Genomic DNA, 72,089 nt, shown 5'->3' on the forward strand with positions numbered 1-72,089 from the left:
CAAATTGATTAATTAATTATAATGAATTGGGAAGAAAACCCATATATTTACTTGTGTCTTTAGTTAAAAATATAAATATATAAGCTTTCAAATATATATATATGAAATTTTTAAAAATTTTTAGAAAAAAGTAATATATCAATATCATAAAGATTCAAATCTTGTACTCCTTATACTCAATTTTGGTCAATTTTAATATTTATATTATTTGAATTTATCAATTTTAGTCTATATATTTTTTGAATATTAAAATTTTAGTTATAAATCAAACAATAGTAATTAAAGTAATTATGTCAAATTCTATTATTAATATTTTTTAAACTTTAGCTTTGTTCTCTAATTTGATTATTTTTAGTCCTTATATTTTTTTAAAAACATTGTAATTTTAATTCTAACTCAAACGATATCCATTAACTCAAATAACGTGACTTTTATGTGAGTATTATGTGGAAATAACAAGTTAACGTGAAATTACATACATGAAAATATTTTAAAAATTGCAAAACTTAACTTGTTATTTAATCAAGTTGACCATTATTTAATCAAGACTGAAATTTCAAATTTAAAAAGTAAAAAACAAAAACAATTAATTTAATATATAGACATTAAATTTACAACTTATGCATAGTATTGATACTAATTACGAAATTCATCTAAAATATATCCTTTGCACTATCACCTAAAATAAATGAAAATTTAGCTTTTTATTAAAAAAAAAGGAAATTTTCAGTAAATTATTCGTTTTGAAATATTCAAGACGTCCTCAAAGGAAGAAAGTGCCCACCAAAATCCAGTGGCTGTAAATAAAATTATGAAGAATGATTTCGTATAATTTTCATGAATTAGGTTTATTTGGTGCTGTTGTTGTGGCGTTCCCCTTGCCTTGTCTTTTTCCTTAATTGGATTTTTACTCCATCCCTTGAAAAAATAAATAATGAAGAATAAGTTGACTATAATTTAAAATATATTAACTTCTTTAAATTGATAATTACTACATCCTTCCAAATAAAGCCTCAATTATTACGCAATATTTTTTTTACATGATGATTAAAACGAATTACCAAATATTTCACATCTAAGAAATAATGTAGCTGAGTCTCAATTTTTTGGTAGGATTTAGGTATCTTTTATATTCGTTTAATAATTTATAGAGATTAATTTTTCTGTAGTTTGTAGTCGTCCTTTCCAACAATATTGTTTTCAATATTTAAATTTAGATTCTCTTTTTAAAAATGTAATGTACCTTATCATTGTACCTTAAACTTGTTAATAAACCTCGATTATTGATTAAATATTGACATGAGTTTTAAACTATGTTAACGAGGGATAAACAAAGTACATGAATTGAAAAAAAAAATACATTCGACTAAAATATGAATCAAATTCGGATTTCAAATTTGAAGGTTGGGACTCCAATTTCGAAAGCTAAACTCTTGTAGGAGCATGTTTATGCAAAATTTAAAGACTATATTTAACATCAAGTTAAACTGAAATAACTATATATGTTATTAATATTATAAATGGGCTTAATCTAAACCTTTTACTTATGAAGACTAGTACTTCCAAATGTATCTAACATTGTGGAGATTGATTATATATATATAGTTGAAACTTTTTTTTATTTTGTAAAAATACTCATCAATGTATTATCCTTAGTTATTCAAACAAATCTTACATTAATTATATAACATCAACGCAAAGGCCAATTCAGCATCGCCCTTCCAATAACTAGAGGAATGATATTAACACACAAGAATCAACCTTTGGGAAAGGTAGATTATATCACATTAAAGGCTGCAAATATCATTGCAAAAATAATACACACTAGGGGACAACTCTAAGGCATGGAACTTGAAAATTGATGGAATTTTTGGGCCTTAGCTGCTGCCGTGGCGGCAGTACATTCCTTTACAGTTTGCTTTACTGCCTGTGGTGGGAAGACAACTATCGTATGGAGGCTCCGGCAATTTTGTTGTGACGGCTCATTAGAGTTTCCCGTCTTACCGGTTATTGTCGCACTACCGCTCTCGAGCATTCTAACAATGGTAAAATTCATCACCATGTCGAGTTCCCACTCCAACTCCGAGTCGAAAGCCTCGGTGGTCCAACATTTGTCGAGGTGGCCTTTACACTCGTAACTGGTGTTGCTCTTCACTATAAAAGCAGCCCTGAGATGATTTATTTTCAAGAGAAATATAATCACCATGAAAGCACCTTTAGAAACCTGCAACTCTTTGTTAACTATAAGGCCTTGTACCATGACCTTGAACTCTTCACAATTTTGGATCATATGACCCACTTCCCCATGGAACTTACAATGGTTCTCTATTCCTTCTCCTCATTTTCTAGAGGTCAGTATACCTCTCTTCACCATCTCTTCCCACATTACATTCATAGGTGTCTTCACCTCAGCAATGCCTTCCTTGATTTTTCTTTTCTTTGTTTCATCAATGGCATTCACTCCTTGATTGCCATGATTCGGTAACGGATTTTCGGCATTAGGGATACTGTCGAATTTTACAACCCCCATCTTGATAAGCCTCTCTACGGCCTTCTTGAATCCTGTGCAGTTTTCGATCGAGTGCTCCGGTATTCCCGCATAATATTCGCACTTAGCATTTGCATCATACCATCTAAGGTACGGTGGCTGTAGTGGTTTCAAGTGAAATGGAGCAATGGCATGTGCATCATACAAGCTTTGATAAAGCTCACGATACGTCACAAGGATAGGCGTAAATTGCATTCTTTCCGAATTCTGTCTTATGCCCGATTCCTGTCTTTGGGTATTTTGTTGTTCGACCATAGCTGCTTTGGGTTGACCAACTGTGATTGCCCTCGAGTTGAGACTATTCACCTCATTTTCCTTTCTCTTTGGGGCCGATCTTTTAGCCACTTCCCCCTCGATTTTACCACCTCTCACGGTATTCTCAATCATCTCACCCGCCATAACTATATCCGCGAAACTTTTTATGATACTTCCAATCATATGTGTGATGAATGGCGCCTTCAAAGTATTAATAAATAACATGGTGGTTTCCTTTTCTAACAATGGTGGTTGTACTTGCATTGCCACCTCCCTCCATTGTTGTGCATATTGCCTAAAACTTTCATTAGGTTTTTTCTCCATGTTTTGAAGTGTGATCCAATCTGGCGTTATATCAGTTACATGGTTATACTGTTGCATGAAAGCCTGTGTAAGATCTCTCCATGAACTGATTCTTGCACGGCTCAACTGATTGTACCACCTAGCCACCTCTCCCACTAGGCTGTCTTGAAAACAATGGATCAATAGTTGATCGTTGTTCACATAACTAGTCATTCTTCTACAAAACATTATTATGTGTGCCTCTAGGCAAGTAGTCCCGTTGTATTTTTCAAACTCTGGCATCTTAAATTTATGAGGAAGCACCAAATCTGGAACCAAACTTAAGTCTTTGGCATCAATCCCATGATGATTGCCAGCGCCTTCTAAAACCCTAAACTTCTCCTCTAACCACCTGCAATGATCTTCCAATTGTTTTGAGGATTCAGTGGCCATTCTTTCCTTCTCCATTAAATCTAGATCAGGAGTAATAGGGTTGATCGAGCTATCACCCAAATTATTTCCCAACCCAGATGGGAAATTTATGGGGATTCTAGCATCCACTGGCCCATATTGAGGCCTTACTGTGACAGATGGCCTTCTAGGAGGTGCCTCGGTTTGCAAGGGCACATGAGGCGGAGTAAAACCCGGAGGAGGACCTTTATTATCCTCTTCAGTGATCACCATGAGAGCTTTTCCTTTATCAGTGGCTCTCAGCAGCTGAGCCATTTCAGCCATCATGTTTCTCTGAGCCTCTAGCATCTGCTCCCTCATTTCATTCTGTATTTTGGCCAACTGCTCTTGCATTTGATCTTGCATATCTTTTTGTAATTGCTCAAACCTTTGATCCATGTTCTTAGTTTTAGTACGAGTGCCGTAAGGATGTGTGATTTCCAGATTTTCTTTTCTACCTCTCTCTTTTCTACCTCTCTGGAAAGTAAACTTTAACTAATCAAGGTCTTTCTATAATTTTGAATGCAAATGATGTGATGAAATGTTATGAGATGCAAATGCATGAATGCAAAAAGAATATCGATTCTGGTTCAACTTCATTTAGAAAATTTTATTTAAAAAAAGAATATCTTTACATATAAGAGGATTACAAATACGATTTCGCCCTAAGGCCCAAAGCTTTAACTCTATCTAATAAAAAGGCTAACTTTCGTCCTACATCCGACGATGATGAATACATTAGACTCAATACGTCAGCTCGAATTGCCAAGTCTTGCACATACTCAGCAACCTCTCGAATCTGAGCTATGGCTTCACCAATGACATGATCCCTTTTTCTGACCTGTTCTTTAGCCTGATGTAGCTCTCCCCTCAGATAATCCTCTTGCGCCTTGAGCTGCTCAACCCGGAGTTCACCGTCATGCAATGCCACCTCCGAATCTTCAACCTTGCTTCTTAGCTCATTTAACTCGACTGTAGAATTATGGTTTTGGTGCCAACGCAGGGATTTTCCAAGTTCCATTACCTTGGTCTTCAATCCTTTATTCTCTTCATCTAATGCCAAATTTTGCCCCTGCATTTCTTGGAATTTCCTCTCCCAGTACTCGGTTCTATCCTTTTCTTCTTGAACCTCCTTCTGCCACTGATTCGAAGATCCTCCTACTCTCGCCCTCCTTAAGGCTATTTGTGCCCTTTTGTAATGCTCCCTTAGATCATCTTGATCTTCCTCAATCTTCATTTTTTCTTTCCTGTCTTTCTCGACTTCTATCTTTTGAACATCAACGTCCAAACTCAAGTACATCTTTTCTTCTTCGAGCTTTGCTATCCTCCTATCGAACTCCAAGCTTTGTCTCTCTAACTCCTGTTTCATAATTTCTAACTCTGAGGGCCTTACTTGCAAATATTCCTCCATTGGTCGAGCTCCTTCCATTCTTGGCTTAGGGATATTATCATTAACTCTTCTACCTCTCTATTCTATGTATTCCGGTGTCGTAGCGGGGCTAATAGCTTTTCCTCTCAATCGACAAGTCTTCTTTCAAGCACTAGAAACTTCACTAACCCTACTCTTGTAATCGGCTCCTCTATATACAAACTCACTTTGAGCCAACCCCTGAGTCGCTGGTATGAACTGTCTCAATCCATGCTGCCTCAGTACGAGCAAAGGGGCATAGCCAATGGCACCCCAAATCCCCAATAAGGGTACCCAATCAAAACTACCGCATCGGTAAAGAACCTCACCAGGCATCATCCACGGAGCCCTCCACTTGACATCTTTCGACTGAAGGTTCTGAAGTAACGCTATCCAATTCTCTTCTGGAACATCAACTCTCCTGGTTGAAGCTACTATATCTTTCAACGATGAATAATCCTCAAAGTAAACCCGACAAACCACCCTATCTATCAACCGGAAATGACTGTAGAACCAAGCCAAAAACAACTGAGCACACCCTATAAACCTGCCAGCACCAGCCCTCCTACATGCACCTAAAGACCTAAATGTTTCCGCCAAAATTGCAGGGACAGAAGTGACCTTTTTACTGAGTCGATGAAAAAGATCCGTGGTTGCCTCATCCACATATCCCAAAGCCCTAGGGAAGACCATCAATCCATATAAACTTAGGGCAAAAACATCTATCTTCTTTGTCTCATCAGGGTGTGTCAGAATCAAATCTTTCAAAGCATTCCACGAAATGCACTTGCACTCACCCTTTTCTTTAATTCGGGCCGTGGCCCACTGCTCGTTCATCCCCGTAATAATCATCAATTTCTTCCAAAAGGTAGGGACACAAGGAGCTCGGGAATAGATCCTATCATTCTGAAACCGGGGACAACGAAGTAAAGCAGTGTACTCTTCCACCGTAGGTACCATGTCTACTTCCCCAAAAGTGAAGCAACTGTATGTCGGGTTTCAAAACTGAGCAAGGGCTCTGAATAAGTGCTCGTCTATCTGAACATCAAGCAAGTAAGGTAAGTCTCCATAGTTACCGTAGAATAATTGCTTAGTCTCTTTGCCCCACTGATCCCAAATTTCCTTAAGCTCTTGGAGATTATTCTGTGTGACACTTATACGAGTATAATCTGGCAGCTCCGACACATATCCTATAGCTATACTGTCTCCCTTTTCTAGTTGAGTTTGCTCGGACCATCTGTGGACGTTAACGTTGCCTTCCACTTTATCAAGAAGTCCGTTCTCCATAATAAAACTTCCTAACTTAGAAACTGACTGTAACACCCCTATCCCGTGACCGTCGCCGAAATAGGTAAGGGGCATTACCGGGCTTGTAACTCATGTCAGAACTGTAAAATTTTGAACTTTTTCTTGAAATAAAGGTCATTCATTTAGATAAGTACTAAGCACGGCCAGGGATAAAATTTAAACTTCTCTAAGTAAACATTCAAAAGATGCCATTTTCGCATGGCTTATATACATTAACCAAAATATTCTTCCGCCACTAGTCTATTTTATACATGCCATAAGATAATCCAAAACATAGCAGTACCAAACAGTGGATAGTGATAGTGTGACTAGTTGCTGACGATCCCCGAGCCTGTAGCTTCGCAATGAGATCTATAAAACAGAGGAAACAGAGTAAACGGAGTAAGCATTACAATGCTTAGTAAGTTTTAAGCAGTGTCAACAGATAACAATCAAATTATAACATAGTTGTTCGTATTTTTATTTCACTCTTCCTTCGGGCATACCATCCCTTTACCGAATATGCACATCTCATCATATACAATAGGCAGATAAACTTTCACATAAAAGTGAGCTCATGTGACATAGATATATCGCATGATTTCACATAACCTCTCACACTGATCCGATGTCACATAATCATAGGAATAGTCTCATAGATTGCTCTCCTATGCATCACATAACTACCTTATGATTTAGTGCAAATCAAGCTCACATATAAACTTGGAGTACATACCTGTTTAACCTTTCGCATTGAATATATTTATAAGCAATTCTTATTACGAAGTCTTACCCGGACATAATCTCCACACGAAGTTATCGGGTCTTACCCGGACAAAATCCCCACACGTAGTCATCGGGTCTTTAGAGCTCGGATATAGTACGAGCACGAATCTTACGGACATTAATCAGTGATAATATTCTCGCATAAAGCCTGCGGGGTTTTAACCCGGATATGGTACTGATACAAATGCCCTTCGGGACTTATCACATTTATACACTTTCACATCCATCACGTTGGCCACTCGGCCCTGTCACATATATACACTTTCACATTCATCACATCGGCCATTAGGCCTTATCACATATATACACTTTCACATTCATCACATCGGCCATTAGGCCTTATCACATATATACACTTTCACATTCATCACATCGGCCATTAGGCCTTATCACATATATATACACTTTCACATTCATCACATCGGCCATTAGGCCCTATCACATATATATACACTTTCACATTCATCACATCGGCCATTAGGCCTTATCACATATATACGCTTTCACATTCATCACATCGGCCATTAGGCCTTATCACATATATACACTTTCATATTCATCACATCGGCCATTAGGCCTTATCACATATATACACTTTCACATTCATCACATCGGTCATTACGCCATACTATCATTTCATATTCGAATACTCATAAACTTACAATATCACGATTTAGAATTCAAGTATGGGTTTAATCAATAGCTTATGAGGAACTAAAACAAGTTTATCAACGTTCACAACATAATCTCAAATTCAGCACAAGCTGTTTTTCCTGAGCAATAGTCACTAAATTATTTATAACTGGAGCTACAAAACTCCAATCACTTTCCGTTAATTTTTCCTGAATATAGACTCGTATATCTTCCATCCATAAAATTTCCAGAATTTTAGGTTTGGCCAATCAATACCAGATTTTTCTTAAAGTTTCCCCTGTTTCACTGTTTGACTAATCTGACCACTCTTCACTACGAATCAAATTTCTCATTTTACAGAATTCAAAATGTGTTGTATTTGATTTCATTTGAAACTAGACTCATTAAGGAGTCTAATCATATAAATTTTATCTTATAACCATTTTTGTACAATTTATAATGATTTTCTAAAAACAGAACAGGGGATTTCGGAGTCATTCTGACACCGTCTCACACAACTTTAAATATCTCATTATCGGAAATTCCTTTGCTTACACGGTTTCTTTTATAAGAAACTAGACTCATTAAGCTTTAATTTCATGTCTCATTCAGCCTCTAATTCAAGTCCATAAATTTATGGTGATTTTCTAAAGTCACGTTACTGCTGCTGTCCGAAGCAGACTATTTCAAATTACCCTTAAATTCCCAACCTCAAACACTTAAGAACTTACCATTTGAGCTTAGAACATATCATGGCCACATCTTATCTTATTAAATCAACTCATCATGTCCTATTATAATTGAATTTACTCAACGTTTAAACACTTAAAACTTACCTCGGATGTGGTCGAACAATTTCGGCGGCTATTCGATCACTTTTTCCCTTCCCTTATCCAACTTTGGTCCTCTAAGCTCTTGAGCTTAATTTAACAAATAAATTTATTTAATCATTTGAGCATCAAAAGAGGAACTCAAGGTACTTAGCCCATATATACATACATTAGACATTAAAGTCACATACATATGAAATCATAAATCAATTCAACATATTAGCCCACACTCTTTTTTAGCCGATTGTCTAAGCCAAGATAAAAGCATCAATATGCTTGCCTCTAGCCGAATACATGCAACACCAATCTTCTTCCTATGGCCGAATATGCATATCTATGTTGAGGCCGATTATATGCTTAATACTTCCTACAAGTATAGTTACTTGTATTGCTTATATATCATTTTGTTTCAAGTTCAAAACTCGGCTAATACGCATATATACACTAGTAATCAAATACTAACATTTTGCACTTCACCTTACTACCATTTTACATCTACTTTCTACCATGGCCGAATGCATCAAGACACCATACCATTCAATTTTGGTCATGGGTTACACAAAGAACTTAATGTCTAACTCAAAAATGCCAAAAAGAAAATCTAAGAGTCATCAATCACCATCACATGTATCATTACAAAGCTTTACACTTAGCATGCAAATGACATCAACACAAATCCACCTTAGCCGAAACTTAACTCATCTTCATGCCTCATCACCACAACATCAAACATCAACCAAGAAGACAACACCCATGGCCGAATATCATCTCCATCTCATAGCAAAGATTTAAACCATGGGCTAGGTAGAACTCAAACTAACAACTAAAAACATGCATGAACCTCAAGGACAACATCAAACATACCTTAGTCTAGCAAACCACCATAGCCGATTTTCTCAAGCTCTTCCCCTTCCTTTCTTTCCTCTATTCGGCCAAAGATGTTCAAGAATGAACACTTTTTTTTTGTTTTCTTTCTTCAATTCACGGCAAAGGGGGGGAAACATGGATGAGACAATTTTTTTCATCATCATTTACCTTTCCATTATTATTTTATTACCCATACTCCTTATTTTATTTTATTGTTTCCTCCCATGATGCACCAACACAACATGTCTATGACATGTTTTGCCCATCACCCTTTGTCCATCCTAATGTCATGGCCGGCCACTACTAGATAGGGGGAAAAATTGACATGCAAGTCCCCCCTTTTCAACATGCACTAATAGGTCCTTATGTTTTGATCTATCACATTTCAAAAATGTCACACATAAGTCCTATTGACTAAATTCACATGAAATTTACTAAATCGAAGCTTAAAATTTTCACACATTTATTTTAGACAATAAATATCATATTCAAATAATTTGGTGACTCAGTTTAGCGGTCCCGAAACCGCTTTCCGACTAGGGTCAAATTAGGGGTGTCACACTGACCATGAACCGATATATTTGTAAATGCAAAATGACATGCAAGCAAAAGAAAAGAGATAGTCAGTATCACATGATATCAATAAATTTCAACGATAACTTATAAGGGTAATGTCTAAGTTGGGCTCATACGGTCCTTCAAGATGGGGTTGGTTCTAAAGTTTGAGGTACCCGAACCAGCAGATTCCTCGATCCTCACCCATTATAGGCTCATTTGAATCGAGTTCAGTTCAGGGGAATACATTTCCCTATGGCTACACGGAGATGAAAATCTCACGAAACCATAGGTACGGATGTATCCCGAAAGTGATCCACTATCCTGCACGGAGGCGAAAACCTCACGAAGGCGTAGCTTTTCACTCCCACTTAAGGGTGTGACCACAACGGTCATGCAAATGCAATGCGATCAAAATATAGCATGTAATAATACAAACACATGTAATGCAAAGAGGATTAAATTTTAAAATTTTTAATTTCCGACATTAAGACAAGAGATAATCAATTACATGGCCTGACTCTCTTATTAGTCCCTAGTGGAGTCGCCAAGCTGTCGAAACCATTTTCATATCGAGTTTTGAAAAAATAGGAACTGATTTTAAAAAACGAAAATGGGAGTCGCCACCAATCTTTTTAGGTGTGATTGGATCACCTTTAAAACATTTTATTCTAAAATAATTAGTTTTGGTCCACGAAATAAAAGAACGGGTTCAGGAGTCGGTTACATATGAGGAAGGATTAGCACCCTCGTAACGCCCAAAAAATTGGTACCTAATTGATTATCCAATGTCTTTAATGACGGAAATTTAAAAAAGAAAAAAAATAAGATGTAGTCCCCTTTAAAATATTTTAACTTTGAAATTGGGATTCACTCGCGTCAAAGTATTGACATTAAGTTAACCTTTTTTGAAATTCCTATCTCGAAACAAAAAAATGCTATATCCAATAAGTTAGGACATATTGCTTTGAAATTCCAAGATACTATTTAGAAAACCTTTAAAAAACTTAGAAGGGTGCTTAATTATTCGAATTCAACGAGAAAAGTGGCAACCCAATAAGTTAGAGCACTACTTTCTCGAAATTTCCAAACACCAAGCATCGCCTTATTTACAAAAAAAATCTTATCTCGAGGTAATAAGATGTCATATCCAGTGAGTTAGGACACAACACCTCAAATATCAGAGAGTAAGTATTTTATTTAACACTCGTATTATGATTTAAAAGAATATGCCGTTATTTAGGTTAAACGTGAGAGAAAAAAAATCGAAATCCAGTAAGTTAGGGCACGATTGTCTCGGATTACCAAATACGAAATATTTACTTCAGTGAAAGAATCACTATCGGGTTGGATAAAACCTAAATTCGTAATGAAACGAGATAATAAAGAATGCATAACAAATAAAAATTGATAACTATAACAGGATAAACATAAACACAAATATGAATACTAACGATAAATACGAAGGTAAGATAAATGGGTCAAATAAATAAGAAGAAAGGGAAATAATGAATAAGCTAAATGTTTGAAATTATTTAAAAAAAACTATAAATAGAATAGATGATGAAATAATAATAAAAGTAATGATATGTAAATAAACTAAATATGCTAAAAATATACAGTTATCAAATTAGTTAATATAAAATAATAACGTATAAGTAAATACAAAAATAAAGGAAAATATAATAACAATAATAGAAAAATACAACAATAATAATAGTAAAAGATATAATAACCTAATAATATAATAGTAATAGTAACAATATGACGATAATAGTAAAAATAATATATTAAATAATAGTAATAAAAGTAGTGCTAATAATAATAATAATAATAATCTATTAAGTTATAATGAAAATAATGATAATGATGATATATTAGATAATAATAGTAAAATAATAAGTAACAATGATAAATTATAATAATAGTGATGATAATAACAGTAACAATAGTAGTAATAATATATTAGTAATACATAATAGAGTAGTAAAAAAAATATAGTAGTTATAGTAATAATAATATAAACAGTAGCATATATACGTATGAAAAATAATGATAGTAAAATATAATAATAGTAATAATAATGGAATGAAGGTAATAATAATATTAAAGTAAAGTAAACAAAAATAATACTATATATCAATATATATACATATAATGCAAATATGCACTACCATATAATAATAATAATAATAATAATATAGAAATACAAAGAGCAAATAAAAATATTAAATTTAAAAAAAACAATACTATATATAAAAGTATATACATACATATATGTACATAAAAATATACACTAATCTATAATTATAATATTAAAATGCAGAAAGTAAATATGATATAATAGTAATATTAAAATGACGTAATAAAAATAATACTTATATATAGAAATGTACATACGTACATATATAATAAACATACATTAATTAATAGTAAAAACAATAGAAGTGCTAATAATACTAGTATTAGAATGAAATAGAGATAATTGCAAACATAATAATATAAATAAGGTAAACAGAAACAATAAAAAAATAATAGGAAGGACATAATCGAATCTGAGAGCAATATTTTGGGGCAAATCCGTAATAAATAAAAGAAGAGGGGATTAATTCGCACACGCAAATAACCGGGAAGGACTAAAACGGACAATAGCCCTTTGACCCAAAACGCGCAGCTTTGATTCTATCCTTTATTTCTTACTACGATTGGAGTGAATATAATGAAACCCTTTGAACCTTTTTGATTGCTATTGATATACTGATTTTTTGTTCTTGAATCTCAAAAAAAGAGAAAAATCCCCTCTTGAATCTCAAAAAAAAAATCTCTTCTTGAATCTCAAAAAAAATCTCTTCTCTCCAAAATACAATAGATTCCTCTCTCCAATCCCCCCTCTCCTTTGTTACAATGAACATAGGGCTCTTTTATAGCCCAAAATCCAAAGAAAAAAAATACAAAGAATTTAATTTTCTATTGTTTTTCTTTGTTGCCCTTTTTTTGTCTTCTTTTGCAAGTATGGAGTGGTGGAGAAGTGTTATTTGCACTTATCAATGCAACTAAAGTAGTGGGATTAGGTGATTAAGGGTTTCTTTTTCTTTTTTTCTTTTTTTTTTGTTTTTTGTTTTTTGTTTTGGGTATTGGGCTAATTGGGCTAAGGTTAGGTATTAGGTTTGGGTTTAGTATTTATTTATTTGGTTTATTGGGCCCCGGGCAAAATTTGGGCCATACATACAATATTAAATTTTCTTTAACTTTTTTAATTTTAAATTATGTCACATAAGACCTAATGTCTTGTTGAATAGTTAAATTAATGATTTTAGTAACTAGAATGCTTTAAAGTTTGAGAACCAATTTAAAATGAGAGTCATAGTTTAAGGATGTTTACTGCAATTAATTCTATTTTAAATTTGAGTAATTTTAATTTGATTGGATTATTTTATATTTGGGTTAGCTTGTATATGGATAATTAGATATATTGTGCATATAAATATTGGGATATGCTTAACGCTTAATTGGTCTATTTGATATTCAAAATCAATAATCAATCAAATAATTTCAATTTATTCTATTTAAACCATATTTTACGGACATTTAGTTATATACGATACGAGAGTTGAAACATGCCTATGTTAATAAAATCTGGTTGTTAATAAAATTGGATTGTTTTCCTTATTTCTAGGAAAATAGTTAATACACATCAAAGTTTTAGTGGTTGAAAATTATGGATTTATTTTTTTAGATTTTTTCTCTAGTTTTTAGTACCTATTTTTAGTTTTTCTGTTATGTAAAAGCTTATATAAATAGGCTCTTGGATTATGAATCAATGTACTCATCATCTTAGTTTTCCCTTTCCTTATTATCTTCATCTTGTTGTTATCTCTTTCAGTAAGTTAATAGTGGTATCAAAGTTAGGTTAAAACAAAAGTGTTTTCGGTGAGAGGAAAAAGTTCCTATAGCTTCTGAAAATTTTGTGTAGCCAGCTATTCCACATTTTGATGGTCACCATGATTATTGGAGCATGTTGATGGAGAACTTCTTACGGTCTAAGGAATATTGGTAGGTCATTGAGCACGATGTAGCAGCACCAACAATTGGAGAAAGGCTTACAAAAGCATAGAAAAAAGACTTGGAAAGGCTGAAGTTGAAAGATTTGAAAGCAAAGAATTACTTATTTCAAGCTATTGATTGTTCGATCCTAGAAACCTATAACACTCTAAACTCAACTTAGACGTTTAGGCCAAGTTCGTGAGTTACATTATCTGTCCTAAAGATCACACTAGCATAACGCAATCAAATTAAACCATTAATCTCATAACATTCAACACAACGGTAATTTAATGACATAGTCTTCCTAAATTCATAACATCATAAAACAAATATTCCTACTAATAATAATAATACTAGGAACAACATTTAACATTGGATATCAAGTCTGATTACCACCTGAAATTCAACAATAGTAGGATGAGTCTTGAACTCAGTACGTAAAACAGAATGAAATGCAACAAGGGTAACTTATAAGAATTTCCAATTTAGAGATTCAGTTCAACACAGAAGCGTGTTCGTTCTGTGTTTAGAGCAGAGATTCTACATATGTATATATGTATTATTCCAGTTCAGAAATAATTCAAATCAGACTCGAATGCAATGTCCCTATTCCATCTACTACACCCCAACTTCAGTTATACCAGCACACCACTATGGACATTTAAAGCTCGTCTATCCCTGCACACTTTTATAGTGTTCAATGACACCTTTACAGAAATGCAGCTTATGTAACAGCCCATTTTCAGTGAAATCAGAATAGTGATTTCGGGACCACAAATACGATCCAAAAATAAAGTTTATTTTTATTTTATTATATGGTCTGTATTATGATAGATATGTCGTGAAAAAATTTGATACGACAATTTTATCGATTAAGTGTTTAATTACAAGAAGGACTAAATCGCATAAAATGTAAAAGTTGAATTCTAGTAGCTATAAAGATTAAATAACTATGGAATTTAAATCTAAAGGTCCTTATATGGTAATTAGACCATTAAAAAAAGCATGTAGATTTTTGGTGACTCATCCATAGAAAAATTAGAAAAGAGTAGGGACTAAATTGGAAATCACAAAAATTAAAAGATGATAATTAATTAAAAAGAAATTATCATCTTATTTTCATGTCTTCTTTCCAAAAATTTCTATGAAAACCCTAAGAGTGAGAGAGAAAACTTTCCAAGCTTAAAAAGGTATGAAATCAAGTCTCGTTTTTAGTAATTTTTATATTTTTAGAATCGGAATAATTTAATCTATCTATTTGGGGGATTAATTTGAAAAGTTATCAAGGTATGAAATTTGGGTCATGGATGAATATGCTGAAAATTAGAAATTTATGGTAGAAAATGAAAGGTTTTTGATAGATAAACAACTTTTATAAAGTGATTTTTGATGAAAACGTGATTTAGGGAATAAAATGTAACGTTGTGAAATTTGATGAAAAATTCTAAATTTTTATGAATACGTGTGCTATAAATTTTGTAATGGGATTTTGGTTAGGCTTGGAATAGGGAGTAAATTGCAGAAGTTTCATTTTCCGAGCCTAGGGACGAAATTGGAATTTATGGAAAAGTTAGGGGCAAAATGGTAATTTTTCCTAGGACGTAAATTGAGTCCAAATGAGTATGAAATATGAGAAATTGATGATTAAAGTTACTTATATAGATCCGGACAACAAAAATTCATGGTTAGATCGAGGAAAAGAAAAGGTTCCCGATTAGTAGATTACTTATGCGAACAAGTGTCGAGGTAAGTTCGTGTAACTTAATCGAGCATGTAATTATGTTAATTGAATGTTGTGTTTGTATCTAATGTGACTTATATTGAAATGTAATTCTTGAATGCTATAATGGAAAATTTAATACATGTTTGAAATGGTGAAAAAGGGTTAAGTCCCGATTGAATATTAAATTCCAATTAATATATGTGCTTTCCTGAAATGGATGAGGTCCTACATTTGTTATGGACGGGATTTAGCTCGGACAAGTAATCCTATTGACCTCAATGTGGAAAGGATTTAGCCCGGATGGGTAATCCTGATATAATACCTTACGAGTATACGTTATGATTAGTGTTTATTCTGGACCGGTAATCCTAATTGAGCTCCTCTGAGCATACATTATATAAGGAATTTAGCATGGACTGGTGATCTTGTTACGATATGTAGCTCGAAAGTGTGTTCCTTGGCTAAGTGCCCTAATGGGTACCCTTTAATAAGAATTGACGGATTATTGAATCGTACACCTTGAATGTACTACTTGGGTATCCATCGGAATTTCAATGATTCAACGGATAAAATTCTTGGTATGATAAGAGAATTATGAAATGAAATGAATGATGTCTTGAAGGAAAATAGTATGAAAACCTCATCTATGATTACTTGATTGATATGAAGATTTTGGTGACTAACATGTTTGATTCAATGCATGTGTTTAGGCAGTTTTACTAATGGATGGAAAACATGATATTGTATGCTTAGATTTAATAAACAAGATTGGTAAGTTTAGTTTCCGTTATACGAACTTACTAAGTGTGTAATGCTTACTCCGTCTTATTTTTCCTATTTTATAGTGCTCGGAAGCTCTTGAAGGTTGGAGATCATTGGAGCATCGTCACGCTATCATCTAGCTTATTTTGGATATACTTAATAAAATCATTTTGGTATAATGGCATGTATAGGACAACTTGACCATTAGCGGCTTGATAATGATGCTTGTAATTTAGCCATTGGAATGACTAGTAATGGTTGTTTTGATATACTTGTAATGTCATGTTATGGTAGCTAAATATATGTTAAGTAATTTATCAAATTATGTCTGATATATGGATTGAACCAATGTAAGATTGTAAGCATGTATGCATATAATGGTATGCCATGATGAATGATGGAATTTGTTTAATTTGAATGCTTGAATTGGTTGAAATGTGTTTGGTATGTTTTAGTGCAGGGAAATGGTAAATTTGGGTGACAAATGAGGCTAGGAAATGACTTTATTTTGTCCGCACGAACAGATACACGAGCGTGTAGTTATGCCGTATGTCCCCTGCACCTTAATTTTGAGAAACAGAATGCTCAGAATTGAGCACACAGGCAGAGACACGGGTGTGTGTCTCAGTCGTGTGTGCTACACGGCCTAGAACACGTGTATGTATCTTGGTCGTGTAAAACCTGCACCTAATTTCGAATTGAATTAATTAAACACACGACCTAGCATACGGACGTATGGCATAGCCGTGTGCACAAGTCAGAGAGTTACACGGGGTCAAACACGGCCTGCAGCATGGGTGTGTCCCAAGGTCACACGGGCGTATCCCTTGGACCACACAGGCGTGTGAGCCCTGCACTTTGGAAATTTTTTTGAAATTTCATGAAAAATTCTTAAAGCTCCCGATTAATTCCCGACTCGATTCTAATGCTCGTATTGGGCCTCAAGGGTTCAATCAAGAGACGTTTTGAATGATCTCGGTTAATGAATAGTAATTTACATAAATTATTTGAAAAATATTCTGAAAGTTTCAGTAATACTTTGAATTCTGTTCTGATGACGGATACGGGTTAGGGGTGTTACAGCTTAACTGCTAGCTCAATAGCGACAAGCGCTAGAATCAGAATGTTACTTAATGTGGCATAGCCATGATTTCAGTCCCGCCACATGTTAATGCAGAATGCAGTAGTACATATCACATGTTCAGTCATACCAATACAATACATAATTAATTATGTAGTTCATTAACAGAGTAGTATTACAGTTCACATTCAAGTATGTGACTCACAGATTAGTGTCATATAAGCAAATTCAGTCATTCGTATATCGAGGAAAATAATATCAAAGTTAGGCAACCTTCTCAGCCTCAAAAATAGTTCTCGGATCCAACACACTGCCACACGACTTAGGCACACACCCATGTGCCTTGACTGTGTAGATTTTAAGTATCAACAGTAAGTCACACGGCCTGGGCACACGCCTGTGTCCCTGGCCGTGTGGTTTTATACTATGAACAATGAGTTACACGGCCTAGGCACACGCCCGTGTCCCTGACTGTGTAGTTTTATACCATGAACAGTAAGTTGCATGGCTTGGGCACAAGCCTATGTTCCTGGCTATGTGGTTTTATACCATGAACAGTGAGTTACACAGTCTGGGCACATGCCCGTGTGGGTTTATACCATGAACAGTGAGTTACACAGCCATTCGCATGGCCTACCACATGTCCGTGTGGAGCACACGGCCTAACCACACGGCCGTGTGCCTGGCTGTGTGACGCTAAAAACCTCCATTTTTGGTGATCCAAAACTTGAAAAGTAGAGATTCTGGTACGTACCTGGTTTAATTTTGAAGGATAAATGATACGAAGAGTATCCGAAACCTAATTATCCATTCCACAAACAATTACACCATCAATTCCAACGTTCAACAAAAATCATTTATCATTAACATACATCGAAAGGTTCGACACCATTCTATTTCAATTTGCACACTCACCTCGTATGAAACAAGAGGAATTAGCCTAACACGGTGTATTACTTTTTTTGGCAACACCCTTGCCTAAACACAGTAGCAAATCGAGCATTTAACAATAAATTAACTAAGCGGTAAAGTCTCATTTTGACAAAAAAAGATAACAGAATGGAAAGCATAATGACAGGAAATTACAACGGAACTTACATTGAATTGGTCTTGCAAGCAACTAAACTTTACAACCACATGAGATTGATTGTAAGAAGAAAAGAAAAAAAAGAATTTTGAGAAGAAGCAAAAATTAAAGAACTAGAAGTAAAAGAAAAGAATAACAACTTTTTCCTTAGACTACTAAAACTAACCACCACCCTTCTCGATATTTGCAAAAAAAATATATTCCTAATGTGTACTATGAGATTCGAACTCGGAACCAGATAGAATACAGACAGATGCTTAACTAATGAACCAGTAGGCTATTCTTGTCATCCTTACACATAGGATTGAACTTAAAAGGGTAGTGCATGTTTGTGGATTACTATATAATTAATTACATGACTCGAACTCCAGACCTTAAACTCAATCACAGAACACAGAACCACAGATACAGAAATTAATTACTATATAATTTTACAAACAAGTTCTTAAGATTTTGGGGCGTTACAAAACCACTTTGATTGCGAGGTTTCGTGATAGGTTTTAAATATTTATAATTACTCGTTCTTGAACTAACTATTATCGTGATGTAGGCAAGTGTACCTATCGAACAGTAGTATAGTTTTAGCAAGACCGGATTGTCGAACCCAAAGGAACTAAAAGTACTAGTAATAACTGTCTTTTTATAATCTAGCCTAATAATAAAGAGGTTTTTGTTTTAATTAACTAATTATTTAAACTAAGAACACATAGAGAAAAGAACTGGGAAATTGCTTTAGGGAAAATCGATTGACTTAAGACAATACCTAAGGAAAGATCCACCTAGACTTTACTTGTTATTCTGGCTCCGAATCGGATAATTTATTCATTCAACTTGTTCCGTAGAGATCCCTAGGTTATGTTATTATCCCTATTCAAGACTAATAACGTCTAATCCCTAGATTGAATAACCGAGTCTTTTCTCTAATTAACACTCTAGGGTTGCATTAACTCGATCTATGGATCCCCTTATTAGGTTTCACCCTAATCTGGTAAAATCTTGTCACCCTATTTCTAGGCGCACAATCAACTCCGCTTAATTATGATAAATGTACTCTTTTCCAGGGTCTATTCCTCCTCTGAATAAGAGCTTATCTTGAATTAGTATCCTGAGATATCAAAACAAGAGTTAAGAACACATAATTAAGAACAAGTTTAAATATTTATCATACGATTCAGAAACAAGTTTAAATATTTATCATACGATTCAGAAAATAATAACAAGATTCGTCTTAGGTTTCATTCCCATTAGGTATTTTAGGGTTTTAGTTCATAACTAAATAAGAAAACATCTCAAAAGAATATAGAATACAAAACATAAAGAAAACCCAAAACTCCTGAAGAGAAATTGAGGAGAGATCTTCAGTCTTGATGATGAATCTGGCTTATGAGATGGATCAATCGGCTTCCTTAGAGTAATTCCTTACTCCCCCTTCTCCGTCTCTCTTTTCTTCCTCCTCTAGGGTGTATTTATAGGCTTTGGAATGCCTTTTAGCCCTTAAAATTAGCCATTTTCGAATTGGACTCAACTTGGGCTCGGTAGGGACATGCTCGTGTGACACGCTCGTGTGACACGCCCATGTGCGATTACTTCAGGCCGTGTTCAATCCTGCCAAATTAACACAGCTGTGTGGTATGCCCGTGCGAATCGTGCTTTGATTTTGCCAAATTGACACGACCGTGTGGGCTGCCTGTGTGAGGAAGTTTAGGCCGTGTATTTTGGCCAATTTTCTCTATTTTTGGCCCGTTTCTCGTTCCTTTCGCTCTCCTATGCTCTCCTAAGTATAAAATATGAAATTAAAGCATTAGGAGCATCGAATTCACCAATTCTAATGAGAAATCATCCATAACATGCATTAAATATGGGGTAAAATATGTCTAATTTACGGTTTATCACACTCTTTGCAAAGAAACTTCCAAGGATATTTGGGACTCTATGAAGACAAAATATCAAGGTTCTTCCAGAGTAAAGCGTGCACTGCTTTAGGCCCTATGGAGGGACTTTGGGGTTCTTCAAATGAAGGATGGTGAGTCGATTACAGACTATTGTGCACGAACTATGGGAATCGCAACTAATATGTGATTTCATGGTGAGAAGATGAACGACACAACCATTGTTGAGAAGATACTATGGTCTTTATCACCAAAGTATAATTATGTTATTTGCTCGATTGAAGAATCCAAGGATATTGATGCACTCACTCTTGATGAACTTTAGACCTCTTTGTTGGTCTATGAGCAGAAGATGAATAAAACTTCTACCTCAATAGAGCAGGCTTTGAAAGCTTCAATTCATTCTTTAAGAAGAAGAGGTAGAGGTCGAGGAAGGGGAAGAAGTAGAAGAGGCAATTGGAATCAAGATGGTGGTAAGCATGCCAGACCAAATGATAAAGGAAAACAATGGGATCAACAAATTGACAAATCAAAGGTAGAATGTTTTAGATGTCATATGTTTGGTCATTATCATTCTGAATGTCATACTAATATGTCTAATGATAAGGAAAAGGGAGAAAAGTTGAATTTTGCAGAAAAAGAAGAAGTTGAAACCTTGTTTATGAAAGTTCATAGCAAGCAAGAGGAGTCGCAGAACTCATGTTTATGATATGTAGATACGAGCTATAGCAACACATGTGCGGTAATAAGTCTTCTTTCTTTTATCTAAATGAAGACTTTCACACTACTGTGTATTTTGGAGATAAATCTATTGTTGATGTAGTAGGAAAGGGTGATATTAGTATAAAAACCAAGAATGGTTTTGTAGAGACAATTTCCAATGTTTTCTTTGTGCTTACTTTAAAAAGTAACTTGTTAAGTATTGGTCAATTGTAAGAAAAATGATATGTGATTACGATATCAAAAGGTGTTTGTCAAATTTATAATTCTTTCAGAGGTGCAATTAGACTAGTTCCTATGAGTACCAGCAGGTTATTTCCATTGGTGATTAATTGTGTTCAACCTTGCTTGATGGTTAAACTAAAGACCGATGCATGGCTTTGGCATTCCGCTATGGTCATATTAATTTTGGGGGTTTAAAGACTATTAGACAGAAAAAAATGGTCAGTGGTCTTCTTCAAATTGTTATTCCACCCCAAGTGTGTAAAGATTGTGCTATTAGCAAACAATATCATGAACAATTTCCCAAAAAAAAGTCTCGGAGAGAAAAACGTATGCTGGAATTGGCTCATTCTGATATTTGTAGGCTAATAAAACCATTATCTAATGGAAGTAAAAATTATTTCCTTACTTTCATTGATGATTATTCTCGAAAAACGTGGGTTTACTTCTTGTAGGAGAAATTAGAATCATTTAATGCATTTACTAACTTCAAAGCACTTGTTGAGAATGAAACCGAGAAAACCATTAAGCTCTTCGCACTGACCATGGTGGAGAATATTGCTCCAAGGAATTTGAAGCATTTTGTAAAAGTCATGACATTTGAAAAGAGCTTACCGCTACATATACCTCCCAAAAAAAGGCGTATCGAAAAGGAAAAATAGAACCATACTGAATATAGTGAGGAGCATGCTTGCTAGTGGAAGAGCCTCAAAATGGTTTTAGCCAGAGGTAGTATATTAGAGCATCCACGTTTTGAATAGAAGGCTAACTTTTTCTATTCAAAATATGACTCCTGAAGAAGCTTGGAGTGGAAGGAGACCAACGATAGATAACTTCAAAATTTTTGGTTGCATAGCTTATGCACATGTTCCAGATGCAAAGAGAAAGAAACTTGATGACAAATGAAAGAAGTGTGTCTTTTTATGTGTAAGTGAAACATCTAAATCATATAAATTATTTAATCCTTTAACGGAGAAAATTGTTATTAGCAGGGATGTAATTTTTGATGAGGAGAACACTTGGAATTGGAATGACCAGCAACCTTCTCAAACCTTTGTTGACATTGAAATTGAATTTGAAAGGTAGCAGCCTTTAGATTAGTAGACTCAAGCAACACTTGAGCTTGAGAGTTCACCAAACGATACTCCAACAACCACCGAAGTAGAATTAACAGAACCTCATCCTAGTCATATTCGATAGAGACCAGCTTGGATGGGAGATTTTGAGGTAACTAGCATTGGTCAAACTGAAGATCCAATCATCCACTTTGCCTTAATTGTAAATTATGATCCAACAACATCTAAAAATGCTACAAAGGAGTCAAAATGGCAAAAGGCAATGGATGAAGAGATTGTAGCTATAGAAAGGCATGATACATGGGAGTTGACTGAGCTTCTAGAAGGCCACAAGATAATTGGTGTCAAATGGGTATACAAGAGAAAGTCGAAGGAAAATAGAGAAGTTGACAAGTATAAGGCGCGCTTAAAATAGAGAAGTTGACAAGTATAAGGCGCGCTTAGTGGCCAAATGTATAAGTAAGAGTTTGGGATGGATTACAAAGAAGTTTTTTCTCTTTTTGCAAGGCATGGTAAAATCAGATTGGTGATTTCGCTTGCAGCCCAGTACTCTTGGCCTATCTTCTAGTTAGATGTGAAGTCGACATTTTTACATGGTAACCTCCAAAAGCAGGTATTTATTGAAAAATCTACTGGTTATGTTAAACATGGAAGTGAAAATAAGGTTTATAAACTAAAAAAGGCTTTATATAGACTGAAATAAGCCCTACATGCCTGGTATAGTCGAATTAAGGCTTATTTCTTAAAATTTGGTTTTACTAAGTGCCCTTATGAGTCTACTCTTTTTATTAAAACTGGCGATGAAGAGAAAATGCTTATTTTGAGTTTATATGTTGATGATATTATTTTCACTAGAAACTGTAGTTCCATGTTTAATGAATTCAAGAAGTCTATGATGATTGAGTTTGAAATGTCAGATCTTGGTATGATGCATTATTTTCTAGGCATAGAAATACTGCAATCAGCTGATGGATATTTATTTTTCAAAGGAAATATGTTCAAGATATTCTAAACAGGTTTGATATGAAGGATTGCAATCTAGCAATCACCCCGATTGAGTTTGGTTTGAAGTTGAGAAAAGAGAGAAAGAAAACGAATAGCACTCTTTATAAGCATATCATTGGCAGGTTAATGTACTTGACTGGTACAAGACCTGACATAATGTATTCTATAAGTTTGATTAGTAGTTTTATGGAGAATCCTACAGAGATGCATTTATTGGCTGTCAAGAGAATCCTTTGTTACTTGCAAGGAACCAAGGATTTTGAGTTATTTTATAGATAAGGTGAAATTTTAGATTTATTTGGGTTCACTGACAGTGACTTTGCAGGAGATCTGGATGACAGAAAAAGCACTTCAGGTTATGTTTTCACGATGGGAATCGGAGCTGTTTCATGGTCATCCAAGAAACAATCCATTGTTACTTTGTCAACGACAAGCTATTTGGCTGAGGAAAATCTTGAAGGAGCTGAAGTTCAAGAGAATGGGAGCTGCAATAATTTTCTGTGACAATAATTTAGCTATCAAACTCTCAAAAAATCCAGTATTACATGGTAGAAGCAAGCATATTGATGTAAAGTACTATTTTTTGAAAGATTTTAACAATGATGGGGCAATTGATCTCAAGTATTGCAAGAGCGAAGATCAACTAGCTGACATATTTACCAAACCTATCAAATTGTTTTCCTTCCAAAATTTGAGGAGGTTAATGGGAGTTTGCACTTTGGAATATCCTGTTTGAAGAATAGCACTAGTAAACTGAAGTTTAAGGAGTTTTTCAATTTAAAGGAGGGATTGTTAATAAAATCTGGTTGTTAATAAAATCGGATTGTTTTCTTTATTTCTAGGCAAATAATTGATGCGCATCAAAGTTTTAGTGGTTGAAAATTATGGATTTTTTTTGTTTAGATTTTTTCTCTAGTTTTTAGTGCCTATTTTTAGTTTTTCTATTATGTAAAAGCCTACATAAATAGGCTCATTGATTATGAATCAATGTACTCATCATCTTAGTTTTTCCTTTCCTTATTATCTTTCATCTTGTTGTTATCTCTACCAGTAAGTTAACAGCCTATCATCGTTATGGTTCTGTGTGGTGTTAAGAGTTACTATATTTGGATTTTAATGTGGACCAACAAATGGTGCTATTGTTATATGGTAGCTTATTTAGATCCAATTGTCCAAAAATTAAATCCAGATAACAGTCGTGGGTTAAGGGCACTGTCCTTTATACAGTTTTCTAGATTTTTTTACGGGTAAATTCATTAAATTATTAATAAGTTTAAGTATTGGTTACTCAGCTTTAAAAAAATATAAAATGGTCATTGAATTATTTGAAAATTTTCATCTAAGTCACTGGGTTATTAAAATTATTGTTGTATAGTTTTTTCTGTTCGCATCACTTGCACCAGTCGAAAGCTCTCCTTCACTTTCTCTTTTACAATTCAATATTTTTTCATGAAACAACTTTGAACGTTACAAATGTGCGAACCAAAGTCCAAACAGCTTTCTTCTAAGGTAAGTTCTTCTACTTGTCGATGGGTATTGACCCACCATTTTGATTGTCGAATCGTTGCTTGAAGCTTACTAATCGGACTTAAAAAAAGAAGTTCACATCATAGTGACTTAAATAGAAACTTTCGAATAGTTCAATGATTTAAATGAAAACTTTTGAATAGTTCAGTGACTATTTTGTAACTTTTCAAAGTTGAGCAATCAAAACGTAAACTTACTAATAGTTTAGTGACCTTGAATAAGTTTAACTTTTTTTATACAAATTCTAAATTACTTATAATCTCCATCATTAAAGAAGATAATATTACATGCTTAAATATATTTGAACTCCTCATCTTCATATTATTACAATAATAATAATAATATCAACCGAATTAAAATTCAACCACCATACTTTTTTGCAGCTGGTTTTATATAGCTTTCTCAATTTTGGTTTAGATACAATATATTTAAAGTTAAGAATATTACCTGCTTAATTAAATTAGTTTGAATCTATGACCTTTAAATTGATGTAACAACATAAGTGTCGACTAAACAAAGATTCAGCTACACAGTTGGTTAAATTAGAGATTTTGATAAATATTCGTAAATTAGATTAAATTTAATGCTTTGAAATCTTAAACACAAAATATTAATCAATATAAATTTTAAAATTTATAAATGTTTATAATTTTTTAACATGAAAAAAAATAGCAATTAGATATTATTAAACTAGTTAAATAACCTAATTTAATGAACCTATACTAGAAATTGATTAAAAAAAAATTCAATATCCATTACAATGATATTACATAACAAAAAATTATCAACTAAAATCTATTAAGAGAACAAATATCATCACGGCAGTATATAGTAACATCTGACAACCTATATGTATATAATTATGTTCATAATACTAGAGAAATCTAAAGTATTCTTTAAACATTGTCTCTGAAAATTCACCCAATTAACATCATCTCCTTCATTTCATCTTCCAAATCATTATATATATATATAAACCGTATATATATACCTTCATTCTCCGGCAACCCCATTTATGTATAATCAAAGGCATGGCTGGTATAGGGTTCAAGGGCTACCTCGACCACTGGTCTCAACTCATCCAAATTTCCATTACTAAACACATCGACATCGCCATTGGGGTGGTTGCAAAAAGTGGGGAAATTCGTGGATGTAAATGGAGCTTGCTGCGTTGACAATGGAAGAGTGCCGCCGTAAAGGAAGTAGTTTCTTGCATCAACTTCGTCCATGTCTGGTTTGTTACCCTTTTGTTGGATGACTGTGTCACAAAGGCTCTTGCACTTGTCGTAGCTGTTTTGGCTTTGAGAAACATCTTCCATGCTGCTACGACAAGTTGTGGGATAATCAGTTCCGTTTTGTTTGATTGTCGTGGTGGCACTGAATTTCCAAGCCGCCGTTGATGCCACCGTGGTTGGTGGGTACTTGTTGTTTGGCGGGGTTCGTTTGAAGATTCGACAAAGCGTCCAAACTTCCTGCATGCATGCAACTATTAGAACACTGAGTTGTCTTTTTCGCTAGGTTTCGAATAGTCCCTTTTTTTCTTTTTTTTTCTTTTCTTTCTGTCCACATGAAATTGAAAGACCTAACAGCGAGGAAACTTCGTAATAATCTAGTACGACCAAAGTACTTATTACGAAAAAAAGTACAATGTGACAAGGAAATGTGGAGTTATAAAGTCAACAAATTGAGATTAGAACTGTATAAAAATTTAGGGATTATCAAAAGTAAATTGATAAATTTAGCATATTCTAGTTCTATTTTTTTTCGGATTAATTTGATCTTCACCTTTTAAAATTTAGTTAAATTAATTTTTTTAAATAAAAAATTAACGAGCTCATTGAAATTTTAATAGCATTATTGTGACAATTGGTGTGATAATTTATATATACTTTATAAAATTAAAAAAAAATAACAAATTTTAAAAAATTTAGAAAATTTATTCAAGTTAAAAGTGAAGTATTCATAAACTGACATGCAAGTTGACACATTATTGTCATTAAAATTTTAATGGTTCAATTAACTTTTTCATCCAAAACAAAGCTATTTGACTAAAATTTAAAAATTATAGGCTAAAGTAAAAAAAAAAAAACCAAAGTGGTAAAATAAACAATCCTATTAAGAACTAAATTTATGTTTATGAAAAAAAAACCCTCGATGTTTGAGAAGTATAAAATAGACATTTGTATGCTATTGTTCTATTTATAGACAAAGACATCATAAATAGATTCACACATAGTTAATATGTTAATAATTCCATGGTGGAAGGTACGGATTTCGTTTTCGGGTCTTTTATTGGTGATATGGTGCAAGTTATTATTTAGGGTGTGGATTTTTATGGTTATATTTTGGTATCATAAGTTGTAAGATTGTACAAAAATTATTTTATCGTTGACCTTTCGGTTTGTTTACCTTTTTCGGGTTTAATGAAATTTGACTAGCTAAGCAAAAAAAAAAAAATTATTTGTTCAATGTAAGAACTCTTTTCTAATACATAATCAATAAAATTTAAGAAGCATTTTTTTTACGTATCTAAATTCATTCATATGGTAAGTATATTAATATACATATTTTTAAATATGTTTCGCTTTAAATTTGAGTCCGCATCTAACATTCAAAGTTATGGTTAAACTGATACTGATTTAGAATTTAAACCATAGTAAAACAAAGTAGAAGAATTAAGAATGTATATGCTTACCGCTTCTTGGGCATTGGTGGTGTGGTTCCCATTAGGGGGAAGGCGAAACTCATGCATCATCCAATCGGTCTTGGTGCCCTTGCCGGCACAGCCTCGATAGTAGACAAGGGATTTCTTGAGCCCAATGCATGTGCATAAATGCTGGTGCTGATGACGATCATGCTGATGATGGTGATGGTGATGGTGATGATGGGGTTCTTTGGTTGACGATGAATAGATGGGCTTGTCGATGCCGGTTGCCTTCCAAAACCCTGAACCGGTCACCCTATTTGGCCTTATGCTGTTTCTGTATTTTCTTCCTCTCTTGCAATAGAAATACCATTCTTTTTCTCCCACATTGCTAACTTCTTCCTCAAACCATGCATAAAAAACACATTTCATCATTATTATCATTCAGTATTAATTAATCAGCTTGTATAGGTTAAAATATGTTTCAATTTTTGTACTCTTTCTACATTTAAAATTTAGTTATTTTACTTTTTAGATTTATATATGCAAGTTCAATTGTTAACGTCATTAAAATCATTCTGTTCAATTTATGTAATAAAATAATGATATTATAATAAACCTGTAATTTAAGAGACGAATTTTAATTGTGACAACAATTTGACTTGCTTTTTTAAACTCAAAAGGACTAAATTTCTTGAAATAAAAGTAGATGGTTAAATTCCGAATGTGCAAAAACTATAGGGACCTAGCAAGGGCGAAGCCTAAAGTTCTTTTAGGGGTAGAATTAAATTGTATATTTTTATGAGAGCTAAAATACAATTTCACCATTTTAATAGTTTATATCTTTATAATTTTTTAATGACTAAATTAAACTTTTATTTTTTTAAGGGGGCAAAGTGAAATTTTACCATATAAAAATTTAAAATTATATACATTTTAAAGCACCAAAAGTTAGATTTGCCATTTTAAGAGATGGTTGGGTCTGCTGCCGCCCCTGAGGCCTAGGGCAAAATTTAACCAACTCTATATAATACAATGCATTAGTGTAATTTAAGATATCATGTTGGAGTATTATAAATAGAGAAAATAATACTAATAGTGATTTTGAGAAAATTTTTTCTTCTAAGGAGTAAAGACTGAAATTTCGCTTTTAGGCCATCACAAATGCTTGCTATGTTTGACTTGATCCAAGATGTTAAATTTTTGTTAGAAAGAGGGGAAAAAATATAATGATGCTGAACCATTAATTGAATTAGTTCGACTAGGCAGAAAAAGGGTTTTATTCATTTATTGGACATTTATAGTTATGGAATGGTAGGCCCAAAGTATGATGAAATCCATCATTTTAACCACAAAATGTTCAATAAGTTCACATTAATTGTATCTTCTCGTACAATTTTATTTATGTACTATGTATATAAATAAATCTGATGATAATTGATAAAATTATTAAAAATAAATTTTAAAATATTTAAATATTTTTAATCAAATAAAATTATTTTATTAATAGGAAGTGGAAAAAAAATACTACAAAGGTGGGTCGATTTCTTCGAAAGAAATTTTCATATTGTTATCAATTAGACAATTGACTGGACCCCCAACAATTGAAGGTATTGTCTTCAAAAAGGTTGTCTCTAGTGCTTTGTCGAAAGCTAACGTAATGTAAGTAACTATCTTGAGGACATGGTTAGGGGCTCGAACCCCACCGACGGTGAAACACTCACATCTCCTTAGTGGGTAGCCATATGGTCGAGGTGCTTTGGCTCTCTGAATCAAGCTTTCAGGACAACCACTCACGACACGCTACTTTTGGCAGAACACGAAAGACAAGATTCTTCTCAAACAACAATACCTTCAATTGTTGAGGGTTTGACTAACTGCTTTCAAATACTTCTAAAGAAATTGACCCACCCTTAACTGTTATCATTTTTTTCCTTGTTAAACTGAAATTGGAGATTAAATTTTAAATTTATTTCAAAAAATTGGTGAGGATTTCCTTTTCTTCAAAGCAAAAAGGTTTAAACAAAGTTTAATTTTATTTGATGAATAGAGAGTGTGTAAAGAATATAATAAGGAATTACCCTTCTTGTTTTTTCGGCCAAGGAAACAATAAATTATAAGAAGAAAAAGGTTTTCCCATTATTTATTTATTTGTCAAAATATTTTAAATAAAAAATTAGCGAGAATCAATTAAGTAGAGGAAATTACCTCATCAAATGATTATGTTAGTCAACTTTTTAGATTCTTAAAGTAAAATTAATAGAGATTAGAGAGATATTTTTTTACTACAAAATTTTATATAAAATAAAATTAAATATTATAAAACTTTAAAGGTAATTTTTCTTTTATACAAAATTTACTTCTATCAATAACTCTTTTTCACCTTTAAATTGTTCATTCGGACTAATAAATTTTTTTATTACTAATTGTTATAATTGTTTTAAGATTGTAAATTTACTACAAGTCTTTGTATTTTTTTTATGAGTTATCTAATTTTATCTTTAAGAATTTTATTTTTTATTTTTAATATAAAAATAAAAATCTAATTATTAATACCGTAGCAATTCTTTCAAGCTTATTACAACATCATTTTTTTTAACATTACTATATTAAGTGAGTATTATTTTTATTTTTTTAAATATCACATTAGCAAATTTAATATTAAATTTTAAAATTAAAAAAATAGAACTAAATTCTAAAAATTTGAAGTATAAAGACTTGAACCATATTTTAAGCTTGATTTTATAAATATTTACTTTGTAATATTAAATCAAATATTAATATCTATAAAAAGGAGATAATATAATTTTTTAACCTCTGAACTTGACAACTGAGTTCACTTTGGTACTTGTAATTTTTTTTTCTCATTTGAGTTCTAAACTTGGAATCTATCAGTATTTGATGATATGACTCATGTTACTAGAACAATACCGAATTGGACAAATCGAGAGTTGATTGATATAATAGTCTAAACAAATAGATTGAATCGATTGACTTGAAAACTATTTGAATTTGATAAAAGTAAAAAACAGGAACAAAAATTGAAAGTTGAACAAGTTAAACCAGTTTAATAAAATTTTTATTATTTAAACTTTTATGAATTTTTATTTAATTATTTAAGTGATGATATGGTGCAATTTCCGAGTATCATGTAACCAATCTTTTATATATTTCAAATTTATGGATTAAGATGAATTTAGTTATTAAATTTAAATGTCAAAATAGACCATATATATATATATATAAATATTAAAGTTAATTTAATTACGAAATTGAGTGAAAAAATTATATTATCTAAAAAAACAAATAGTTTCAACTGAAGAAACGATCAAAGATGTTAAAAAAAAAAATCAGATACTTACTTGGAAGATCCCAAGGATCATACTGATAGATATCAATCTGTTTGATTAGTTCAATACTGATCGGTTTCTTCTCCACCTTTCTTCTCAGATAAAACCCCACGAGTTCTTCGTCTGTTGGGTGAAATCTAAAACCTGGAAGCTTAATTTCTTCCCCGTTTCTTTTCTTTTTATTATCATCAATTGAATCCTCCATTAATCTCTCTCTCTCTCTCTTTTCTCAGTTTATGGTATATAGTTTTTTTCTCTGTTAACCCAAGTCTCTCAAAGTGGCAGGAGTGTTTAGCTTATTATAAACATGGGGGGGTGGGGGGTTAAGTCAAGACAAGACTTTTTGATTAACAAGTCTTCCATTTACTGATAAAGTAACCTTTTTTATTCTAGATGTGATTATAACAAAAGAAAAATAAAAAGCATGAATGTTCTTCTTCTTTTTTTTTGCTCCTATTAGATCAGGACGAACATAAAGAATTGATTAGAAAGATTAGATATGAATCGTAATTTTACTATTATATTAATATATAATTTCATAAAATATTTAAAGGATTAAATGATAAATCTATCATTTAGGAGGGATAGTAGATATTACCAATTCCCCTTTACCTTTGTTACTAGGTCCGATAATTACATTAAATTTTAATTAAATCTAAATTAATAATATATTTTTTTATTGATGTTTTTTAATTCACAAAATTTGAATATGAAATCTTACTTAAAAGTATTAAATTTCTTATCATGCGACTCAACAAATGTTAGTAAATGATTTTAAAATTTAAGAGAAGTGTTGCATTGTACAATTAAAGAAGTTTTTACACCCATTCCAATCTTTTTGCATGATCAATATTTTAATGATTAATTCATTGAATTTATCAATATAAATTGTATCAGTCAAGCATGTAAATTTTTAAACAATTATAAGTTTTATTTATAAAATAAATAGTTAAAAATTATAAATTCACGTCAAGTTTGACATACATCATCTATATAAATAGAATATAAAATATAATAACTGGATTATTAAAAATTTAATCATACAAAATTATATAGAAAAAACATGATTCAGTTATCATTTTAGTATCAATTATCAAGATTTTATAATTAAACATGTATATTTTAATTTTTTAATTTATATTACCTGGAAAATGTTATAATTTTTTAAAAAAATTTAAAATAATTAAATAAACCAGAATATTGTATGTAAGTCTAGTCAAGTGGGCAAAGACAATTGACTATTTAGAAGGCATATGAGATGTCACTTGGCATTTATGGGTTGAAATTGTAAACGGGAAATTTTCAAAGCTTAGGAAAATATCTTCGAAAATTCCTACATCAAAATGCAGATTTTAATACAAAATTTCTTCAATGCAATTATATATATATATATATATGGGCTCTCAGTTTCATGGAAATTGCCATATGTTGGAAAATAAAGTTTCTTAATTTTTAAGTTCAAGAATATAAGTTTTTATTTGAATTTCAATAACGAGTTGTAAGAAGATTTTTGTAAGTGTATTCTACAAAATAATTTCATAGCATCATCATTGTGAATTTCAATATTTATTAATAAGATGGTTTTAAATATTTGCTTTAATTAAACACTCGTTAGTAATTAAAACTGTAAGTATATTTTAAATATTTTATTAAAATTGTAAGTTACAAAATTTATTTGATGTATTACTTAAAATAAAATGTGGAATATAATTAGATTTTTTGATAAAAATAATATAATATTAAATTAAATAGAATAAAATAAAAATAATTGAATTTAATCTCTATTAATTGATAAGTAGCTCCCTATCTATTTATAAATTTTCATACTTTTTGTAGAAATAATTCTATTTAATAATTTTTATTGTCAGTTATCGAACATGTTTAAAAAATTTAAATTACTGAAAATATTAATTTTCAATTGATTGAATTTTTAAAGTACTTTATCAAATAGAGCAGCATCATAATAATAATAATAATAATAATAATAATATCCATTTAATTATTCTCCTAATTAGTTAAGATTTTGATGATTTTTTACCTCAAAATTTTGGTAATGATTTGGAAATCAATTATTATTTACAAGGCACTTAAAATTTACAAATTAATTCTACAAAAAAGAAATTAAAAATTAAGTTTCATTAATTATTGCATCAAATATAATAGTTAGTATAATAGTAATCTAATTAATCATCATACTTTATAATGATTAATTTTAATTGTATTATTTATATTATTTATAATTGTAATTGTAATTATTAGATGAATTCAACAATTTCTATTGAAAATAAGCCAATAAAAAAATAGAGTACATCTCTAGGGAAGAGAACATAGAAACGGATTGCATCGTCAAGTTTACTTTTGACTAAAGTGAGGATCTGGAGCTGTTAGCAGAAATCTCATTGTTTAGTTCTGGCTAATTGTATTTATTTTCTCTATTTTTTTATTCACCAAAAAAAGTTCAACATTTATATTATTTTTTCCCTAAAACTTGTGTATCCTTTTAAATATATATATACATCAAATTATCATTTTGATCCTCTACTACGCTCAACTTTTAATTTAATTCTTATATTGTAATTTAATGTAATTACTTCTTTCTATTTTTATAATAATATTAATTAATTTAAATAATTAATACAATCAACAATTTCGATTAAAACATTGGCACAAATGTTTTTTTTTTATAAACATATTTTTCAACTTACCATGTTGATATGTGTGTATATATGTTAGAAGGGGATGTCTCCAAGAAAAATCCAAATCAATATTTTAATTTGAACCTAGTATAAGGACTAAAATTAAAATTCCACCATATATAAAGGGGTCTACGTCATGTTGATATCATATGTTCTATGACATTTGCAATTAACAAATTTTATACATTTGATTTTCCAAAATTGATTTGTTTGATGTGTAATGGAAGTTTTGTTGTAAGCATAACCAAAAGACAAGTGAAGAGATGAGAGATTCGTCCATATGACTTTTTAGAGAGATACAAAGAGGATATTGGAATTTTATTTCATTACGGAATGGCCATTGTCCAATCATTTTTAACCAAACTCTACATGATTTCTTAACTAACTATGGTTTAGTTAAGTTTCAAATAATTCAACTCAACATTTACTACATTTCACTTTAAAATAATATTAACATTTACTATATTTAGATGATGAATATTAATTTAGATTTGACATGAATTTTTTTAAAAAAATATATGAATTAAATTGTAAATAATTATATACGTATGGCTTCATATAGATTTAATGTGTTATAAAAACATTGTCATTAAAAATTAAAAAAATTTTGTTTTAAACATGTCAAATTCAAGTAGTTCTTGTGATAAATGCACATATGATTTCAGCGTGAGTTATGCGCTTTAATTATGCTCCATGCTAGAATTGAGTTGGCAACAATGCTATGTTGGTGGAAACAATCCTTACTGGATGTGCAGTTCAAATCAGATTACATGAGTTGCGGAACATTCACCAACTCCTTCGCCACAATTGGAATGCGCATGTCCGACACATCTCTCGATTTCATAATAGAGTAGCAAATGACATGGCCAAGATCCCAATTGCTGGTACTAGCAATATGCAAATATTCGATACGACCCGATTCCAATGCCGAGTTTATTGATGGAAGATCGAAATAATTCTGATACTTTTTTGTCTTAAAATTTTATTGTTGTTGTTTTGGTTGTTTCTTTACTATCTATCTATCTATATATATATAAAGATAATGTATTTTTAGAACTCGATTAAAATGTTTTCAAGTTTAGGAATCAATTTAAAATCTGAACTTTTGTTTGGAGATGTCTCACGCGATTAACCGAAAAGAATGAATGTTTTTTTAAGGATACAAGTACACTATTAAGAGGTGATGAAGTGGCATTCTCATAGTGCCATGTCATCACTTGAATTTTTTAAATTATATAAATATATTTTCAAATTTGACATAATAGTTAATTTAGCCCTTAATATTTTTATATTTTGTCATAATGGTAAATTTGATCGTCAATCTTTCAAAAATAGTTGAATTGTGATTTATTTAAACATGGCAATGCATGTTTACTTTATGCTTTTTTTTCATGCTTTTTTTTTGTATTTTTATAAATTTTAAATTATTTATTGATATGAAAAATAGTGTTATGCCAGTATGAAGTATACATGGACTGCCACGAAGGTTTCCATGCCAACATTGTTAAAAAATTAATGTTTTAGTCAACATTTTGAATTAAAAAAACAAATTGACTCATTTTGAAAAGGTTAATGGTCAAATTGAGCTAGAAAAAAGAAAAAAAACAAAAATATATAGAGGTTGAGGGCTAAATTTATCATTATGCCTTTATTTTGTTATATATATATTTTAAATTTTTTAAATATTTTATATAAATTCTTTTAAAAAATCAAGCGATGACATGATAGAATATTAAAATGCCACATCATTATCTCTTAATGGAGTTAGCAAAAAATTAAATCATTCTCTCTTAACGGAGTCAACAAAAAATTAAATTATTTAATAGAATCCAAATTCAAAGATAAAAAAACTTTAATGATGAAATTAAAATATTCAAAGAGCCCCGTACGTTAGCTTGATGGTCAAAGTGTTTACTGTCTCAAATGTAGTCTAAATTTAAGTCGCACTAGTCGCATTATTGTTAGGGCTTTACCTTCTTAATGAAAATTAAAATATTAAGAGATTAAACATTTACATTTTTTGAGACCAACCCTATTATTGACGTAGATTCTTATGCCAATTACAAGTTCACACATCACCACATTGAGAAGTCACCAATTATAGCCAAATAATTCGTTAAATTTCCCAATTATGTTGATAAAAAAATTATAAAACAAGCTTGGTCAAAACCCAAAACATAGAATAAAAGAAATATTAAACAAGAGTTTGGGCAGAAAAGGAAAAAGATTTTCTTGGGATTTTATATAGTAATTAAACTTGTTGATTGTGATTTTAACCTAAAATGAAGGAGATTCATTTGAAGGAATAGGTGGGTTCCCATAAATTTATGAAGTAGGTGAGATTGCATGGGATTTATACAATTCACAAGTCTAATAGTTTTGATGCTCCTTCTACCTTTTAGCCGGCAATCGTATGATTAATTTAACCATTCTTTAAATATCAATTATTTACATCAATGTATTATGGTAATTTTCATCTACATTTTTTTGTGGTTTCAAACTTTTTCCACGACGTGTTTATGGTTTTTTTGGGATTAATTTATTAAAGGTCCCTAAGATATCGTTGATATTTTAAATTGATCTCTAATTTTTTTAATTGAGTTCTTAAAGTATCATCAATATTATATCAATTAAGTTTTTCTTGTTAGTTTACACATCAATTTAGGTGTTAAATACTAGTCTGGAGTTGATGTGAAGCACATTAAAATGCTAGGATCAAATTGCAAATAAATGTTTACTTGAAACATAGAGGTAAAAATGCCCCTCCAGTCCCTCTCAAAAAAATTAGAGCAGTTTAATCCCTTCCAATTTCAAAAGTGAGCAACTAAGGACGATTACATCATGGAATTAATATTTTTCGTTAATTGTACATAATTGTGATTGATATAATGACAAATTTAGCCCTTAAGGTTTACACATTCTATTAATTTGGTCTTGATTGGGCAAATTTAACCAACAACATTTGTGTAAATGTGTAAAAATTAAGGTTAAATTTGTTGAATTTTTAGAACTAAGGCCAAATTGAAAAATATGGAAACATCAAGGCTATATTTGTTGTTATATGAATCAAAATTATGTACAATTGATGTAAGACATTAGCATCGCGATAATTGTCCTTAGTTGCTCACTTTTAAAATCTGCATGGAGTAAATTGCTTTGATTTTTTTAGAGGGACCAATTTGCTTAGTTTCAAAATTGAAAAGGGCTTGGAAGGTCTTTTTACCTGAAAAAGCCTTTAGTTAGTAAGACAAGGAGCAAAGTAAGGAGAGGTAATGTGTAATGTTTGTTAACGGAATTCAGACACAATGGTCCTACATCTGCGAAACCTCACTCAGAGAATGATTTGATTCAACAATTCATCCAATACAACTATTAGCTAAAGCCCAAACTACTCTTTACACTCACAGATATTTGTGGCCGCAAAGTCGAACCTAAACCATTACAAATCACACTCTCAAATACCTCACAATACAACCAATAGAGCTCTCCAAAGGATACCTAAAAGTGTGTCATAGAATAACAACAAAAAAACACAGTAAAGGCACCACAAGTAGTCTATTTATAGGTTGATATAATAATCAATCCAACAGGGTTTTAATAAACTTTAAAATCCTATTTAAAAGCTAAAATTATCCCATCAATTATACTAAGTATTTATCACATAAAAATCTTCATAAATCAATCTTTCGATAGCTCCAAAACTCTCTCAAGACATAAGGATAAGGATAAGGTTAAACATTTTCTTCACTTTAAATTTCTCATTGTCGAAACCCTTTTTTTTTTGAAATCGACTTTTATTTTAAAAAATAAAAATGGAAGTCGCTACCAATTTTTTTATGAGGTGTGATCGGATCACCTCGTAATTTAATTATTTTAATAAGAGGTTTGATTTACTAAAATGATATTTTTCAGTCTACAAAAACCCAGAAAATAGGTTTGGGAGTCGGTTACGCAGGAGGAAGGATTAACACCCTCGTTATGCCTAAAATTGGTACCTAATTAATTACTTGATATCTTTAGTGTCGAAAATTGAAAATTTAAAGAGATTTTTAAATAGGATCCTTTATTAAGATATTACTAAACTAAATTAATTTTCACAAAATTAAAGGGGCTTATTTCAAGTTAATCGAGAAGAAAGGATCATGTCCCGTAAGTTAGGACACAATGCCTTAGATCCTCAAGAACAAAAATGAATGCCCCATTTTTATTTTATTTTAAAGTAAATGTTCGACTATCTCAGTTTTAGAAAGAAGCCGTATTCCGTAAGTTAAGAATACGACTTTTCTAATTCCAAAATAATGAACATTACTTTGATTTAAAAAATTTCTTTTTTATGCCTCGTGCAAAGACGAATGCAATATTTAAAATAATGTGTATTTAGCTTATTCAGGCATTGTTATAACAAAATATAATAAAAAGGAAAACATATAAAAATGAAACGATGATGCATGAAAATAAAAATACCATACTAGTAAATGACGATGATATAATTATAATAATAAAACATAAATTAACAATGGCAATAATCATATTAATTACTATTCTAATACTAATTAAATAATTAATATAAAAAAATAGAAAAATAAATAATAATAACAATAATAATAATGAGAATAATAATAATAACAAAATGTGCAAAATAAAAATATAAAGAACACTATAAACTTTAAATACAAAAAGAATAAAGGAATCAATGAATAACTAAATAAATAAACAAATAAATAAATAAAAACTTTCATGAAAAATTGAAATTAAATAAAACAAGAACTGAATCAGAATGAAAATGAAAATGAAGTTAAAAGTATAAATTATGATAAAATAAGGAAATAAAGACTAAAATGAAAAGTGCGAAAACACATAGGGACTAAATGCGAAATAACCCCAACCCCAGGACATGCATCCTTTCTCCAGGAGATAAGTGAACTGAAGACTTAATTAAAAACGGGATAAAATTTAGTGGAAAAATTTCTAAAAAGAAAGAACAGCGAAATTAGGATTAAATTAAAACAACTCAAAAGGCGGAAGAACTAAAGTTGAAAATATCCCCTTCAAGCAAAAAAACATGCGGATCTTGCTGGGTCAGGTCTGGTCGGTTCGGGTTCAAAACGATACCATTTTGACGTCTGAAGAAAAGCCCAAAATGACGCTATTTTGGAGGCTTATATAAGTGAAAAAAAATAAAAATTTCATTTCAAACACCAGTTAAAAAAAAATTCTGAAAATCTTTTTTTTTCTCTTCAAGCCTCCCCACCTCAGGCCTTGGCGTCGACGATCCTCCGCCGCGATTGACGCCGGTCATCGATGATGGATCTGCCGTCTACAGTGGCCGGAAAAATACAAAAACCCTCTTTTTTCCATTGTTCGGCGCCTAAACACCAGATCTAAAGGCTAAAAGCCTTAAAAGGCAAAACAAAAAAAAAAGCTTCGATCTTTTTTTTTGTACGCCTTTTATATATATATTTAAAATAAATAAACACAAAAAATCACCTTTGAAGTTTTTTTGATTTTTGTATTTCGATTGCTTTTTTTTTAAAGATCCCTCCTTTTAATCTTACAAGAAATCGGCCTTTGTAGCCGTTTTAAATTACAACATTTTTCTTTTCTTTTCTTTTTTGTTTTTGCACTACTACTGTTTCTTTGCTACTGTTCTTGTTGCGTGTCTGTTCTTCTTTCTCTTTTTTGCAGGTGCTTTTGAAGTCAATGACGAGACGAGAGCAGTTGACAGTGGCAGACCTCGGGCGACGTGAAAGGAGTGGCGTGAAAGGCTAAGGTTTATGTTTCTCTTCTGAAACAGTTTAGGCTATTGGGTCTGGGGCCTTTAGGGTTTTCATTGTTTTTGGGTCATATAGGCTTGATGTAATTTGGGTCTGATATGGACTCTGGACCATATTTGTTTATTTTTATTTTGGTTTGATTTCTGTTTGGTTGTGCCCGGACAAAATTGGACTTCTACACTCATTATGACTATTTAAAGAGTTGAAAAGTCCCTAGTCGAATTCCAACTATTAATTTGTCCAACATGCCACTATTGTGAAGGTAGAAAACAACAACTGTCCATTAGGTTGAAACCTTCTACACAGCCCAAACAAAAAACATTACCAAACATAAATAGTTTTAACAAAACATGGAACTAGTAGGTGAAAAACCCTAACATTACCAAACATAAATGGTTTGAATTTAATGTGTTGAAAGAAAACATATAGTGTCAATAAAATATAGAAGAGCTATTTTTTTAATATGTCAAATCCAAACTGACAATATATTAAGTACACATGTTTTTATAATTTGATCAATGTGTTTTAATTATGCTTCACTCCATATTTGAGTAGGCAATATTTAATGCTCAAGCTAATGGTTGGATTGACATAATGACTTAATCGATATGATATTGATAATTTTAATATTCAATTAGAATGTTTTAAAGTTTGAGAACTAATTTAATATCAATCCATAATTTGAAAACATTTTATGCAATTAAGCCAATTAAACAAAGAGAAATGGAGAAAATTCGTGGTCAAACACTTGCACAATTCCTCTTTCGTTATCAAATAGGTCCCTAGTTTCTGTTCTAAAATTTTATAATGTGAAAAGTGTCAAAATTTACGTAATATTTTATATTCAATAGTGGAAATTGTGGTTTAGAATGGAAAAAACATGACATACCGAAGACGAAGAATATTGCTACAATTAAACTTGCTTTAAAGGGTCAACATAGCAAAGAAAAAAGGGACTGCTATTTGGTATTATAATCAATGCATTGTTCAAAAAAGTCCAAGTTCTTCATATATATATATATATGAGTCTAATTTCTTGGTTTCGATTAGGCACAAATAGTCAAGTCTTGAAGAACCTTCTTCTTGGGGACAAACCAAATTCAGTTAATATCCTGCTCCTCTCTAAATCTTCTAATTTTTTCTCTCTGTCTTAGGTAACACTTTATATATATATGATGACTTTTCCCCTAGTTGCCATACAAACCAGACAAAATTTTTTATACTTAATTTATACCTATATCAAGTTGTCCCCTAATACAATATAATTGTTTGATTTTGAATTGAGAAGGTTGATGTAGAAGTGTTAATCGGGCGAGTCAAACTCTAATAGAAGCAAGTTTGAGTTCGACTCGAAATTCAATGTTTAATTTTCAGCTTAAGCTCCATCGAATATCAATTTTTAAATTTGAGTTCAACTAAATTCGTTTATAAATTTTTGAGTTCAAATAAGCTTGATTGTATTTAAGCTTGAACTTGTTTGTACTTAAGTTGTTACTCTATAATAAAGGTAAAAACATAATTCCATAATATAAAAATATATTAAAGTGAAAATCTTGATTAGATTTACGAGCGGTTTGAATTGAGTATGATGCAAACCATGAAAACACAAAAAATATTCACAAATGTTTGTTTTATCTAGAGAACCAATCACTAGAAGTTAGACATGCCAAATGAAATCAAAGCCGAATTTTTTGTTCAAGACATAATTTCTATCCATTTTAAGTTAGTTCATGATACGTGTGAAGTTGAAATTTATAAAAAGAAAAATTGATTGAAAGAATTTGACTGTCCTCGGAACCTTTCAATTTAGAAATTTTTTCATTTTTAGAACTCTTCATTTTTTTTTAAATTATTTGGAAACTTTATATTTTGGAAATTTATATCTTTTTGAGACATTTTTTTGCAAAAATATTTATAAAAGGGTGGAAAACAACCCACTCATCAATTTTTAGTAAGCTCATGTTCGGGTCCATTGAACCTCGTTTCGAAAATGTGAATAGTTCAGCAGACTTGTTCCAGAAAGTTCTATCCACATGTCCACTAATCCAAGAAGTAGCAAAAATTAGCATTTTTAGGAATTTTACTTGGTCAATGAACTTTCTATTTTTGTTTCTTTGTAATACATTTTTCATTTATGATATTTTAGGATAATATTTTTTATAATACTAAAATTATTCATAATCTCTATAACTTTAAAATAAGATGATAAATGCACGATATTTTGTACTGTGTATGGACTCGGTTGATATTCCCTAAGATGAAGTGTATGGTTGGTTTGATGTATATGGACTTGCCACCCATACAGCTTAAGTAATTGGACTTAATTCTTACTGAATTTTTGCAGGCCTTGAATGCATACTTAGAGGACTAGTCAATGACATTTTGGGCAGCATGGGAGTCCATTTGCAAGGTTCAAATTTGGCCACACTTGACCCAATTGATGGCCAGGTATAAAAAGCTTACTTGGCTATGAAGTATTAAAGAGTTTTGATTGAATTGATACAACAAAGATGATAAAACCTTATCACACATTGTTTTAAGCTAGAATAATCCCTTATTTATCATTTTTTAAATTCATTTATGATGTAAATAAACTATTTATCTTGCATTTCATTGGTTTGAGAACAATTTCATCAGTTGTTAGTTGATTATGCTTAGATAATTAGCTTAATTTTCTTATTAGGGCGTTATTTGCGTAAGATTTTGAAATTGCACATTAAAATATTATAGTGCTCAAATATAATTGATAGTTCGTGTTTTTTGAGTTCAAGCTTAAGGATTATTGAATAAATTTCAAGTTTTTTTTAATCAAATTAAACTCAAATTGTTTATAAATATCAATACCTCATTTACATTTTTAGATTGATTTGAGGTAACTAAGCACATGAAGTTTTATGATTTATGGGGTATAATGGATATTCACTATAAAATTTTTTAATAAGATTAAAATTATCAATTTTTTTTGGTGAAGTATTTTGTTATATTTACGACATTAACTAGAAATTGATTATTAGGTAATTGTTATATATATATATATGGTGTTAGTTTTGTGACTTTATTGGCTTTATAGTTTATATAATTTATTATTGTAATTTCATCTGAGAAAAAAAACATTATTTATATTGTTAGTTTGAACCGTTGTTGAGAACCAAACCACATCAGTGTAGGAGTGACAATGGATTGGGTAATCCTTTACCACTAAATGTAAAATATTAAATAAATAAAATATAAAAAAGTTGTTTACCTAGTTTAATTTTCTTTAAATTTGTGTAGCTTAATGAGAAAGATATTCCCTCTCTTCAATAATAACAATAAGTTGTTCTATTAGGAATAAAAAAAAAGTTGTTCTATTAAAATTAAAAAAAAAAACAATAAGTTGTTCTAATTTATCACAGCCCGTGACAATTTCTTTCACATCTCTATCTTGAAGATTCGATACTCTTATCACTAAATTCAGGAGCGGAATCAGGAGCTGGCAGGGGCCCCGACCTCCCCTAAAATGAAAAATTTTCCATTTAGGTCCTTTGAAATTTATAAAATTTTAAATTAGTAAAGGTAAAATTGCACTTTGGCCCTCCTAAAAATGATAAAATTTTGATTTAATCCTTTAGAAATTATAATGATAGAGGCTATTAAAATTGTGAAATTGTATTTTTACTATCGTAAAAATTACAATTTAATTTCAGCCCCCTAAAAATTGTTTTTGGCTTTGTCCCTGACTAAATTCACCCTTTGTGAATTCAACAAGTAAAATCACAACACAAAAGTTTTACTATCAAAATGCACTCATACAATAAGGTTTTCACAATAACAAATTAAGTGCTTAATTTTCTCCATACAATCACATATATAAGTCTCTCAATTATATAGATTATCTCGAGACTTGCTAACATATGAAGATCTATCACAATCCCATCAAAACATCAATAAGATAATCTAATTACATTATAATAATAGTCATTGTCGAAACCAATTTTTTTTTGAAAAAGGTCGACTTTTATTTTAACAAAAAAAACGAAAATGGGAGTCGCCATCAATCCTTTTTATTAAGTGTGATCGGATCACCTTACAATTTGATCTTTTTAATAAATAATTTTGAATTATTAAAATAACGATTTTGGTCTACATACTTCGAGAAAACGAGTTCGGGAGTCGGTTATGTACGAGGAAGGATAAGCACCCTCGTAACGCCCCAAATTGGTACCTAATTGATTAATTAATGTCTTAATGTCGAATGTTGAAAATTTGGAAAGAATTAGAAATACAATCCCTTTTTACTAACGTTAATTTTAAAAGTGTTTGAATAAATCGAAACGAATGTTAAAGACCCCCTCGTCTCAAGATAACAAAATGTCACATCCCGTAAGTTAGGACACGACACTTTGAACCCTTGAAATAAGCTTGCCTTTAATTTTTATTTAAAATTTATATATTTTAAAATTTAAAATGATATTTGGCTATTTAGGTTTAACGAGAAAATCGAAATCCCATAAGTTAGGGTACGATTTCTCGAATCTCCAAAATGCGAAATATTACCGATCTTTAAAAGTTTTCCCTTTTTTATGAATTTAGGTGAAAGTTAATGTAATATTTAAAATAATATACGATAAAATATTATAATAACAGTGATGCAATTACAAAGATGAATACAACATTAATAAACAGTTCTCGATAAATAAATGAATAAAGCAAGAAACCGGGAAATGCATGATATATAAAAAAAACATACATAATGTGAAAATGTTTAACAATGAATGAAACAATGAAATAATATCATACAAGGATAATAATAAAATAATAAAAATGCGCACGTAGAGGATTACAAATAGTCTATATTTTTAAGTGTAAAAAGATAAAGCATTAATGAAAAATAAGTGAATAAATACATAAATAAATATAAAATGAAAACTTGCAAAAAAGGGTGAAAATAAATTAATGAAGGGCTAAATTAAAATTGATAATGAAATTTAAAGACTAAAATAAAACTAGGATGAAATTAAAGAGATAAATTGTAATAAAAATGAAAAAATAAAAAATAAAAACAATGAATAGAGGATTAAAATGAAAAGGCATGAAAGGAGAGAGGACTGAATAGAAAAATATCTCCTAAGTTCCCTGCGCATCGTGTAGCCTGACAGCTCGAGGGACCAATTTAAAAACAAAATAAAATCGAATGGCCAAATTTAAAAGAGAAAATAAAAAGAAAAGAAAATAGGGCTTGATTAAAACAAGCGCAAAGGAACGAGGATTAAATGGGAAATTATTCCCAGTCCTCGAAATGCACTGTTTCATAGGGGATTGAAATGTAACGAAAGCAAAACTATGTGGGCAAATTTAAAACAGCAAAAGAAAGAACAAGACCAAATTAAAAAAAGGGTGAAAAAGCGGAAGGACTTGCCGCATAAATAACCCGAAGCAACAAAACACGCGGATCCTAGCTTGTATGGGTCAAGTTCGGGTTGGCCCCATTCCAAAATGATGCCGTTTTGGCATCTGGGGGGGCCAATAAAAAGGCGCCGTTTCATGCTGTTATTTAAGCCCATATTTTTTTTAAAATTTTCATTTCAGCTCATTCTCTTTAAAAAAAATGGAAAACCTCTCAACCTATCTTATTCTCTCCTTTACTCCGGCCAATCGGATCATCGTCCATCCGCCCTGGCCGCCGGCCACTGGCGTCGGTGGCCACCGTATACGGTGGTCAGAGTTTAAAAAAGAGGCATTTTAGGCCGTTCTGATCTCCCTAAGCCCGATTTGAAGCTAAAATTTTCAATATTCAAACAAAAATGCCCCGAACAAGCGAAAGATCCTTCAACTTCCGGCCACCTTTCATTGGAGGTGGTTACCTCAGTCATCCACCACGGTGGAGCACAAGCCCTCAGGTACGCCCTTTTAGGCTCTTTTCCTTTTTAATTTATGTTTTTTTGTTAAAATAGATTTGAAAAAAATAAAAATAAAAATAAACAAAAAACGAAAGAAACGAGAGAAAGAATAAAACAAACACCTTTTAAACTTCAGTTCTGTTTCTTTTTTTTATTTGCTCATGTGCGTAAAAAAATTACAAAGGAAATGTTGAGGCTTTTATAGCCGAGTTACAAAACTATTTGTTTCTATTTTTGTCTTTTTCTCTATTTTCTTAATTGCCTTACATGTTGGACTCTTGCCTTGGTCTTTGTTATTCTTTTTTTGCAGATGACAGTGGCAGTGACAGATGCGTGTGAGGCCAGTGGTTGGTGTGCGACGATGGTTAGGCTAGGGACTAAGTTTTTCTGTTGCTAGTTTAGGTCATGGGCTTGTTGGGCTTTAGGGTTTTTTATTATTAGGTCATTTGGGTTTTAGGCCTGCTATTTTATTTTGTAATTTGGACTTGGACATTGGGCTTATTTATTATTTTTTGGTTTATTCTTTGATTGGGCCCGGGCAAATTTGGGCCTATACAGCTGCCCCTTTTTGCTCGTTGTCGTGTAACGAGAATGGAGTAAAGACTTTTAAGAAGGACCAATTTTGCCCGGTCTCGCCGAATTTTGACTTCTTGGTGATCATCTTCTTTAAGTAGCCTCGTCCTAACCCACTACAACTTCAGGGGTATAGGAATTGTTGCTTTGATCCACTCCACTATAATTTTAGGGAGATAAGATTTGTAGCTTTCATCTACTCCACTGCAACTTCAGGGAGATGAGACTTGTAGTTTCAATTTGCTCCACTGCTCCACTCTAACTTCGGGGAGATAATATTTGTAGCTTTAATCTGTTCTACTGCAATTTCAGAGAGATAAGATTTGCTATCTTCAGTGTACTGCATTACAACTTTAGGGAGATAAGATTTGTAACTTCAACTTGCTACACTGAAACTTTAGGGAGATAAGGTTTGTCGTTCTAATCTGCTCCACTGCAACTTCAGGGAGATAAGGTTTGTAATTCATAGCCTTAATCTGTTCCACTGCAACTTTAGGGAAATGAGATTCGCTATGTTTAAGCTGCTCCACTGCAACTTCAGGGAGATAAGATTCACCACGATAACTATAATATGTCCCATTGCAACTTCAAGGGCATTGGATTTGTAGTTTCACTATCTGTTACACCGTTTTCTTGGGAACATGACCTGGAGAATCCATTTTATGGGCCTATTTATGCCTAGTGATTAGGATGTCATGATCAGGATGAATCAATTGCTCCTAACTAGATGTGTATGAATAATATTTGCATGAATACAGAATGTCATTTTTCGAGAATGATCCCTTTTAAATGCTTAGGTTATCATTACTCGTTGATTATCAAGGTTCTATCACTGATGTGTTGATAAACCGTAAATTATACATATTTGTACCCCAGGTTTAATGCATTTTACGGATAATTCTTCATTAAAATTGCTGAATTCGATGCTCCTAATGCTTTGATTTCATGTTTTATACTTAAGAGAGCATAGGAGAGCGAAAGGAACGAGAAACGGGCCAAAAACAGAGAAAATGAGCCAAAGTACAAACTCAACACGGCCTGAACTTCCTCACACGGGCAGCCCATATGGCCGTGCTAACTTGGCAGAATCGAAGCACGATTCACATTGGCAGACCACACGGCCGTATCAATTTGGCAGGCTTGAACACGGTCTGAAGTAATCGAACACGGGTGTGTGCCACGGGCATGTCCCTGCCGAGCCCAAGTTGAGTCCAATTCGGAAAAGGCTAATTTTGAGGGCCTCTAGGCATTCCAAAGCCTATAAATACACCTTAGAGGAGGAAGAAAAGGGGGAGAGAGAAGGGGGAGTAAGGAATTACTCTAATGAAGCCGATTGATCCATCTCAGAAGTTGGATTCATCATCAAGACTGAAGATCTCTCCTCAATTTCCCTTCAAGAGTTTTGGGTTTTCTTTATGTTTTGTATTCTATATTCTTCTGAGATGTTTTCTTATTTAGTTATGAACTAAAACCCCTAAATACCTAAGGGGAATGAAACCTAAGACGAATCTTGTTATTATTTTCTGAATCGTATGATAAATATTTAACTTGTTCTTAATTATGTGTTCTTAATCCTTGTTTTGATATCCCAGGATACTGATTCAAGATAAGCTCTTATTCAGAGGAGGAATAGACCCTGGCTAAGAGTACATTTATCATAATTAAGCGGAGTTGATTGCGTGCCTAGAAATAGGGTGACAAGATTTTGCCGGATTAGGGTGAAACCTAATAAGGGGATTCATAGATCGAGTTAATGCAACCCTAGAGTGTTAATTAGAGAAAAGTCTCGCTTATTCAATCTAGGGATTAAACATTATTAGTCTTGTATAGGGATAATAACATAACTTAGGGATCTCTACAGAACAAGTTGAATGAATAAATCATCCGATTCGGAGCCAGAATAACAAGTAAAGTCTAAGTGGATTTTTCATTAGGTATTGTCTTAAGTCAATCGATCTTCTCCAAAAGCAATTCCCTAATTATTTTCTCTGTGCGTTCTTAGTTTAGATAATTAGTTAATTAAAACAAAACTTCTTTATTCTTAGGCTAAATAATAAAAAGACAGTCATTACTAGTACTTTTAGTTCCTTTGGATTCACAATCCGGTCTTGCTAAAACTATACTACTGTTCGATAGGTACACTTACCTACATTGCGATAATAGTTAGTTCAAGAACGAGTAATTATAAATATTTAAAACCTATCATGAAATCGCGTGATCATGTGTTACCATGCCTTCTTGTTCAGCTGGTATTTTTGACAGAAAATCTGAAGAAATAGTCACAATTTAGACCATTTTTTCTCAAATGTCTCCAACCATTAAGTTAGGTTAGTTCTGAATAGTTGTTTGTATTTTCAGATCCTTGTACTATTTAGAAAGCTTTTCAGAGCAATATGCAGAACTCCTTTTACTTGAATATTACTAGTTCATTTATCGTTATTTCAAGGAAAAATGCTTGAAAAAGATTATAACAATAGACAAGATTGAAATTCAATAAGAGCAAAGCTCGAAATGAATAAATTAATCAAAGATAGCAAATGATTGCTAAAATACAAAATGAGTACAATGAAAATAGCTGCCCCAGATATCGTAGCATGAGCTTCTCTATACTAACTTTTTGAGGACCCTTTTGAGTTTGATATGTGTCTAGGAGATCTAGAGTATTTTGTTGATGCCTCAAGATGTAATGCTTCTCCTCATTGTTAATTCTGAGAAGACAAGAGTACCACATGCCCCATCTTTAATCAAAATTTGAATTGTCTTTTCCTAGGTTTTCAACTCAAAACCACTTTGGTTTCAAAGCACCTTTTGCGGGTTTTTGCGTTCTCTTGACTAAATCTGAATTCACAGGATTAGACAGGTTTTTTCCATCCATCTTTGTCAAATCAGCGCTTCTCCAGAAAAGACCTTCTTTACCACATAAGGTCCTTTCCAATTTGGCATCCATTTCCCTCTGAAATCCTTTTGTATGGGTAGGATATTTTTCAATACTAGGTCTCCCTCATGAAATTCTTTGGGGTGAACCTTCTTGTCATAAGCTCGCATCGTTCGCTTTTGGTACATTTAACCATGACGAATACCCCGTAGCCTCTTTTCTTCGATCAAGTTCAGTTGATCATATCAGGATTTGATCTATTTGCTTCATCTAGCTTTAGTTTTGACAAAACTTGGAATGAAGGAATCTCGACTTCAATGGGTAAAATTGCCTTCATTCGATAAACCAAATAAAAAGCCGTTTCCCCGGTAGAGGTTTTGACAGACATTCGACAAGTATAGAAGGCAAATGGTAACTTCTCATGCCAATCTTTGTATGTCTCAGTTATCTTCCCTACTATCTTCTTGATGTTCTTATTAGCTGTTTCCATCGCACCATTCATTTTTGGACGATATGACGACTAATTGTGGTGTTTGATCTTGAATTGACTATAGACTTGCGCAATAGTACTATTGTTCAAGTTCAATGCATTGTCAAATATAATCCTTTCTGGCATTCCATACCGACATATGATCTTTTTCTTCAAGAATTTATTAACTGCCAACTTTGTAACATTCGTATATGAAGTAGCTTCTACCCACTTGGTGAAGTAATCGATGACCACGAAGATGAATCGAAGCCCATTGGAAGCTTTTGGCGAGATCGGCCTAATGACGTCCATACCCCACATGGAGAGCGGTCATTAAGAAGTCATGACATGAAGAGGTGTAGGAGGCACATGAATTTTGTCCCCATAAATTTGGCACTTATGACATTTCTTGGTATAACTGATACAACCTCCTTCCATGGTAGACCAATAATACCTAAATCTCATGATTTGACTGGCCATTATAAAACTATTAGCGTGTGTTCTGCAAACGCCCTCATGGACTTTTTACAAGATTTTCTTAGCCTTAACAGCGTCCACACATCTTAGTAGTACTTGATCCTTTCTTCTTTTGTATAGGATTTCCCCATCTAAGACATAGTCACTGGCCAGTCTTTTCAAGTCCTCTTATCATTCTCGGTTGCTTGGTCACAGTATTCACAATTCTTCACATATTGCAGTATATCTTAGTACCAATGGTGATCATCTTTTTCTTCTTCTTCGTTGATTTTGTAACAATGAGCCGGAACCTCATAAATACTCATCTAGATAGGTTTCATTCCTCTTGTCTGTTTACTTTAATCATAGAAGCTAAAGTAGCCAAGGCATTAGCCATCTGGTTTTCATCTCGCTAAAGGTAGCAAAAGGTGTTGTTGTCAAACTCCTCAATTAACTCTAGAACCAACCTTCGATAATTGATCAACTTGGGGTCTCTTGTCTCCCATTCACCTTTGAATTGATAAATCACTAGTGTAGAATCCCCATATATCTCTGGCACTTTGATTTTGTGTTCAATGGCTACACAGATACCCATGATGCACGCTTCATACTCTGTCATGTTATTTGTGCAATCAAAATCTAATTTACTAGTAAAGGGATAATGGTCTCCATTTAGGGATTCCAGGATTACCCCGATTCCATTACCTATAGTGTTTGAGGCTTCGTCGAAATTTAATTTCCAAGGATGACCCTCTTGAAAGTCTTCTTTAGTGGTTGCCACACATTATATCCTCATTTGGGAAATCAAAGTTCAAGGGCTCTTAATCTTTTAGAGCTCTGCTGGTCAGAAAATCTACTATTGCACTCTCTTTTACACTTTTCTGGCTCACATAGACTATATCAAATTCAGAAAGTAGAATTTTCCATCGGGTCATCTTTCCATTTAAAGCAGTTGACTCCATCATGTATTTTAGAAGGTGCAGTTTCAAGATGAACCAAGTTGTGTGGTACAACATGTATTGCCTCAATCTCTGAGTTATCCAGATTAAGGCACAACACAGCTTTTCAATAAGCGAATATCTTGTCTCGCATTCAGAAAACTTCTTACTGAGGTAATATATCGCTCTTTCTTTTCTCCCTGACTCATCATGTTAGCCGAGTACGCATCTCATGGAATTTTCAAATACTACCAAGTACAGTATCAACGGCTTATCTGGGCTAGGTGGCATTAGTACTAGGGCATTGGACAGGTAATATTTGACCTTTTCAAAAGTTTTCTAGCAATCCTCATCCTTTACACCTGAATTGTGTTTCTGAAGGAGACGAAATATTAGGTCACATTTCTCAGTTAGTTGTGAAATGAATCGGGCGATGTAATTTAGTCTTTCTAAGAAACCTCAAATTTCTTTTTAAGTGAGTGGTGGAGGAAATTCTTGTATAGCCTTGACTTCTTCTGGGTCAATCTCAATCTCTTTTTCACTGACTATGAATCCTAATAGCTTTCTTGACCTAGTCCTGAAGGCGCATTTTGCTGGATTGAGCTTTAGCTGGAATTTTCTTATCCTTAAGAACAATTTTCTCAAGACTTGCACATGCTCATTTTCTATTCTGGATTTTGCAATTATATTCTTGACATAAATTTTGATTTCCTTATGCATTATATCATGGAGCAGTGTTACCATGGCTCTCTGGTACGTTGCTCCCATATTTTTTAGTCTAAATGGCATCACCTTATAACAAAACTTTCCCCACATGGTTACGAATGTGGTCTTTTCCATATCTTTAGGATGCATCTTTATTTGGTTGTATTTTAAGAAGCCATCCATGAAGGAGAAAGTGAGTAACCTACCATGTTATCCACTAAGGTATCAATGTGAGGTAGCGAGAAGTTGTCTTTTTGGGCTAGCTTTGTTCAAATCCCTGTATTCCACACACATTCGCACTTCCCCATCTTTCTTAGGAACGGGGACTATATTGACTACCCATTCTGAGTATTTAACCACCTGTAAGAAACCAGCATCGAGTTGCTTCTTGACCTCCTCTTTTATTTTTAACAAATCGTCATACCTCATCCTTCGGAGCTTCTGTTGAACTGGCTTACACTCTTCCTTTATGGGAAGTCAGTGTACCACAATATCAGTACTTAACCCGGGCATGTCATAATAAGATCATGCGAAGACATCTTTGAATTCTTAGAGTAACTCAACGAGGTCTTGCTTTGTCTCTACAGTAATGCCAGCTCCAATCTGCACCTCTTTTTTCTGTCCTAAGCTCAGAATTTCTACTGACTTTTTATGAGGTAGGATTTGTTTCTCATCTTGTTCTACCATCCTAAACAAATCAGGAGATAAGTTACAGTCCCGATCAGATTCAAAATACTGAGAATCCTTCATACATATATCTTTCTCAAAAAGAGACTCTGAGTCAGTAGCAATGTTGCTCATATCATTGATATCTGGAGACTTGTTATAGAGATGAAAGAAGACCCAAAGAACAAAAAAATCTAAGAATATTTGTATGATATGATTATGAGTGAAATGGAAAGAATAAAATAATATTTGCTCGAAATGATACAAAAAAATGAATTTCATTAAAATAAAGATGTTGGACATATGCCTATTTCATAAAAGGACTCTTATTGCTCTTAGGCTTAGAGTAATAAGCGTGTTTGAAACATTACTCTGAATTAATTCTAAAAGTTACAAGGATCTCCTCCACAATGTTAGGGCAAATTCTTGATAAATTCTCTTCCCCAGTTCCTTTTTCGGATATAGTGTTGATGTTCAGATTTTCCAACATTTCTTCCGCAGTCTATTTTCTTGACATCTTTTGTTTAGGGCGAATAGTTTCTCCTGATAAAAATATTTTAGATATATGGGGAAAGGTTATTGGTTTCCATTTAACCTCATAATCGCTTAGACGCGCTCTTCTCTTTTCTTGCTTTTTCTCTAACTCCTTCATCTTTTGCCTCGTATCTAGCTTAAATCTTAAGTCGAAGTGGTCTCATTTGTCTTTCAGTATTAGTGCCTCAACCCTTCCTTAGAGGTATCTCCCAAGTCCTCTTCTCGGTAAGGCTCCTTTCGCGGCCGTTAGTTATAGGCTCATTCTTGTAGTCTTGGATATTTTAGGCATTGAGATCTTGTTCCCTTCGATAATTAATGTTGCGTCGACAAATTTCAGCGATTGAAAGAAACATTCTATCGCCTCATCGTCTACCCCTATGTATGGCGCGTCACTAGTAATGGACGTAATAATATCTTTTTCCGCGTTTATTGTTACCAGTCTACCCTTAGTTACCAACTTTAACTATTGGTGGAATGATGATGACGTTGCTCCCGCTGACTAAATCCAAGGCCTTCCCAACAAGCAATTATAAGAAGGCTTGATGTCAATCACCAAAAAAGTCTACTTCATACGTGTTTGAACCAATCAAAAGGGGTATCTCAATCCTTCCCATGACCCTCCTTTCGGTACCATCAAATGCTCTCACTATACTTTGGCATATCTTCATGTTAGAGCTATCCACAGGCAACCTATTCAGTGTGGATAGGGGTAAGACATTCAGGGCTGATCCATTATCAATTAACACTCCTAGCAGTGTCTATCCCTTACAGCGGGTGGTAATGTGTAGAGCCTTTAAAAATCCCATGCCTCTTGGCAGTATTTTATCATCATTAAAAAAGATAAAATTATCAGCACTTATAATATTGACCAGACGATCGAGCTTGTTAACAGAGATATCATCCGCGACATAAGATTCATTCAACACTTTCATCAATGCACTGCGATACGTCTCTGAGCTTAAGAATAAAACCAGTACCGATATGTGAGCTGGCTGCTTATGTAGTTCTTCTATAACACTATACTCGCTGTGCTTTAGAAATTTCAAGAATTCCTTAGCCTCTTTCTCAGTTATCAGCTCATTTACAGGTGATTCAGGTCTGGTCGATTTCTCTTTCTTTTGTTCAATTGCCAAAGATTTTTCTTTAACAGGTTTGGCTTTTATATTCAGGGTATCATTGTGCCTTTCGCTGCGCTTATAGAAACTTATGTCTTAACCTTCTTCTGAAGTGCTAATCGAGTCCTCTTTTCCCAAGATTGTCATATTGCAATCATAATTCCAGGGAACCCTTTTACTGTCTCTATAGGGAAAAGCTATGGGTTTCTAGATTATGACCTTTGTTGCAATTGGTGCTCCGACTTCATTGATTCTTAGTTGTGAGATGATTACCACTAGGTGATTAATCTTATAGACCTTCTCAGTCAATCCTTCTTCTGAAGCACACACATCTTCTCCTTCTGGGCTTTTAGTATATTCAAAGAATTCTAGCTCCTTATTGTCTATCAGACCTTGTACTAGAGCTTTGAATTCAATATACTTTTGGATCTCATGGCCTTCTTCATCATGGAACTCACAGTAGTTATTTACTCCTCCGGGTCTCTCCTCTAAATCTTGTGTGATTAATCCTTCTTCTACCATTTTCTTCCAAACCTATTTTAGTGGGGTTTTTACTTCTACTACATTCGTTTTGGTTCTTTTCCCTTCACTCTCGATTATCGTGTTTATCCCTTTATCAAAATGACTGGGTAATGAATTTCCTGCCACATTAGGTCCCAATATCATCAAACTTTACAATGTCCATCTTGATAAACTTTTCAATTAACTTTTTAAAAATGGTACAGTCCTTGATTGAGTGTTCCATGATCTCGCATGGTACTCGCATTGAGCATTCGCGTCATACCATTTGGGGAATGGAGGTTGCATAGGTTTCAAGTAAAAAGGGGATATCACATGTGCATCGAACAAATTTTGATACAAATTCCTATATGTTATCAGGATAAGTGTGAACTGGAGTCTTTCTACATTCGGGCTTAGATTGGATTCTTGCCTTAGAGGGCCTTGATGGCTAGTAGTTACCGCCCTTGGATGGCTTACAGTAATCGACTTTGAATAGACCTTGTTATACATATTTGCATTGTTCACCTCATTTTCTTTTTTTCTCAAGGCTGATCTTTTAACGCTTTCCCCTGCGTCTTATCTTCCCACACCTTATGGCGTTTTCTATCATTTCACCAGACATCACTATACCTGAGAAACTCTTAGTAGAACTTCCCAACATATGGTTAATAAATGGAGCCTTGCATCGCTACATCTCTCCATATTTGGGCATATTGCCTGAAGCTCTCACTTTACTTTTTCTCCATATTCTACAATGTGATTCTGTTTGGTGTCATGTGTGTCACATGACCATACTGTTTCATAAAAGCCTATGCCAAGTCCTTCCACGAATTGATTTTGGCACAACTTAGTTGGTTATACCATTTGGCTACAGACCCGACCAGACTATCTTGGAAGTAGTGTATTAATAACTGATTATTATTAACGTATCATGTCATCATTCTATAGAACATCGAAATGTGAGCTTCAGGGCAGCTAGTCCCATTATACTTTTCAAACTCTGGAGTTTTGAACTTTGGTGGGAGCACTAGATTTGGGACCAAACTCAAATCCTTAGCATCAATTCCACAATGGTAATCAGCGTTCTCCATTACTTTAAATTTTTCTTCTAGCCATCTACACCGATCTTTAAGTTGTTTTGGTAGATCCACCCTTACCTTCTCCATTTTTGCTATATCATCAAGATTAGGAACAACAGGATTGATTAGATTATCCCATGGATTGGAGCCTCAACCCATTGGGTAGTTTGCTGGTGCCGAAGTACTGGTTTGGTATTATTGGGGTCTGAAAGTAATGGGTACCATTCGTGGGCACGCCTCTGGTTGAGTCTAGACATTTATTGGGGTAAAACATGGAGGATAGGCAGGGTCTTTGTTATTATCCCCAGAATTGACCATAGAGCTCTTTAGTTTTTCGAGTCCTCTATTCAGCAACTACTTCAATTGGCTTATCATAATATTTTGGGATTCTTGCATTTGTTCCCTCATGTCTTACTGAATTTTGGCTAATTTTTCTTCCATCTGTGCTTACAATTGATCTTGCATATCTCTTTGTATTTGTTCTAATCTTTCCAATCTCTGATCCATTGCCTTGGTTTTGTAGCAGGTACTATGGCGATATTTAGTTGGTAAACTCTCATTGGTTTCCAGGGTAACTGTCATAATTTTAATTAATTAGGGCCTTTTTATAAAACTTAATGCATATGATGAAATGTAATGCAGATGAATGAAATGGATACAAAACGAGGCATTAATTCTGATTCAATTTCATTAGAATAACTTTACTAGAAAATAAATTTCTTTACATAAAACGGATGACATATACGACTTTGCCTTAATACTCAAAGTCTTAATTTCCTAAGAAGCCAAGCCAATTCTCGACCTCGATCCGATTCTGATTCATATTTTAAGCTTAGTATGTCGGCTTGAACTGCTAGGGTTTACAAATGATCTGCCACCTTCTGTATTTGGGTCACAGCTTCGCCCGTGATGTAGTCTCTATCTCTAACTTGACCTTGAGAATGTTGGAGCTACTTTTTCCAGTGTTCGTTATTTTTTTCAAGAAACTCAACTCTAAGTTCACAATTTTGTAATGTGGTCTCAAGTTCTCCTACTTTCCCCTTCAATTCCTCGATTTTGCTTGGCTTGTTTTCAACTTAATTGCGGAATTGTGACTACAATATTGATGTAGCGACCTCTCTAATTCTGCTACTCGAGCTCTTAATCCCACCTTTTCATTTCAGCTTTTCAAAAGGTCTCTCTCTAGAGTATTTTCTCGAACCTAAACGTCTTGGAACTTCTTTTCCTACTGGTCGGCGCTAATCTTTTCTTCTTTGATTTCTTGTCGCCATTGCTCCGACATTTTACCCAAACCGACAGTCCTCATCAACAATCGCAACTTCTTATAATCCGTTTTTAGACTATCCAAATCTTTTTCGGCCTTATTCTTTTCCTTCCTCAATTTCTCAACCCTTAGCTTCTGAATATCAACGTCTAATCCTAGCTACATTTTTTTCTTCTAACTGCTCAATCTTCCTTCCCAATTCTAAACTCCTTTTCTCAAAGTCTTGCTTGATTATTTTTAACTCAGACGAGATTACTAGTAAGTGCTCTTCTATTGGTCGAGTGTTTTTTTGACTTAGCACAGGGATGTTATCGTTGATTCTTTTACCCCACCACCAATCATACTCGAGGGTTGTCATCAGACATGCGGTGAATCTTTTCATTCTACGGGTTTGGTTCCAAGCATTCGATATTTCACGAACTTTTTTCTTGTAATTATCACCCTTATACGTAACCTCGCATTGAGCCAAACCTTGTGTCGCCGATATGAACTGCCTTGATTTATACTGCCTTAACACAAGTAGTGAAGTGTATCCAACGGCTCCCCATATCTCAAGTTGAGGATCCCAATCAAAGTCACCTCATCGATGTAAGATCTCATCAGGGATCATCTATAGAGCCCTCCATTCAACATCTTCAGCTTGTAGATTCTAGAGAATCGCCATCCATTTCTCTTTTGAAATGTTATTTGGCCTTAGTTGTAGCCACTAATTCCTTCAATGAAGAGTAGTTCTTGGAGAAAACTCGATACTACCTTTCAAAAGTGGCTATGGAACCAAGCTAACAAAATTTGTGCACACCCAATAAACCTTCCTTCGCCGGCTCTCCGGCATGCATTTAAGGATCTAAAAGTTTCGACCAATATTGCTGGAATAGGTGTGACTCTTTTGTCAAGCCGATCGAACAAATCTGAAACCTCCTCTTCAGCACGCCCTAATGTTTTTGGGAAGATGACCAAATCGTAAATGCTTAAAGCGAAAACATCAACCTTCTTCTTCATATTCGAATGTGCTAGGATCAAATCCCTCAAGTTTTTCCAATGGATGCAATTACTATCTCCTTTTTGCTAGATTCGGGCTGCAACCCACTACTCACTCATCCCCGTTATGCTCATTAGCTTCTTTAAGAATGTCGAGACATTGACGGCTCTAAAATAAGCCTTGTCGGCTTGAATCTTTGGGCAACGAAGTAAGGTCATGTATTCTTCCACGGTAGGTGCCAGATCAACCTTTCCAAAAGTGAAGCAACTATAGGCGGGATTCTAATACTGGGCGAGAGCTCGAAATAAGTGCTTGTCCACTTTCATATCAAGTAGATAGGGCAAATCTCCATAGTTACAGTAAAATAGCTGCTTGATTTCGTCACTCCATTGGTCCCATATCTCTTTTAATTCTTGAAAATTATTCTGAGTCATGCTGATGTGAGTGAAATCCCACAACTTTGATATGTATCCTTCAGTCAGACTATTACCTTTCTCTCGCTACATTTTTTCGGACCATATTCGGACAGCCACATTATCTTCCACTTTATCAAGAAACCCATTTTCCATGATAAGCTCTCTATTTAGTAACCGAATGTGAATCAGCACCTTTATATAATGAAAATGTCATGCAATCAAAATCAAAGAAAAACAAAACAAGTCAGTATTATATACAAAGATAGAATTCAAAGCAATCAAGAAATAATAAGGCACCTATTCGGGTAACCACTATGGTTCGATGTGGTTCTACCTAGGGTAGGCTCTTAGGGCTCATTACATGCGGTTTAGTTCTAAAGTGAAGGTACCCGAACCGACAGATTTCTCGATCCTCACCCATTATAGGCTCATATAAATCGAGTTCAGTTTAGGGGAATACATTTCCCTATGGCTATATGGAGATGAAAATCTCACAAAGAATTAGGTATGGATATATCTCGAAAACGATCCACTATCCTATATGGAGGTGAAGACCTCACGAAGGAATAGTTTCTCACTCCCACTTAAAAGGGTAATATCGAACAGTCGTGCAATGTAATATGTGGAGATATATAAAAAAGAACAAACCAATAAAGTAAGCATATTATGACAAAGACCACAAAAATGACGGATGAAATGCAACTAAAGGATAATAAATTTAAATTAAATTTTTAATTTTTGACAAAAAATAGAAAATAATCAATTTGCGGCTTGACTCTCTTATTAATTCCCCAGTGGAGTTGCCAAACTGTTGAAACCAATTTTTTTAAAAAAGGTCGACTTTTATTTTAACAAAAAAATAAAAATGGGAGTCGTCACCAATCCTTTTTATTAGGTGTGATCGGATCACCTTGCAATTTGATCGTTTTAATAAACAGTTTTGATTTATTAAAACAACGATTTTGGTCTACATTCTTCGAGAAAACGAGTTCGGGAGTCAGTTACATACGAGGAAGTATTAGCACCCTTGTAACACCCAAAATTGGTACCTAATTGATTAATTAATGTCTTAATGTCGAATGTTGAAAATTTAGAAAGAATTAGAAATACGATCCCTTTTTTACTAATGTTAATTTAAAAGTTCTTAAATAAATCGAAATGAATGTTAAAGAGTAACAAAATGTCACATTTCGTAAGTTAGGACACGACACTTTGAACCCTTGAGAATAAGCTTGCCTTTAATTTTTATTTAAAATTTATGTATTTTAAAATTTAAAATGATATTTGGCTATTTAGGTTTAACGAGAAAATCGAAACCTCATAAGTTAGGGTATGATTTCTTGAATCTTCAAAATGCGAAATATTACCGATCTTTAAAAGTTTTCCCTTTTTTTATGAATTTGGGTGAAATTTAATATAATATTTAAAATAGTATACAATATATGATAAAATATTATAATAACAATGATGCAATTACAAAGATGAATACAACATTAATAAATAGGTCTCAATAAATAAATGAATAAAGCAAGAAAATGGGAAATGCATGATATACAAAAAAAAAAGCATACATAATGTGAAAATGTTTAACAATGAATGAAACAATGAAATAATATCATACGAGGATAATAATAAAATAATAAAGATGCGCACTTAGAGGATTACAAATAGTCTATATTTTTCAGTGTAAAAAGATAAAGCATTAATGAAAAAATAAGTGAATAAATACATGAATAAATATAAAATGAAAAATTGCAAAAAAAGGTGAAAATAAATTAATGAAAAACTAAATTAAAATTGATAATGAAATTTAAAGACTAAAATAAAACTAGGATGAAATTAAAGGGATAAAATTGTAATAAAAATGAAAAAAAATAAAAACAGTAAACAGAGGATTAAAATGAAAAGGCGTTAAAGGAGAAAAGACTGAATAGGAAAATATTCCCTAAGTTCCCTGCGTACCGTTCAACCTACCAGCTCGAGGGACCAATTTAAAAACAAAATAAAATCGAATGGCCAAATTTGAAAGAGAAAAGAAAAAAGAAAAAAGAAAATAGGGCTTGATTAAAACATGCGCAAAGGGCCGAAGATTAAATGGGAAATTATTCCCAATCCTCGAAATGCACCGTCTCATAGGGGATTGAAATGTAACGAAAACAAAATTATGTGGGCAAATTTAAAACAGCAAAAGAAAGAACAAGACCAAATTAAAAAAGGGTGAAAAAGCGAAAGGACTCATCGCATAAATAACCCTAAAGCTACAAAACACGCTGATCCTAGCTTGTATAGGTCGGGTTCGGGTTGGCCCCCTCCCAAAACGAAGCCGTTTTGGCATCTGGGGGGCCAGTGAAACGACGTCGTTTCATGCTGCTATTTAAGCCCAGATTTTTTTTTAAATTTTCATTTCAGCCTATTCTCTTTTTAAAAAAAAAACTGAAAAACCTTTCAACCTCTTTCATCCTCTCCCTTTTTTCGGCCAATCGGGCCACCATCCATCTGCCCTGGCCACCAGCCGCCATTGACGGTGGCTGCCGTATAGGTGGTCAGAGTTCAAAAAAAAGGCCTTTTAGGCAGTTTTGATCTCCCTAAGCCCGATTTGAAGCTAAAATTTCCAATATTCAAACAAAAATGCCCCGAACAAGCGAAAGATCCTTCGACTTCCCCTCACCTTTCATCGGAGGTGGCTACCTCAGTCATCTACTACGGTGGAGCACAAGCCTTCAAGTACGCCCTTTTAGGCTCTTTTCCTTTTTAATTTATGTTTTTTTGTTAAAATAGATTTGAAAAAAAAAAAATAATAAACAGAAAACGAAAGAAATGAGAGAAAGAACAAAGCAAACACCTTTTAAACTTCAGTTCTGTTTCTTTTTTTGATTTGCTCGTGTACGTAAAAAAATTACAAAGAAGATGTTGAGGATTTTATAGCCAAGTTACAAACTGTTTGTTTCTATTTTTGTCTTTTTCTTTGTTGTTTTTACTGCCTTGCGTGTTGGACTCTTGCCTTGGTCTTTGTTCTTTTTTTTTTTTTTGCAGATGACAATGGCAGTGCCAGATGCGTACGAGGCCGGTGGTTGGTGTGCGGCGGTGGCTAGCCTAGGGACTAGGTTTTTCTGTTACTAGTTTAGGTTATGGGCTTGTTTGACCTTAGGGTTTTTTATTATTGGGCCATTTGGGTTTTAGGCTTGCTATTTTGTTTTGTAATTTGGGCTTGGACACTGGGCTTATTTATTATTTTTTGGTTTATTCTCTGATTGGGCCCGAGCAAATTTAGGTCTGTACAGTAACCGAGGTAGTATGGACTCTTGACAGCTAAGCAATTGAAGTTTCAATCTAATCCAATGTCCATGATCTAAGAATTGATTTGGGTGATTTGATTCAATCCGATCTCCAATATATAATTCCCACAGTGATATGATTTTCAATGATAGATTAGATATCATCCATATACTCAACAGAGTCCATATAAACTGTTTAATAAATTGTCAACACTTCACATATGGAAACTGTCTTCTCATAGTTTTAGTGCCCAATGAGTGAGCACTCCTTTGACACCAAATTGTGAATTCCATTTTTTAACATATATTTATACAAAATTTTGCACGTTAATATTATATTGGAAAATATTATTTTATAATTCGTAATAAATTTAAAAAAATAATACAAGGATAGAAAATATTTTTATATTAAAAAACTAATTCCAGCTCTATGAAAGTGAAAATAAAATTGTACAACCCAAATAAAATCTTTGTAAAGCCCATTTCCATATGTTAAATAAGGTTCTCATCAATTGGGAATGTCTAACGTCTCACTTAATTTTCAAATCTAACTAATGGAATTGAGTTAATTTAACATGGGATTCCTACTCTTTGAATCCTATGTCATCATCACCTAATAAAGTCTCTTCTTTAAATAAAATATTAATTTGTCAATTTCAAATGCAACAACTCCCAATCTTTTCTATCCCTTCTAGTCTATAAATTAAACAAAGTCACTAATTGTTCCTCCACCTTGAGCCAATTGAGAGAGAGTGTGTGTGCAAAAATGGGGTTAATTCCCATGAGAAACATACACATTCTTCTTGTTTTTACGGTGACAATAGTACTCCTTGAAACAAATGGTTGCAAAGCTGCTTTTCTAGTGAAGAGCAACTTCAGCTACAAGTGCAAAGGCCGTCTCAACGAATGCAGGATCGCTGAGGCTTTGGACTCGGAGCTAGAGTTGGAGTTGGACATGGTGATGAATTCTAACGTTGTTAGAATCCTTCAGAGCAGTAACACGCCGGTAACCAGTAACACGGGAAACCGGAATACGCCGGTGCAACAGACTTGCCCGAGTCCTCAGTATGCTAGTTGTCTTGCCACAGGAGGTAGAGCTAATTGTAGGGGAACTTACTGCCGCGGCTAATCCATCTTTTGTATCATTCCTCTTGTTATTATATGGGCAAATGCTAAATGAGCCAAGAATGATCCAAAATCATGCGTAGTTGTATTACTTTATATTGGATATATAATGTTTTTGAGTAAGTAATGATAATCAATGTGGTTGAAATTGAATAGGTCGGTTTATCTAGTTGAATCAAAAGTTGATGAGTGTATCAATTTAAATAAGATTATCGAACTTTTTTTTAAGTGAGTCATCATTGAACCGAGAATTGAAATCAGCTAAAAAACTCTAAAATTGTGTTTTGTTATATTTATTGGGTTATTGATAAAATTTTGGCTCAATTAACATTTTTTAGTAATGGGCAGAAACCCAATATAAAAAATAAATAAAATGTAAAAATAATCTATCTATAAGATATATATATAAAAGCACGAATTTGAAAAAAAAATTTAACTAAATAGAATATTATTTTTTATTATATTATTAAATTCATATTTAAAAATAATTATAATTTAGCAGAAATTGTGATAATTACACATTTAAAAATAATTAAAATTAAAATTAAAATTATTAGTTAAAAAGAGTTGTCCTAATTTTAAAATAGATGTCTTGCTTAAATAGCACTTTAATCATAAAATATATAAAAGAAGTTGTGATAATTATAATTATATATAATTATAATTTATAATTATTATTTTAAATTTTTTTGACTTAAATAAAAGTTGTGCTAATTTTACTGACATGAAATATAATTATTACTTAAATAGAATTCTAATCATATTAATTATCACTTAATTAATATTAAACTTAATTATGTTAATTAGTTATTATTTCTAATACTTTACCTTAATTACACAAAGTAAAACTATAGAACTATATTGTATGTTTAATATGTTAAAAATGCTTTAATTATTATTTGAAAATTTCTATTGTAATATTTGGATTGATAAATTAATATATTTAAATTATTTAAATAAAAAATATTATTTTATGTTAACTACTGCAATTAAAAATACAACATTTAAAAATTAATTAAATATTAAAAGTATAAAATCACATCTAATGTATATGACATTAGAAACAAGTTGGGAAAAAAGTGTAAAACTGATTGAACACCCAACAAGTGTTGATGACTTAGATTAATTGTTATATAATTTTATTTATAAAATTTTCTATAAACTTTTTGTTTTCTTTTTATTTTTCCGATGAACCAATAATTTAATCGGTTTGATCACTTATCTAATTTTGAAAATATTGATGATAATATAGTACTCTATAAAATAAGTTAAGTGTTAATTATACCAAACGTCTTCAAATTATAGTTTATATTTTAGATTGGTCTACAAAATTCAAAGTATTTTATTGAGTTTTTAAATTATCAATATTGTATATATCAAATCTTTTTATCACCTTAGCCTTCAATTTAAATGTTAAATGTCAACCAAAAGTATCATTTTGATGGGCAAGACAATACATTATTGCCCATGCGTGGGATCCTTCTAAAGAATCAAATGGAGTATCTGAACAATCTTTAGGATAAATATTAGGATAATATACGTATTAGTTTTTATTCATTTTTAGTTTTGATAGGTTTTATTTACTTAATAAAAAAATACGTAAATCAAATTATATTTATGCATTGAGGTTAATAAAATTTTAATTAAATTTTTTTGGGTAAATTTTGTATGCTACTATTTGTAGTATGTCAACATCCTCCTTCTACCTTCCAATTATTTTTTATTACATTTTCAGAACGGTGTAAAAATCCAACTAACAAAACACAAAGCTAAAACAACAACATCTTCAATGAAAATAAACCTAATCCATGAAAAGTATGCGAATAGTTTTTTTTTTGGTTAATAATTGTTCTATTATTTAATTAAACCAATTGGATTTTGGTGGGGCATCGTTTTCTTGGAGGAAGTGTTGAATTTTCAAATTTCACATGCTACGACTGCCGGCCATGTTTTCAATACAATCAAATTCGAAAAGGTTACTGAAAAATTGCCCTCCTTTTTGCCATTATTTTTGTTACAACACAAAATATTGAAGGTTGTTTGATAGGGTGGTTTATATCTTGAGGTGTAGAGAACTCTTGGAGTCACATCGTGTAGGTGCGGAAAGCCGCAATACTTGGTGACCAAAAGATGTTGTGCGTATGTGTCCGCTTTATTTTTGGCTTCTATAGATGAATCAAGTCGATGATTTTAGTATTGCATTCAGTAATAAGCTCGATTTAGGCTGGAAGCTGGATTTGACCTCTTAACTTAGGAAATGAGCTAGATGAGACCATCATGGGGTTGGTGACTCCAAGAAACTGGGATCAATCATTAAATGATATCAAACTCGATTTCATAGCTCCCTGGCAACATTCTAGTATTGCCTACTAACCCATTTGTATTGGCATGACATGAGCTCTACTTCTGGGGAATAGGGAGAATAGCATAGAAATTTTATGGTGTAGGGGTATAACAATTTTACTTTTTAAGGCTAAATCTATTTAACAAAATACATTTTTTACTCGATGTAAGATAAGGATATATTTTTGATATTCGTATATATTCAATTATTTAAAATTTTTATGTAATTGAAGGTTGTTTAAGCATTATATTATTATATTCATATTTTAAAATATATCACGGAAAATATATATATAAAAAGCGAAAAATAATTTCAAAAGAAGCCAACATATATAATGAAAAACAGAAAAAAAAGGGGAAAAACACAGTCAATAACTGCAAATTCAATAAACATGATGATTATTCGAACATACCAATATGTAATGAAACCCAATTCAACAGACTGAAAAAGAGAAGATGAGAGAAATTCACAGCTAATAATTAAAGAACCAAATGATCAGAGGAAATCACTCGTTGGATTTCCATGGTTCGAATCACCAAAGGCTTCTAACCTTAGACAAACTATACCAACATACATTTTACGGCCTTTTACCTGCCGCAGGCACGGTTGTAAGTCCCACAATTTTGAGGCGTAGCGGGGCGGTTCGGGTTCGGAAGGCAGCTATCATAAGACTGACCTCTACCACAATCTGCCGCCGGTTGACCAGCATTACCGGTGTTGCTGGTCACACTTCCGCTACTTTGTAGGATCCTACTGAAATGCGAATCCAGCAGAAACTCCAACTCGTTGTTGTTGGCGATGATGGAGATGGTGGTGGTGCTGCTGTTGGTTTCCATTGAAATAGCTTTGGAGGGATCCATTGAATTGAAGAATACCAGCCCTAAAATCGCAAGAGAAAGACATAATTTCTTCATTTTGGCTTCCATAATTTGTGTGCGTGTGTGATTGTAGGAAACTGAACAGGATTTAAAGGTCGTGGAATCTTTTTATTATGGCGGAAATATCATAAAACGTCTGCTTGCTACCTTCCAAAGAAGGTGGCACGTTACATCACACAGTTTTAAAATAATGAAAAAACTTGAGTCACACAATTTTCACTAGGTGCTTAAAAAATGGATATAAAAATTAAATTTGACTTTAGTTGATATAGATTTTGTGAATTATGCACATTAAATATTTTTAAAAATAATATATTAATTTTTTATATATTATATAAATATAATTATTTGTGTACATAATATATAAATATAAAATGATGTTATATTAATAATGGTATTAGTGGTTTGTGAAAATTAAATCAAATTTAAAATGTCATGTATAAAATTTTATAATATCAAAATTCATGTATAACATTCTACATTGAACTAAAGTTTATGTGTAATTTTAAGATTTATCCCTATTTTAAATTATTAAAATTTAAAATTTAAAATTATTGATGGCTTTTGTAGCACGTTTTTCCTGTAAACTCTTGTAGCATGTTCTCTTCTCTTTTTTTTTCTTTAATTGCTTGTGTTATTTTTTTTTTTTGTCACTTCTCCTACCGAGTTTTCAATGGATAATGAGATAGCATGTTTATCTATTGATGATGGGGAAGGAGCCTGGCAGGTTAATTTGGAAGGTGAGTTCAGTTCAAACTTTGAGTTTTGCCTAGTGGGCAGGTTTTTAATTGCAATTATTATTTATTTCTAGCCCATGCGCAACACTTTGGCGAACCTATGGCATTTTATAAAGGCTGTGGCTATTATTGATATTGGAGATAACATATTTATGTTTAGATTTTTCTATGAGTTAGATGTCCCATGTAATTTTCTTAGTTGAGACTAAACTACAAGCATCGAAAATGGTTAAGGTGCGTAATAAGCTTGGTTTTGTTCAAGGTCTGTATGTTAAGCAAATGAATTAAGAGGAGGGTTGTTGTTGGGTTGGAGATAGGGCTATATTGAAGACGACCATGAAGGAAACTCGCGGATATTTAATGGATGTGTAAACAACAAATTTTTTGGACCAATTATAAAGCGTTATGTGTTATGTAATAGGCCCATTTTGCCCAGGCCCATACCAAAACTAAAATAAAAAATGCAAAACAAAATAACAAAATAAAATCCAATAATAAGTGTTCATAGTCCATTTACAACAACCCAACAACTAAACCAAGCCCAAATAAACCCTAACACAAATTGGCCCAAAATATAAAATTTCTAGAAAACCCTAGCACCATCCTTTGCGCCGCAACAACTTTCAGCAGCCTCCAGCATCGCTGTTGCCTCCGTGCCAGCCCCATGTGTGCCTTCTTCGTCGTTGCCACGTGCGCCATCATCCAACTGGCTCCGTTCGTACCTGCAACAAAATAACAACCCACAACAGACTGACAACAAAAGGAAAATTGCTTGTATTTTTATTATGATTATTATTCTTTTTTTTCTTTATTCTGCTATGAAAAGCCAGAAAAACGATGTAAATGGGATCTTTTTTCAGAGAAATACGAAACCAAACGCATACAAATCTATATAGAAAACAACAGTTTTCAAGTGGTAATTTTAAATCTCATTTTTCTTTTCATTTTGCTTTTATCTTTTTGATTTTTGTTATTGTATGAGTAAAAAAATAAAAATAAATGAAAGGGAAGATACTTATCTCGATAAAGGCCCTCGAATCCTTGTTTGCTTCGTAGAAATCGGAGCTCAAATAAGGATTGTGAGGTTTAAGAATAGCAAAACTCTCGGATTCGTGGTCGAACAGGGCCAGATTAGGACCGTCTGCCGAATATGATGGCGGAGTGACGGATAGGCGAAGAACTATCTGATTCGGCCGAATATGAGAGATATGAAGCTTAGATTTTTTGTTTTGATTTTGATTAAAGTGATTAGGGGTTTATTTTAGGGTTTTTCTTTTGTTTTTTTATGGAGTATAAAACGGTGCCATTTAGGGGGAAGAAGGATCGGCACGTTGACCCGTTTGGAGGCCCGGATCGGCGCCTTTTCACTTCGAAAGGTCAATTTTGCGCATAGTCCCCTTCTTTGTTGAGCCATTCAATTGAATCCTGTTTTGATCTCTTCGGTTTTTTAATTTTTCTTTGAAATTTGCGCACTGCTTCAATTCATTCCACGCCTAAGCTCCGCGTTTTGGGACTCGGGATATTTTCATTTTTAGTCCCTGTTTGTTTGGGCGTATTTAATTATGATCCTAAATTCTATTTTAATAATTGGATTTATGTATAAATTAACCTCTAAATTTTGTTCTTGTTTCAATTGAGTTTTTTTAGTTTATGTGATTCTTTTACCTTATTTTTAATACGTTTATCTCTCATTTTTTTATATTAATGTGTTATTTCATTGATTTTTTGCATTAGATTAGTTTATTATTTGCATATTTTTCAGGTGTATCTTTTTTAAAAATTGTTTTACCTTGTAATTTGCCTATTTTAAAATTTCTCTTTTATACTTCTTTTATGTTTTAAAGATCTATATGATATTTAATTTAATGTTATTATACATATTTATATTAAATTATTTTTACTCTAAGTACACATTATTGATTTCGTGTTATTTTATATAAATTCTTTTAAATTTATTATATATATATTCTTTTAAACTTATTTATGTATAATTTGTTTCCTTTAAGGATCCTATTTAAAATTGTATATTTTATTTATTTTAAATACTTTCATATATTAGTATCTTTATATATATATATATTATTTGTATATATCACTAATTAAATCAATTTGTTTTATTTGAATTATGTTATATATTACTCATTTCGAATTTCTTTTTACATAACACATACTTTAATAATCATTTATATTCTATTAGCTTTTATATACATATAAGTTATTTCAAATTCCGGCATGCATTATTCATTTGTAAATTTTTCCATATGGTTTTTAATTTGTTTTGTATCATATTGGCTCTTAGTACCATATTGTTTTGTATATCAGTGTTGTGTTTCAATTTTCATATTATTTTATATATTATTATATGCTGTTTATTAGTCTTTTGTATTATCATTTCAATTGTTATTCATCTACGTTTGGAAATTGGTTATATTTTATTTTAATATGTTTCTTTGATTAGTTATGTTTTATTGTGTGTTTGTTAATTTGTTTCTTAGGTTTATACTATTTTCATTCACTGAGTATAGTATGTTATTCATGTATATTGTCTCATGCTTATAATTTCGCCTTTTCATTCACGAGAGTCATATTACAACTGAAACTTTTAACTTATCGATCCAAATTAATTATTCCCTTTCATTTCAAGTCAAATTAATGCGTTTTGAGCTAGTTTTACAATTGTTTATTTGAAAATTCACTAAAACAAAGGTAATGTTCAATGCTTGGAAATTCGAGGAATCGTGCCCTACCGTGCTGGGTTTCAATTTTTCGTTGGACTAAATAATTGGGCATCCTTTTATAATTTTCAATGTATGAGCTTTTAGAAGTCAAGAATTAATCATGGTTTCGAAGGTATAAAGGATCGTGTCCTATCGTGCTGGATGTGATGCTGAATTCCTTTGAAACAAGAGAATTTTGACGACCAACTTGAGCCATTCGAATGTTTCTAGAAGAAATCATATTTCCAAAGTTTTTTTAAAAAAAATCTTAGACATAAGGACATTATTTAATCAAATTGGTACCAATTTTGGGTGTAGCGAGGGTGCTAATCTTTCCTCGCACGTAACCGACTCCCGAACCTGTTTTCTCAAATTTCGTAGACCAAAATTGATATTTTCATAAAATATTTTATTAGATGATTCAGTCACACTTAAACAAAAAAGTTTGGTGGCGACTCCATACCTCGTTTTAAAAAGTTGATCCCTATTTTTTTTCAAACTATAAATGGTTTCGACAGCTTGGCGACTCCACTGGGGACCAATAAGAGAGTCAGGCCGTAAAATTGATTATTTTCTGTCCTTTTGTCTAAAATTGAAAATTTAATTTGAGAATCATGATTCTTTGTTGCATTTGTTTGCATGATTGTTGTGGTCCAAGTCTTGTAGAATAATATTGAATTGCATTGCATGACCGTTGTGGTTACACCTTTAAGTGGTTACACCTCCGCATGGGCTAATGGATTACTTTCGGGATACATCCGTACCTATGATTTCGTGAGATTTTCATCTCTGCATGGTCATAGGAAAATGTATTCTCCTGAACTGAACTTGATCCATATGAGCTTATAATGGGCGAGGATTGAGGAATCTGCTGGTTCATGTACCCTTTCTCTAGAACCGAGTCATATATAGTGAACCCTAAGAGTTCACTTTAGGTAGACCGTACTCGAAGTCTAGTGGTCACCTGAATAGGTGTTTTATTGGTTATTTATTTTTTCTGTACTAATGTATTTGTTTTTGTTTTGTTTATGACTGCATTACATTATATCATCATAGAAAGGAGGTGTTGATTCATATTTGATTGCTAAATAGAATAGTTTGTCATGGAAAAATAGATTTATTGATAAAGTGGATTATAATACGGTTGTCTGAATATGGTCCAAGTAAACACAATGAAAGAAAGCTGATAGTTCACGGAAGAAAACAGGACTTTGTTTTATTGTCTAAAGATTCAAGCCGATAAAGATTGTTCGAGAGCCGTCGTGTCCCGACTTGCTTAAAGGAGCTAACCAACATCGCAAGGATAAGTGAGTAATAAGTCGCGTCCCGGATCAAGCAAAAAAGAGCTAGTGGAGGCATCTATTGGAAGTTGCGAGATTTGACTTTTCACAAAGAAAAGGGATCAGTGTCTACACTTGGAATATCAAAGCAAGGCTGCATATGTAATCCATTTTATGTAAAAAAATTTGTTTTCTAGAAAAGTTGTTCTAATGGAATTGGATTTAGATTCAATGTCTTCCTTTATTTTGTACTCATTCCATGCATTTGCATTGCATCATTTGCATCATTTGTATTAGATTTTCACAAAATGACCTTATTTAATGAAAACTATTTCAGTTAATCTGGGAACCAATAAAAACTTACCAACCAAGCATCGTTACAGTACCCATGCTAAGACAAAAGATATGGACCAAATATTGGAAAAACTTGAACAATTTTAATGAGAGATGCAAGGCCAATTGCAAATTTAAATGTGAGAGCAACTGACAAAGATCCGACAAGATATGAGAGACCAAGTGCTAGAGTCTCAAAGGAATATAATGAATTAGTTGTCCTAATTGCTGACTAAAGGAATAGAAAAAGGAAAAAGCACTATGATCAATACTGGGAAGAAGAATGAGGAGCCTCTCTACCCTCCGGGTTTCACCCCGACAAATGCTCAGGCATGGCTGCAAGGTGTACCTATTATCAGAACCCAGAAATATCAGGCTGGTACCTCGACACCAGTAGATTACTCGATAGGCTCAGCTCCAATCCGGGGGCAATCCAACCATTCCTGAAGTTCCTGACCTAGATGAAACGGAAAAAGCAAAGATAGGACTACCAAAATAACTCGAGGATCGGTATAAATGGTTGGAGGGAAAATTGAAGGCAATGGAGAATGTTGACTTCTACTGTGGCATTGATGCCAAGGATCTGAGTCTGGTTCCCGTCTAGAGTTTGAAAAGTACAATGGGACTAGTTGTCTTGAAGCTTACATCACAATGTTCTGTCGAACGATGACAGGATATGTTAATAACGATCAACTATTAATCTATTGTTTCCAAGACAGTCTGGTCGGGTCAGCAGCTAAATGGTACAATCATTTGAGTCGTGTTAAAATCAATTCATGGAAGGACTTAGTACAAGCTTTTATGAAGTAGTATAGCCATGTAACAGACATGGCACCCGATAGAATTACCTTGTAGAATATGGAAAAGAAGAAAAATGAGAGCTTTAGGCAATATGCCCAAAGATGGAGAGAGGAAGCAACACAAGTCCAACTGCCTCTTCTGGAAAAGGAGACTATGGTGCTTTTCATCAATACTCTAAAAGCTCCGTTCATTGACTATATGTTGGGAAGTACTACTCTGAGTTTTTCAGATATAGTAATGTCCGGTGAGATGATTGAAAATGCGATAAGAAGTGGGAAAATAGATATGGAAGAAAGTGCTAAAAGATCAACCCCGAGAAACAAGGAAAATAAAGTTAACATAGTGAGCATGCTTTCCAAATTGGTCAATGTAGACCAGCCAAGGTGTAACAGCCTAATTTTCAATGGTGTCAGAACAGTGATTTGAGATCACTAAATCCGACAAATGAGTAGGAAATATTATTAATTTAGTGAGTATAAGTTAAATGTGAAGTTAGGAAAAAACATTTAAAATAGTGAATAGCGTACTAAAAATAAATATTAAAATAATTAGAATCAAAAAACGAGGTATTAAGACCTCGAGAATTTTAAATCGAGCCATAAATATTTTTATAAATATTTATGGAGCGTTACTAAGTTAGTATTAAAGT

General features: G+C 32.7%; 1 protein-coding gene across 2 annotated transcripts; it reads right to left on the reverse strand.

Annotated features, from left to right (window-relative positions):
* Nucleotides 1–25,741: 25,741 nt before the first annotated feature.
* Nucleotides 25,742–31,315, reverse strand: LOC121202901 (transcription factor JUNGBRUNNEN 1). 2 transcript variants are annotated; one of them, XM_041117583.1, is made up of 3 exons: nucleotides 31,044–31,315; nucleotides 27,733–28,079; nucleotides 25,742–26,509 (listed from the first exon to the last, which is right to left on the reverse strand). In XM_041117583.1, exons 1-3 carry the CDS (start codon nucleotides 31,234–31,236, stop codon nucleotides 26,051–26,053), a joined length of 999 nt encoding a protein of 332 aa, XP_040973517.1. In that variant the 5' UTR covers nucleotides 31,237–31,315; the 3' UTR covers nucleotides 25,742–26,050. The 2 variants fall into 2 exon arrangements, with proteins under 2 accessions (XP_040973517.1, XP_040973518.1); XM_041117584.1 differs by having other exon boundaries at nucleotides 25,783–26,509; nucleotides 27,733–28,076.
* Between the last annotated feature and the right edge of the window lie 40,774 nt (nucleotides 31,316–72,089).

This window comes from Gossypium hirsutum, chromosome A07, assembly GCF_007990345.1.
Source record: "Gossypium hirsutum isolate 1008001.06 chromosome A07, Gossypium_hirsutum_v2.1, whole genome shotgun sequence".
Taxonomy (NCBI): Eukaryota; Viridiplantae; Streptophyta; class Magnoliopsida; order Malvales; family Malvaceae; genus Gossypium; species Gossypium hirsutum.

Bases quoted from the DNA above. Each gene is read 5' to 3' on its own strand.
- LOC121202901 (XM_041117583.1), bottom strand. From the start codon at position 31,236: ATGGAGGATTCAATTGATGATAATAAAAAGAAAAGAAACGGGGAAGAA. The intron at 28,080-31,043 runs GTAAGTATCTGA...GGTTTGAGGAAG, and splicing joins TGATCCTTGGGATCTTCCAA to AAGTTAGCAATGTGGGAGAA. The intron at 26,510-27,732 runs GTAAGCATATAC...GCATGCATGCAG, and splicing joins CCACCAATGCCCAAGAAGCG to GAAGTTTGGACGCTTTGTCG.